The 71227-nt window shown below is 36.8% G+C and overlaps 9 protein-coding genes across 9 annotated transcripts in view; 6 read left to right on the forward strand and 3 right to left on the reverse strand.

The window, feature by feature from the left end:
• Window positions 1–11780: 11780 nt before the first annotated feature.
• Window positions 11781–14095, forward strand: GCK72_025905 (uncharacterized protein; the record flags this gene model as incomplete). The annotated part of the gene is made up of 3 exons (XM_003099923.2): window positions 11781–11851; window positions 12910–13878; window positions 13930–14095. The coding sequence occupies 3 exons, from the start codon at window positions 11781–11783 to the stop codon at window positions 14093–14095; spliced, it is 1206 nt and encodes a 401-aa protein (XP_003099971.2).
• A 10774-nt stretch (window positions 14096–24869) lies between these two features.
• Window positions 24870–28271, forward strand: GCK72_025906 (uncharacterized protein; the record flags this gene model as incomplete). The annotated part of the gene is made up of 9 exons (XM_053736546.1): window positions 24870–24971; window positions 25430–25462; window positions 25629–25737; window positions 26413–26554; window positions 26677–26789; window positions 26838–27070; window positions 27381–27499; window positions 27773–28012; window positions 28064–28271. The coding sequence occupies 9 exons, from the start codon at window positions 24870–24872 to the stop codon at window positions 28269–28271; spliced, it is 1299 nt and encodes a 432-aa protein (XP_053580112.1).
• A 1274-nt stretch (window positions 28272–29545) lies between these two features.
• GCK72_025907 (uncharacterized protein) lies at window positions 29546–30804 on the forward strand (the record flags this gene model as incomplete). The annotated part of the gene is made up of 5 exons (XM_053736547.1): window positions 29546–29624; window positions 29675–29788; window positions 30228–30329; window positions 30438–30590; window positions 30662–30804. 5 exons carry the CDS (start codon window positions 29546–29548, stop codon window positions 30802–30804), a joined length of 591 nt encoding a protein of 196 aa, XP_053580113.1.
• A 4531-nt stretch (window positions 30805–35335) lies between these two features.
• GCK72_025908 (uncharacterized protein) lies at window positions 35336–36358 on the forward strand (the record flags this gene model as incomplete). The annotated part of the gene is made up of 3 exons (XM_003099989.2): window positions 35336–35445; window positions 35957–36044; window positions 36089–36358. The coding sequence occupies 3 exons, from the start codon at window positions 35336–35338 to the stop codon at window positions 36356–36358; spliced, it is 468 nt and encodes a 155-aa protein (XP_003100037.2).
• A 368-nt stretch (window positions 36359–36726) lies between these two features.
• Window positions 36727–38357, reverse strand: GCK72_025909 (uncharacterized protein; the record flags this gene model as incomplete). Its single annotated transcript, XM_053736548.1, has 3 exons — window positions 36727–36847; window positions 37404–37817; window positions 38290–38357. The coding sequence occupies 3 exons, from the start codon at window positions 38355–38357 to the stop codon at window positions 36727–36729; spliced, it is 603 nt and encodes a 200-aa protein (XP_053580114.1).
• An 11935-nt stretch (window positions 38358–50292) lies between these two features.
• On the forward strand, window positions 50293–56046 carry GCK72_025910 (uncharacterized protein; the record flags this gene model as incomplete). Its single annotated transcript, XM_053736549.1, has 7 exons — window positions 50293–50489; window positions 50546–50657; window positions 50836–50964; window positions 51015–51110; window positions 54942–55064; window positions 55641–55792; window positions 55863–56046. The coding sequence occupies 7 exons, from the start codon at window positions 50293–50295 to the stop codon at window positions 56044–56046; spliced, it is 993 nt and encodes a 330-aa protein (XP_053580115.1).
• Window positions 56047–58473: 2427 nt separating this feature from the next.
• On the reverse strand, window positions 58474–61621 carry GCK72_025911 (uncharacterized protein; the record flags this gene model as incomplete). The annotated part of the gene is made up of 4 exons (XM_053736550.1): window positions 58474–58701; window positions 60718–60810; window positions 61208–61270; window positions 61550–61621. 4 exons carry the CDS (start codon window positions 61619–61621, stop codon window positions 58474–58476), a joined length of 456 nt encoding a protein of 151 aa, XP_053580116.1.
• Window positions 61622–63141: 1520 nt separating this feature from the next.
• Window positions 63142–70994, reverse strand: GCK72_025912 (uncharacterized protein; the record flags this gene model as incomplete). The annotated part of the gene is made up of 10 exons (XM_053736551.1): window positions 63142–63275; window positions 63364–63523; window positions 63576–63679; window positions 64292–64437; window positions 64708–64772; window positions 64819–64953; window positions 66501–66579; window positions 67166–67253; window positions 68126–68273; window positions 70905–70994. The coding sequence occupies 10 exons, from the start codon at window positions 70992–70994 to the stop codon at window positions 63142–63144; spliced, it is 1149 nt and encodes a 382-aa protein (XP_053580117.1).
• The window catches only part of GCK72_025913 (uncharacterized protein), a gene marked incomplete at both ends in the record, with an annotated part of 1780 nt that continues 1245 nt past the window's right edge, over window positions 70693–71227 (forward strand). The window contains 3 exons of the mRNA XM_003099981.2: window positions 70693–70791; window positions 70851–71120; window positions 71171–71227. The exon at window positions 71171–71227 is cut by the window's right edge and continues 177 nt beyond it. Of these exons, the coding sequence (XP_003100029.2) occupies window positions 70693–70791; window positions 70851–71120; window positions 71171–71227 (426 nt within the window). The remainder of the gene's footprint in view (window positions 70792–70850; window positions 71121–71170) is intronic.

A 71227-nucleotide genomic window follows, 5' to 3' on the forward strand; every position in this document is an offset into this window, starting at 1 on the left:
GAGAAAAAGAGATAAAAATAAAAGAGTTGTTCTCGATCACCTCCTATTGAGGTGAGAGAAAGAAAATGATGAGAAAAAGGGAGAAAAATAAAAGAGTTGTTCTCGATCACCTCCTATTGAGGTGAGAGAAAGAAAATGATGAGAAAAAGAGATAAAATAAAGAGTTGTTCTCGATCACCTCCTATTGAGGTGAGAGAAAGAAAATGATGAGAAAAAGAGATAAAAATAAAAGAGTTGTTCTCGATCACCTCCTATTGAGGCGAGAGAAAGAAAATGATGAGAAAAAGGGAGAAAAATAAAAGAGTTGTTCTCGATCACCTCCTATTGAGGTGAGAGAAAGAAAATGATGAGAAAAAGAGATAAAAATAAAAGAGTTGTTCTCGATCACCTCCCTATTGAGGCGAGAGAAAGAAAATGATGAGAAAAAGGAGAGAAAAATAAAAGAGTTGTTCTCGATCACCTCCTATTGAGGTGAGAGAAAGAAAATGATGAGAAAAAGGGAGAAAAATAAAAGAGTTGTTCTCGATCACCTCCTATTGAGGTGAGAGAAAGAAAATGATGAGAAAAAGGGAGAAAAATAAAAGAGTTGTTCTCGATCACCTCCTATTGAGGTGAGAGAAAGAAAATGATGAGAAAAAGAGATAAAAATAAAAGAGTTGTTCTCGATCACCTCCTATTGAGGCGAGAGAAAGAAAATGATGAGAAAAAGAGATAAAAATAAAAGAGTTGTTCTCGATCACCTCCTATTGAGGCGAGAGAAAGAAAATGATGAGAAAAAGGGAGAAAAATAAAAGAGTTGTTCTCGATCACCTCCTATTGAGGTGAGAGAAAGAAAATGATGAGAAAAAGAGATAAAAATAAAAGAGTTGTTCTCGATCACCTCCTATTGAGGTGAGAGAAAGAAAATGATGAGAAAAAGAGATAAAAATAAAAGAGTTGTTCTCGATCACCTCCTATTGAGGTGAGAGAAAGAAAATGATGAGAAAAGAGATAAAAATAAAAGAGTTGTTCTCGATCACCTCCTATTGAGGTGAGAGAAAGAAAATGATGAGAAAAAGAGATAAAAATAAAAGAGTTGTTCTCGATCACCTCCTATTGAGGTGAGAGAAAGAAAATGATGAGAAAAAGGGAGAAAAATAAAAGAGTTGTTCTCGATCACCTCCTATTGAGGTGAGAGAAAGAAAATGATGAGAAAAAGGGAGAAAAATAAAAGAGTTGTTCTCGATCACCTCCTATTGAGGTGAGAGAAAGAAAATGATGAGAAAAAGAGATAAAATAAAAGAGTTGTTCTCGATCACCTCCTATTGAGGTGAGAGAAAGAAAATGATGAGAAAAAGAGATAAAAATAAAAGAGTTGTTCTCGATCACCTCCTATTGAGGTGAGAGAAAGAAAATGATGAGAAAAAGGGAGATAAAATAAAAGAGTTGTTCTCGATCACCTCCTATTGAGGTGAGAGAAAGAAAATGATGAGAAAAAGAGATAAAAATAAAAGAGTTGTTCTCGATCACCTCCTATTGAGGCGAGAGAAAGAAAATGATGAGAAAAAGAGATAAAAATAAAAGAGTTGTTCTCGATCACCTCCTATTGAGGTGAGAGAAAGAAAATGATGAGAAAAAGGGAGAAAAATAAAAGAGTTGTTCTCGATCACCTCCTATTGAGGTGAGAGAAAGAAAATGATGAGAAAAAGAGATAAAAATAAAAGAGTTGTTCTCGATCACCTCCTATTGAGGTGAGAGAAAGAAAATGATGAGAAAAAGAGATAAAAATAAAAGAGTTGTTCTCGATCACCTCCTATTGAGGTGAGAGAAAGAAAATGATGAGAAAAAGGGAGAAAAATAAAAAAAGTTGTTCTCGATCACCTCCTATTGAGGTGAGAGAAAGAAAATGATGAGAAAAAGAGATAAAAATAAAAGAGTTGTTCTCGATCACCTCCTATTGAGGCGAGAGAAGAAAATGATGAGAAAAAGAGATAAAAATAAAAGAGTTGTTCTCGATCACCTCCCTATTGAGGCGAGAGAAAAGAAATGATGAGAAAAAGGGAGAAAAATAAAAGAGTTGTTCTCGATCACCTCCTATTGAGGTGAGAGAAAGAAAATGATGAGAAAAAAGAGATAAAAATAAAAGAGTTGTTCTCGATCACCTCCTATTGAGGTGAGAGAAAGAAAATGATGAGAAAAAGGGAGAAAAATAAAAGAGTTGTTCTCGATCACCTCCTATTGAGGTGAGAGAAAGAAAATGATGAGAAAAGAGATAAAAATAAAAGAGTTGTTCTCGATCACCTCCTATTGAGGCGAGAGAAAGAAAATGATGAGAAAAAGAGATAAAAATAAAAGAGTTGTTCTCGATCACCTCCTATTGAGGTGAGAGAAAGAAAATGATGAGAAAAAGGGAGAAAAATAAAAGAGTTGTTCTCGATCACCTCCTATTGAGGTGAGAGAAAGAAAATGATGAGAAAAAGGGAGAAAAATAAAAGAGTTGTTCTCGATCACCTCCTATTGAGGTGAGAGAAAGAAAATGATGAGAAAAAGGGAGAAAAATAAAAGAGTTGTTCTCGATCACCTCCTATTGAGGTGAGAGAAAGAAATGATGAGAAAAAGAGATAAAAATAAAAGAGTTGTTCTCGATCACCTCCTATTGAGGCTGAGAGAAAGAAAATGATGAGAAAAAGGAGATAAAATAAAAGAGTTGTTCTCGATCACCTCCTATTGAGGTGAGAGAAAGAAAATGATGAGAAAAAGGGAGAAAAATAAAAGAGTTGTTCTCGATCACCTCCTATTGAGGTGAGAGAAAGAAAATGATGAGAAAAAGAGATAAAATAAAAGAGTTGTTCTCGATCACCTCCTATTGAGGTGAGAGAAAGAAAATGATGAGAAAAAGAGATAAAAATAAAAGAGTTGTTCTCGATCACCTCCTATTGAGGCGAGAGAAAGAAAATGATGAGAAAAAGAGATAAAAATAAAAGAGTTGTTCTCGATCACCTCCTATTGAGGCGAGAGAAAGAAATGATGAGAAAAAGAGATAAAAATAAAAGAGTTGTTCTCGATCACCTCCTATTGAGGTGAGAGAAAGAAAATGATGAGAAAAAGGGAGAAAAATAAAGAGTTGTTCTCGATCACCTCCTATTGAGGCGAGAGAAAGAAAATGATGAGAAAAAGAGATAAAAATAAAAGAGTTGTTCTCGATCACCTCCTATTGAGGCGAGAGAAAGAAAATGATGAGAAAAAGAGATAAAAATAAAAGAGTTGTTCTCGATCACCTCCTATTGAGGCGAGAGAAAGAAAATGATGAGAAAAGGGAGAAAAATAAAAGAGTTGTTCTCGATCACCTCCTATTGAGGTGAGAGAAAGAAAATGATGAGAAAAAGGGAGAAAAATAAAAGAGTTGTTCTCGATCACCTCCTATTGAGGTGAGAGAAAGAAAATGATGAGAAAAAGGGAGAAAAATAAAAGAGTTGTTCTCGATCACCTCCTATTGAGGCGAGAGAAAGAAAATGATGAGAAAAAGAGATAAAATAAAAGAGTTGTTCTCGATCACCTCCTATTGAGGCGAGAGAAAGAAAATGATGAGAAAAAGGGAGAAAAATAAAAGAGTTGTTCTCGATCACCTCCTATTGAGGTGAGAGAAAGAAAATGATGAGAAAAAGAGATAAAAATAAAAGAGTTGTTCTCGATCACCTCCTATTGAGGTGAGAGAAAGAAAATGATGAGAAAAAGGGAGAAAAATAAAGAGTTGTTCTCGATCACCTCCTATTGAGGCGAGAGAAAGAAAATGATGAGAAAAAGAGATAAAAATAAAAGAGTTGTTCTCGATCACCTCCTATTGAGGTGAGAGAAAGAAAATGATGAGAAAAAGGGAGAAAAATAAAAGAGTTGTTCTCGATCACCTCCTATTGAGGTGAGAGAAAGAAAATGATGAGAAAAAGAGATAAAAATAAAAGAGTTGTTCTCGATCACCTCCTATTGAGGTGAGAGAAAGAAAATGATGAGAAAAAGGGAGAAAAATAAAAGAGTTGTTCTCGATCACCTCCTATTGAGGTGAGAGAAAGAAAATGATGAGAAAAAGAGATAAAAATAAAAGAGTTGTTCTCGATCACCTCCTATTGAGGCGAGAGAAAGAAAATGATGAGAAAAAGAGATAAAAATAAAAGAGTTGTTCTCGATCACCTCCTATTGAGGCGAGAGAAAGAAAATGATGAGAAAAAGGGAGAAAAATAAAAGAGTTGTTCTCGATCACCTCCTATTGAGGTGAGAGAAAGAAAATGATGAGAAAAAGAGATAAAAATAAAAGAGTTGTTCTCGATCACCTCCTATTGAGGTGAGAGAAAGAAAATGATGAGAAAAAGGGAGAAAAATAAAAGAGTTGTTCTCGATCACCTCCTATTGAGGTGAGAGAAAGAAAATGATGAGAAAAAGAGATAAAAATAAAAGAGTTGTTCTCGATCACCTCCTATTGAGGCGAGAGAAAGAAAATGATGAGAAAAAGAGATAAAAATAAAAGAGTTGTTCTCGATCACCTCCTATTGAGGTGAGAGAAAGAAAATGATGAGAAAAAGGGAGAAAAATAAAAGAGTTGTTCTCGATCACCTCCTATTGAGGTGAGAGAAAGAAAATGATGAGAAAAAGGGAGAAAAATAAAAGAGTTGTTCTCGATCACCTCCTATTGAGGTGAGAGAAAGAAAATGATGAGAAAAAGGGAGAAAAATAAAAGAGTTGTTCTCGATCACCTCCTATTGAGGTGAGAGAAAGAAAATGATGAGAAAAAGAGATAAAAATAAAAGAGTTGTTCTCGATCACCTCCTATTGAGGTGAGAGAAAGAAAATGATGAGAAAAAGAGATAAAAATAAAAGAGTTGTTCTCGATCACCTCCTATTGAGGCGAGAGAAAGAAAATGATGAGAAAAAGAGATAAAAATAAAAGAGTTGTTCTCGATCACCTCCTATTGAGGTGAGAGAAAGAAAATGATGAGAAAAAGGGAGAAAAATAAAAGAGTTGTTCTCGATCACCTCCTATTGAGGTGAGAGAAAGAAAATGATGAGAAAAAGGGAGAAAAATAAAAGAGTTGTTCTCGATCACCTCCTATTGAGGTGAGAGAAAGAAAATGATGAGAAAAAGGGAGAAAAATAAAAGAGTTGTTCTCGATCACCTCCTATTGAGGTGAGAGAAAGAAAATGATGAGAAAAAGGGAGAAAAATAAAAGAGTTGTTCTCGATCACCTCCTATTGAGGTGAGAGAAAGAAAATGATGAGAAAAAGAGATAAAATAAAAGAGTTGTTCTCGATCACCTCCTATTGAGGTGAGAGAAAGAAAATGATGAGAAAAAGAGATAAAAATAAAAGAGTTGTTCTCGATCACCTCCTATTGAGGCGAGAGAAAGAAAATGATGAGAAAAAGAGATAAAAATAAAAGAGTTGTTCTCGATCACCTCCTATTGAGGCGAGAGAAAGAAAATGATGAGAAAAAGAGATAAAAATAAAAGAGTTGTTCTCGATCACCTCCTATTGAGGTGAGAGAAAGAAAATGATGAGAAAAAGGGAGAAAATAAAAGAGTTGTTCTCGATCACCTCCTATTGAGGTGAGAGAAAGAAAATGATGAGAAAAAGAGATAAAAATAAAAGAGTTGTTCTCGATCACCTCCTATTGAGGTGAGAGAAAGAAAATGATGAGAAAAAGAGATAAAAATAAAAGAGTGTTCTCGATCACCTCCTATTGAGGCGAGAGAAAGAAAATGATGAGAAAAAGAGATAAAAATAAAAGAGTTGTTCTCGATCACCTCCTATTGAGGTGAGAGAAAGAAAATGATGAGAAAAAGGGAGAAAAATAAAAGAGTTGTTCTCGATCACCTCCTATTGAGGTGAGAGAAAGAAAATGATGAGAAAAAGGGAGAAAAATAAAAGAGTTGTTCTCGATCACCTCCTATTGAGGTGAGAGAAAGAAAATGATGAGAAAAAGGGAGAAAAATAAAAGAGTTGTTCTCGATCACCTCCTATTGAGGTGAGAGAAAGAAAATGATGAGAAAAAGGGAGAAAAATAAAAGAGTTGTTCTCGATCACCTCCTATTGAGGTGAGAGAAAGAAAATGATGAGAAAAAGAGATAAAATAAAAGAGTTGTTCTCGATCACCTCCTATTGAGGTGAGAGAAAGAAAATGATGAGAAAAAGAGATAAAATAAAAGAGTTGTTCTCGATCACCTCCTATTGAGGCGAGAGAAAGAAAATGATGAGAAAAAGAGATAAAAATAAAAGAGTTGTTCTCGATCACCTCCTATTGAGGCGAGAGAAAGAAAATGATGAGAAAAAGAGATAAAATAAAAGAGTTGTTCTCGATCACCTCCTATTGAGGTGAGAGAAAGAAAATGATGAGAAAAAGGGAGAAAATAAAAGAGTTGTTCTCGATCACCTCCTATTGAGGTGAGAGAAAGAAAATGATGAGAAAAAGGGAGAAAAATAAAAGAGTTGTTCTCGATCACCTCCTATTGAGGTGAGAGAAAGAAAATGATGAGAAAAAGAGATAAAAATAAAAGAGTTGTTCTCGATCACCTCCTATTGAGGCGAGAGAAAGAAAATGATGAGAAAAAGAGATAAAAATAAAAGAGTTGTTCTCGATCACCTCCTATTGAGGTGAGAGAAAGAAAATGATGAGAAAAAGGGAGAAAATAAAAGAGTTGTTCTCGATCACCTCCTATTGAGGTGAGAGAAAGAAAATGATGAGAAAAAGAGATAAAAATAAAAGAGTTGTTCTCGATCACCTCCTATTGAGGTGAGAGAAAGAAAATGATGAGAAAAAGGGAGAAAAATAAAAGAGTTGTTCTCGATCACCTCCTATTGAGGTGAGAGAAAGAAAATGATGAGAAAAAGAGATAAAAATAAAAGAGTTGTTCTCGATCACCTCCTATTGAGGCGAGAGAAAGAAAATGATGAGAAAAAGAGATAAAAATAAAAGAGTTGTTCTCGATCACCTCCTATTGAGGTGAGAGAAAGAAAATGATGAGAAAAAGGGAGAAAAATAAAAGAGTTGTTCTCGATCACCTCCTATTGAGGTGAGAGAAAGAAAATGATGAGAAAAAGAGATAAAAATAAAAGAGTTGTTCTCGATCACCTCCTATTGAGGCGAGAGAAAGAAAATGATGAGAAAAAGAGATAAAAATAAAAGAGTTGTTCTCGATCACCTCCTATTGACGCGAGAGAAAGAAAATGATGAGAAAAAGGGAGAAAAATAAAAGAGTTGTTCTCGATCACCTCCTATTGAGGTGAGAGAAAGAAAATGATGAGAAAAAGAGATAAAAATAAAAGAGTTGTTCTCGATCACCTCCTATTGAGGCGAGAGAAAGAAAATGATGAGAAAAAGAGATAAAAATAAAAGAGTTGTTCTCGATCACCTCCTATTGAGGTGAGAGAAAGAAAATGATGAGAAAAAGGGAGAAAAATAAAAGAGTTGTTCTCGATCACCTCCTATTGAGGTGAGAGAAAGAAAATGATGAGAAAAAGAGATAAAAATAAAAGAGTTGTTCTCGATCACCTCCTATTGAGGTGAGAGAAAGAAAATGATGAGAAAAAGGGAGAAAAATAAAAGAGTTGTTCTCGATCACCTCCTATTGAGGTGAGAGAAAGAAAATGATGAGAAAAAGAGATAAAAATAAAAGAGTTGTTCTCGATCACCTCCTATTGAGGCGAGAGAAAGAAAATGATGAGAAAAAGAGATAAAAATAAAAGAGTTGTTCTCGATCACCTCCTATTGAGGTGAGAGAAAGAAATGATGAGAAAAAGGGAGAAAAATAAAAGAGTTGTTCTCGATCACCTCCTATTGAGGTGAGAGAAAGAAAATGATGAGAAAAAGAGATAAAAATAAAAGAGTTGTTCTCGATCACCTCCTATTGAGGCGAGAGAAAGAAAATGATGAGAAAAAGAGATAAAAATAAAAGAGTTGTTCTCGATCACCTCCTATTGAGGCGAGAGAAAGAAAATGATGAGAAAAAGAGATAAAAATAAAAGAGTTGTTCTCGATCACCTCCTATTGAGGCGAGAGAAAGAAAATGATGAGAAAAAGAGATAAAAATAAAAGAGTTGTTCTCGATCACCTCCTATTGAGGTGAGAGAAAGAAAATGATGAGAAAAAGAGATAAAAATAAAAGAGTTGTTCTCGATCACCTCCTATTGAGGTGAGAGAAAGAAAATGATGAGAAAAAGGGAGAAAAATAAAAGAGTTGTTCTCGATCACCTCCTATTGAGGTGAGAGAAAGAAAATGATGAGAAAAAGGGAGAAAAATAAAAGAGTTGTTCTCGATCACCTCCTATTGAGGTGAGAGAAAGAAAATGATGAGAAAAAGAGATAAAAATAAAAGAGTTGTTCTCGATCACCTCCTATTGAGGTGAGAGAAAGAAAATGATGAGAAAAAGGGAGAAAAATAAAAGAGTTGTTCTCGATCACCTCCTATTGAGGTGAGAGAAAGAAAATGATGAGAAAAAGAGATAAAAATAAAAGAGTTGTTCTCGATCACCTCCTATTGAGGCGAGAGAAAGAAAATGATGAGAAAAAGAGATAAAAATAAAAGAGTTGTTCTCGATCACCTCCTATTGAGGTGAGAGAAAGAAAATGATGAGAAAAGGGAGAAAAATAAAAGAGTTGTTCTCGATCACCTCCTATTGAGGTGAGAGAAAGAAAATGATGAGAAAAAGGGAGAAAAATAAAAGAGTTGTTCTCGATCACCTCCTATTGAGGTGAGAGAAAGAAATGATGAGAAAAAGAGATAAAATAAAAGAGTTGTTCTCGATCACCTCCTATTGAGGCGAGAGAAAGAAAATGATGAGAAAAAGAGATAAAATAAAAGAGTTGTTCTCGATCACCTCCTATTGAGGTGAGAGAAAGAAAATGATGAGAAAAAGGGAGAAAATAAAAGAGTTGTTCTCGATCACCTCCTATTGAGGTGAGAGAAAGAAAATGATGAGAAAAAGGGAGAAAAATAAAAGAGTTGTTCTCGATCACCTCCTATTGAGGTGAGAGAAAGAAAATGATGAGAAAAAGAGATAAAAATAAAAGAGTTGTTCTCGATCACCTCCTATTGAGGCGAGAGAAAGAAAATGATGAGAAAAAGAGATAAAAATAAAAGAGTTGTTCTCGATCACCTCCTATTGAGGTGAGAGAAAGAAAATGATAAGAAAAAGGGAGAAAAATAAAAGAGTTGTTCTCGATCGCCTCCTATTGAGGCGAGAGAAAGAAAATGATGAGAAAAAGGGAGAAAAATAAAAGAGTTGTTCTCGATCACCTCCTATTGAGGTGAGAGAAAGAAAATGATGAAAAAAAGAGATAAAAATAAAAGAGTTGTTCTCGATCACCTCCTATTGAGGTGAGAGAAAGTTAGGAAGATGATAAGTTTTAAAAAGAGAAAATTTGCAAGGAGAAGAAAGAAGTAGAGAAGCAAGAGGTAAGAGAGGAATGTACGCAACAAATGTTAGTCGAAAAGCTTGAAAACCAGAGAGCTCAAAAGAAAAGACTGCTCGGTGCGGCAGTGGAAGGAACTGTGTTCCATTTGTCTTAGGTCATATGGGCAGGGGGCGTGTCCTATTTACTGTAATCCATCCGATTTCTCTTGGAGATAAGTGACAGGTGCGGAATCTATACCAATAAGAACACAGGCCGACTACCTCACACTTGTAGTTATTTGTTTGTTCTTTATGTTCACACCTGTCGTCATGACCTCAATTAGCGTATCTACCAACTAGTGACATATCGGTTCTCTGGGAAATATAACTCTAGGTTTTTAAATTTTTTACATTGCGATTCCAAGTTTCAAAACTGGAAGAAAACTGTACCTAATGCTCGATCACCTCCTATTGAGATGAGAGAAAGTAAAATCTTAAAAATGAAACTTACGAAAAAAAAGGAGTCAAAAAGAGATGAATAATAGGGAAAATGGTTGAATCGTGTTTAAAAGACTATGACAGTAACGAAAAAAAAAAGAGAATATAGATTATTTTAAAATATGTGTGCAGAAAGTGGGGTAGTGGGTATAATGTTTAGATCAAGGAGAGCGACAGAAGATTTGATAAGCCGGCTGGATATGGACCCGCAAATAAGAGAGAGGGAATCATATGAAAGGTACGATTTGAAAAAAAAATCAAAAAACGAGTTTCTCAGTTAAACTTCGTCGAAAATTCTTTGGTGGATTGTTTTACTGAAGAAAGCGGAATATTTTGAAAATTAGGAACTCGAGGAAAACAAAAAGCGCCTTTTCACAAGGTAGCAAAAAAAAACAAAAAATTGTTATTGCTAGTAGTGAGAAGTTGGAGTTGCTTTTTTTTGCTACCTCTTTCCATTAACAAAGAAACAGGTAAGTCAAGTGTTGGGGAAAAGAGAGAGTAAAAAAACCGACTAACATTGCGGTGTGATAATAGACGACTGACTATTCTCTATCTATCTGACATCGGGATCGTGTCCTATTTATCTGTGTGTTCCCATCTGTCCAATTTCCCATGGAGATAAGCGAAAGTTGGAACCTTCTGCGGTGATGACTAATAAAGATCACACAGGCCGACAACTTCTCATTTGTTATTATTGTCTCGCCTGCCGCGTTCTCACCTGTCAAAATTCTCAGGGGATAAGAGGGGTAAGAGTTCATACGTTCAAGAAGAAGAATCAATGCGGGCGTTTCATTTTTTTTGTTGTTTTTTTATTAGTACAGGACATTTTTTACAACCACCCTCTACCCAAAGTGAAGACATTTGTGCGCGAGATTGAGAGGTTCTGAGAAAAAGAGACATTTTTCAGGGGCATTTTGGTGGAGCGCAGTTGTAAGAACTCTGTCTAGCTAATATAGATTTATTACGATTTTCTGATCGTGGTAGAGATAAAATACACAAATATAAGTAAGGCAAATACGAAAGAAAAAATCACGTACAAAAGAATGATTGAGGCACAATTTTTGCTATTCGTAGAATAGATGAACAAATCGGAGAGCTTTAAATCTATTTTACCAAGTAGCATCACGTTTATATTTTTTTCATTCTGCTATATCCGGACTATTCGTAATGTCTTCCCTTTCCGTCGTTTCATGTGTCGAGGTTAAGTTTTTACGTCTACTAATCCTTCTCATCCTGTAGCCAAATTACCAATTGACATGTTCTCTGGTACTCGGGAATCCTGCAATCCGCAATTTGATGTCTTTGATTCTCTCGGATTCTGGGAGGACCATGTAAAGGAAAACAACAACAAAGTTTCCACTTGTTCTGCGCCTTCGTGATGCTACTGAATGGAAAGAGCTGTCAATTACCGATGTTCAACAGGTACCTCATCCATTTTGCATGTGGTCAAAAAGTCTCTGGCTTTAAGTTTGAAATCGGGAAGAAACAAGCAGAAACTAGTTTGCTTCAGCTCTATCATCTCGTTTCATTATTATTAGTTACTTTATCGTTTCTGAGATTGTGTTAACCTGTAATCTTGTTTCTTGCCTAATAAATTCTTGATAAAATTAGTTTTCAATGAGTATAACAAAAACAAAATTACTGGCGATTAGAACAATTAACAAGCAAAAATTGCTTAGCACTTATACCCTCTAGGCAGGTGTACTACAATTGCCATTGCGACATTAAACTGGGTCAATAAGAAGACCAATTGAGATAAAATATTGAGAGACAGATGAATAGGAGAGAGGACTGATGGGAGGGGCCACCACTGCTAATTGTGTTGTGGGAAACGAGATTTCTTGGCTGTTGTAGCGTACGTCATTAGGTGACGGTCCGTTTCTATTCACTTTGTATTACTCTATTTGACTCTGGAGAAATCAATAATGGCTCAACAAAAACCTTTATCATACCTGGCAGCAATCGCCGTTTTAGAACAAATGGATTTCATCACAAGGTAAGAATGATTACAGTTTACGTTTGAATAGAATTGGTCAAAATACAGACCTTTGTTGGGTTTTGAAGTTTTGAATGTCTTAAATCGGCCTAGTCAATTTTTAAACACCCAGAGTTTTCAAATCTATGCTTTTGAAAAGACTATGCAGGCACAACTCATTTTCAGTGTCAGAGTCCCAAAAAGCTATTTTTGACTATCACGACTTTCAGGATGAATGAGCTCTTGATTTTGTTTTAAAATTCTCATAAATTTTCATCCAATCACAATTAATAGCAGAAAAATCTGGCTAGGGAAATCCCATTCGCAAGCGCACCTGCAGCGCGCATACGCGCATAGTGTCCCTAATATTCAACAATAGCAAGAGGTGTCTCGTAGGTTTGCGGAGCTACAGCTAGTGGAAGAGGACATCGGGACACACAGGTGTATGGGTGCGCTCGCGGGTTGTGGAGGAGGAGGAGGACACACAGATTTCTGGTGTCTCTTTGTCACGCTGTGTGTAAAAAACAATGAGACTAGCGTTAGATAATGAAGCAGACGATAAGGAGCACCCTGGGAATGTTTTGAAAATTCTCAAAGTCATAGATTGTGAATAATTATAGGGCGAGATAAACAGCGGAGCGCACTGCAGATGAGCCAGACTTATCAATTACACTTTGGTATTTTGATGGCCTATTCGGGTTGATTATTTTTAACTCAATCCGTCATGTGTCGCATTCCTAATGGTCAGTATTGTAGGTCCGGTTCAATGCAATATAGTGCATTTTTGCTTGCATGCGTTGTGATACAAACTTTTCTATCAGTTTGAATTATGATTTGAAAATGGTGCCCACATTTTTCTAGGTTTCTGGCTTAGCCAGGTATCTTTTTATCTACGTCATCCCTCTTGGTTTCACTTTATTTAACATTACAACAAGGAAAAAAATAGAGTTTTCTGCAAAAAGACACAATTCGAAACTGCTAGTCAAAGACGTCATTTGAAACTCATAATTGGGAAAACTGAGTTTTCACTGAAATAAAGTTATGACACCATTTTAGTCATTCACACCAATGATTTATAGGAAACATCTTGCATACCGCGTCAGTGCTCTTCAATGTCTCGACGATCGTGTGACCACTAGGATCAAGTTTCTGAAGTTGACCCCGTGGAGTGTTACAATCGACAAAACTTCCTATACGTATAAGTATGGGCAGGAAGAAATGGAAGCGAAATTGATAGAAGGCGACATAAATATTGAAGACAGAAGAAGCGAATTCCGGCATAGAATATTTGAAGATGTTATAGCAGACAATAACGGTGCCGAGCATGTTGTGGAGAGACTGGTGGAGGAAGCTGGAGTGTTTCCTAATGGTATTGATTTAGCTGCGTTTTTCGATAGAACGCATGTTCGAGGTGTTGTGCAATATGATAAGCATTTGGAGCGTAGAATACTTCATTGCTCTGCTGCTGGAGAAGAAACACGTTATGTTCACATTCATCGAGATGGAAAAATTCAAGATATGCTTCGTCGCCAAATTCAAAAACTTTTCGGACAGGCTCGCATTCACCACGTTGAACATCTTGATATTGGAATTGATTATGGAGTTTTAAGACTTCCAAGAGGTCTCGTATTCAAAGGGAAACAGCTGACATGTTTGGAAAATGCAAACTCTACTATTAATAGTATTCTACCAATCATTCATAATTCTAGCCTTCCATTTAAAAATCTCTCTGTCAAACTCCGGAGCAAACGAGATTCAGTTCTTAACAATCAAGTACTGACTCAAACTGAGAATCTGGTTATTCAAATGCCATCTGCACTTTATGATTCTTGGGCTCAAACGATCATAGAACTACCTAATACGATCATTCACCTGGAGAACACGGATATTCCATTGAATGATCTGGCTGCTATTGCGGAAAACTGGATCGAAAACTTCAAAGATGTCGGAAACAAGCTTAGCATGGTGTCATTAAATAGCGCTGAGTTCGCAATAGACGCCTTTGAAGCGAGAGTTCAAGCAACCAGAAAATTTCTTTCATCAAGACAGTGAGTTTGCCATATCCACAATATTTTGAAGTATATGAGCCATTTTCGCAGGTGCCAATGCGCAAGCCGACAGCTAACTGCTCATTCGGAATTGGTTGTGTACGGATATGAAAACCCAAACTTTGTGGAGGAACTCCAGGATGAAGAAGGAGGAAATCCTTGGGTTATTGTGATGGAAATATTGCCAATCGGATCATCTGTCGACCTTATCAACTGAAATTGTTCTACTACAAACTATATCAATGGGTTTTTCACTTTTAGTCAATCTTTAAATTACTCTTTTCTTATGACTGTAACTCAAAACACCGTTACCTTTGCAGCCGAGCTCTATTGATAGCAATGGAAAATTTTGTACATCACAGTGAATGTTTAAAGTTTTGTTCTTATTATACCGGCTATATGATTTCGAATGTTCACCGTGACACAAAAAATTTCTCATTGTTGTCAATAGCACGCGGCTACGGAAGTAGCCTTATCGTGATTTATGTAACTCAGAACGCTGTCGTGAGGTTTTTTTCGCGATATTCAACCTAACATTGAACAATGAGGTGTCTTACTAATGAATACAATCCTTTATTATTCTGCTTTCTGAATCTGATGTTATTTACACTTTTTTTCTTATCATGTTTTCCTGTTCCACATTACAATTTATTCTCTTGTTCCATATCCTGCAATAAAACAAAAAAATTTCAAGAATATCTCCAGTTCAGAGTTGAGCGAGAATCCGCCTTGGTTATATGAACGAGTCTGTCTAGAGAAACCATGTCTTTATTTTTAGAGTATTGCCGAGCCAGTTTCCTCTAAACCACTTCTTACAACTCCAAGCGGTGAGCAGCACCGCTAGGATTCGTTGCCAGATAATTCTGATGTGCATGCTCAGACTGCTCCGAGTGCTCCGACTACCATCGCGAATTCTACTGCTCTTCCTACTGTTATCTTTGTCAGATGCTTCAACTGTAAGTCTAAATAAAGAGACAATGGAAAACCAATGTGTGACCCATGTGAAATCTCATACACAAAAAATAAGGTTTGTTGATTTTGATTGATCCCGAATCCACATGAGTCATCTAATTAGGTTTGTCATTTTTCAGTCCAACCGTCCAGTGACATCACATAAAAGTGGCATCACGCCGAATGATGTTTTGCTCCAATGCAACCGTTTCCATCGGTGATTGCCCACGCCAAATGGGACATTTCTCTACAACTACCTCGCAGAACAAGACAGTGCTCAACGGGGACAAAAGGGGCGGTGTTTCCTAAACAACGCAATTTAATACCTCGAAATGAACACAATGAACTTGTTATCATTCTGTCCGGTTTTGTACCGGTTTAAAAAAATTATCTCTGCCCTTTTCACAAAATCTTTTCTTTTTTCAAAATATTTTCATTGAAACTTTCATTTACTCGAATAAAATCATATCTGACCCTTTTTTGTAAGATACCGTTTCTGATGAATATTATTTGATAAAGTGAATTAAATGCGGTTTAAAATAATGGAGGATAATAGGGCACATAAAGTTGAAAGCACCAACAATTAGATTTATATACCGTTCGAAAGACGTTTTTGAGTATAATTTTCAAAAAGTTGTTTTCAAAGTTCTATTTATCATCTTTTTTACATTTCAATCAGTCGAAAATCTGCGCGATGAGATTATATTTCTTAATTAATTGTGTCTAGTCTGATCAATGTTCAAGGTCAGATTAGAAAGGGGGGGGGAACTTTGTGTAACAAGGATAGTCTAGCCTTTCCCCCCCCCCTTTTCCCATATGCTGTGGTGTCGCGTCTGCTTGGAAGCAGTATCTACATACAATGGTCACGTGAAATTGGCTCTTATGATCTAAAAATAGAAGACTCATAACCACATGTGTTCCTCCAGACAAGACATCTCTCTTTCTCTGATTCCTCTTTATAGTTGAGTAGCTCCTCCCCTTCTTGAAAAGATAAGATCTCTTTAGGCTTGTTCCCTTACTTTCCGCAACTTTTCTAGTTCACAAACTTTTCCAAAATTCAGTCCCTGGTATTATTGAGCCCGTAGATTCTGAATCTGAATTAAAATTCTGGTAAATGTAACTGTGAGCCCAGTTATGGCACGTCAAGTTTTTCCTATGGTTACCTTGACACGCGGTTGGTCAAAAGTTTTAACCATAGGTGATATAAGGGAGGAAAAAGCTTAACCATAGGTAAAATTTGACATGTCATAACTCGACAGACCGGAAGATTTGCCACATTTTCTTCTGATTGCACATTATATTTGAATTATCCACCCATTTTCAGGTTTCCTTCTCAATTGACAGAAGTTGATGAAATGGAGTCAAAGAAACCAGAATTTGAAGGAAAGATATGCCCAGTCTGCGGTGATCGAGTATCCGGATATCACTATGGCATTTTGACTTGTGAAAGTTGCAAGGTTAGTTATTTGAATTCTTTCAGGATTTCTTGGTTGGCTGTGAAAGCCCGGATTTTGGCACCAAACTCAAAATTTTCTTTTTTTCACAGGGGTGCAAGGCGTAAGGCCTGAAATGAATAGATTCGAATTTTTTCTGAGTTGCGTTGCGAGTGCGTCGCGGTTTATATTAAAAGATACGACAAATAAACGTAAAATTTGAATTTTCTGATCAGTCAAGTCTTTTTTGACACTTGGGCGACGGAGCGCATTTCCGCGACCATACGCCTCGCACTGCTGTGATAAGGTCGTTTGTAGTAAGGAAGTTGAAAGACACGTATAGGTCGGCACAGTTCTTTCAACTGCGCTCTACCAAAATGCCGTTGAAAATGCCTCTTCTTCTCTGAGTCTCTTAATTTAGCACACAGTTTTCTTCGGTTTCGGTAGAGCGTAGTTGTAAGAAGCATGTCGTGCTAATATATTCTTTTTCTCTAGATATTTACTGATTTAAATACAGTGCTCCACATAATTATACGATCACCAACAAAAATGGTCGAAAATTTTTTTTCGGCTGTTTCGGGAAATTTATTTTGCTTTAGTGAAAAGCATCTACAGAGGTGATATTTATGGTCCTACAGCGAGATCAATTTAACGATGAGCAAGCCTTAATTTTCAAATTTTCTTAAGAGGCGTTGTCTGTAAGATGAGGATTCCTCTTGGCACAGTTGCAAAAAGTTGTTTCAATCCGAACTCTTTTTACAGCATATGTACCCCTATGGTAGTGATTTACAAAAAATATGTCACCAGTCCTCTATGACGTCATCCTAGGAAAATATGCCCAATAAGTGACTTTTCACCCAAAAATTCATAAAAATTTTAATTTTCCAGATAACATCGGGAAACATTTGCAACATGTTAGGAATGTTTTTTACTACCCCTACACAAATTTCCAGCCCCCCAGACACCCCAGAAACCGTTCAATTGAATTTCATTTTCATGTTTTTTCAACTTTTCTCAAAAATTCCCTCTAGAAGTCCTCAAATTTCACATTGTATACGTATTTGCCGCAAAAAGTTCTATTAGGTCCAATTAGTAACATCAAAAAGTAGGGGGACCATTTTGAGATATTTCGATTTTTTGAAAAATCACATAAGGGTCCCCCCTTATGAAAATTTCATTTTTGAAAAAAACTTCAAAAAAAAATTAACTCCGAAAATGATCAGAATATTGATAAAACACTTGGAATAAGCCAATCCCAAAATATTAGATCTCAGAAATGCGTTTGAACGGATTCCGTTTTTTTGATCATTCAATTTTTTTCCGGTTTTCTCGTTTTCATCAATAATTCGTACAGAAGTCCTCTAATTTTAAAGGATATCCTAATTTCTCGCAAAATTTAACATATAGTTCAATTGACATCATTAAAAAACAGGGGGACCATTTTGCGATTTTTCTATTTATTTCGAAATTCAGATAAGGGTTCCCCCTTATGAAAGAAAATTTTTATCAAAAAAATAATTCAACTTTTTTTTGATGCAAAAAACGTTCAAACTATAAAAAAATGGTTTCGATGTTTTATCAATGTTCTCAACGTTTTTGCATCAAAAAAAATTGAAATATTTTTTTGATAAAAATTTTCTTTCATAAGGGGGGACCCTTATCTGAATTTCGAAATAAATGTAAAAATCTCAAAATGGTCCCCCTGTTTTTTAATGATGTCAATTGAACTATATGTTAAATTTTGCGAGGAATTAGGATATATTTTAAAAATTGAGGACTTCTGTACGAATTATTGATAAAAACGGGAAAAAACTGGAAAAAAATTGAATGATCAAAAAAACGGAATCCGTTCAAACACATTTCTGAGTTTTTATAATTTGTGAGTGGTTTATTCCAAGTGTTTTATCAATATTCTGATCATTTTCGGCCTTAATTTTTTTTTGAAATTTTTTTCAAAAATGAAATTTTCATAAGGGGGGACCCTTATGTGATTTTTGAAAAAATCGAAATATCTCAAAATGGTCCCCCTACTTTTTGATGTTACTAATTGGACCTAATAGAACTTTTTGCGGGGAATACATATACAATGTGAAATTTGAGGACTTCTAGAGGAATTTTCGAGAAAAGTTGAAAAAACATGAAAATGAAATTTAATTGAACGGTTTCTGAGGTGTCTGGGATTCTGGAAATTTGTGTTGGGGTAGTCAAAAACATTCCTAACATGTTGCAAATGTTTCCCGATGTTATCTGAAAAATTTAAATTTTTGTGAACTTTTAGGTGAAAAGTCGATTATTGGGCATATTTTCCTATGATGACGTCATAGGGGACTGGTGACATATTTTTTGTAAATTACTACCATAGGGGTACATATGCTGTAAAAAGAGTTCGGATTGAAACAACTTTTTGCAACTGTGCCAAGGCCCAACACAAACATTCTCACTCTTACAGATAGTGCCTCTTAAATATCCGTTTTTTCGCTCCACAAAATGATACGATCAGTGTGTTTTTTTTAATTTTTTTTCACTTTTTTTGAAGTTTTACTTTTTTGATAAATTAATTTTTGTTATTTTTTTCACACTTTACAGGTATGGCGAAGGGAAAACCTCTCACCGACTATGAGAAAGGCCAAGTTGACTTGAAACTTGCTCAAGGTGTCCCGCATAGACAAATCGCTAGAGAAATGAAACGATCATTCAACATGATCAATCGGTATGCTAATAACCCGGCCACTTATGGCACGAAAAAATCATCCGGACGTCCATCACTTCTTTCGAATCGAGATAAGCGAAGAATTATCCGTCGAGCATCGAATTCTGTCGTATCTTGCTCGCGAATTCGTGCAGAATTGAAATTGGATGTCTCCAGGGAAACCATCCGAAGGGTTCTTGCTAAATCCAAGTTTATTCAACGTAGAAGAATGCGAAAGGCACCATCTCTGACTGATAAACACCGAAAAAACAGGATGGAATTCGCCAAAAAGAATCAAAAGACAGACTGGCGCAGCGTAAGGATTACGGTAGTTACGGTTGTCTTAATTTTCAATTTCAGGTTGTATTCTCGGATGAAAAAAAATTCAATTGTGATGGACCCGATGGATTCCGCGATTATTGGCATGACATACGCAAAGAAAAACTTCGTTTTTCTCGTCGAAATTTCAAAGGAGGAGGAACAATGGTTTGGATCGCTGTCAGCTCGATCGGCCGTGTCAAATTGTGTTTTGTTTCAAAAAAAATGGACGGAGCGGAATACAGATATGTGTTGAGACGTGGTCTGGCACCATTTTGGCGTCGTAATCGTAACAAATCATTCACTTATATGCAAGACGGAGCGCCTTGTCATCGTGCACGTAAAACGATCCAATGGATAAACAACCATGGAATTCCTGTATTGGACTGGCCTTCCTGTTCACCAGATTTAAACCTGGTTGAGAATATCTGGGGATATATGGTACGTAAAATCTACGATGGTAACAATTGCTACGATACGATTGACAGTCTCAAAAAAGCCATTATCGAAGCCTGGCATCAAGTGGACCAGCAACTTCTGGACAACCTTTACCTTTCAATGGATAATCGAATTTTTGATGTTACTAGCCAGAACGGAGGCCCAATTAATTATTGAAATGCTCTTAACATGTTACATTTTTGATTTTTACCACATTTTGTCGACTGATCGTATCATTTTGTGGATAAATTTTTTGTTGATTTTTGATAAATTTTTGTTAACTTGTTTTGGAGTGTTTCTGTCACAGTTTTTAATAAGAAATATGAAACTAAAGCTCAAAGTACATGTTTTCACAAGAGACATCACTTTCCGAAAAAAAAATTAGTTTTTGAGATTTTTGAAAATTTTGAGTTGATCGTATAATTATGTGGAGCAGTGTATTTTAATTGTTGAAATTTGTATTGTTTTTACAGGGATTCTTCAAACGCACCGTGCAAGATAGTAAGGTGAGTAAATACGGAAGAAAAATAAAAATGATGTTTATTTGAAAACAAATTGAATTATTTGGAAATTATTCAGAAAAAAGTCAAGATTTTTGTTTAATATTCAGAACGAAATCAAAAGATGTATATGTAGGATAATTTAACCACTTTTTTTTGTTCCAGCATTTCCGATGTGCTTTGCAATCCAACTGCCACGTAGACCAATCCTGCCGAAAGCGATGCCCAAGTTGTCGATTCCAAAAGTGTCTAGTGATGGGGATGAAGACGGACGGTACTGTAGAGAATGAAAATAAGCATACTTGTCAAAACTCGATCCGGGTAGGCCGGGGACGTGACCAAGCCTCAAAGTTCAAAACCAGTTTCCATAAAATCTCAAAAATGACCAATTTTCCATCGGGCCGGGTCTTAATATTGCTGACAAGTATGGAGTATGCATTTTGACAATAAAAAATTGTTTTTCAGTAGTACGTGCAGATAAAAAAAGAGGTGGAAGGAATAAATTCAACTCATACTACGTGATGGATCGAAAATGGAGAGTTGCTTTATCTATGGAGTCACAGCCAGAACCACGTTTCACGACAGCTGGAAATCAAGCTTCTATAGAGTAAGGTTATACCTTAGGGTTATAGAAACTCCAGATGAAGCATCTCCGCTATAGCAAAAATTTGCGTGAAATCAGCGCGAAATTCAAAAAAATATTATAGCCCCTCCACGCTATAAAAACGCGCTTTACTAGACTTCCGGTGACGCGGGAAAATAATTCGAGCTCATATGTACTAATTTCATATGACCATGTGTATATACATCACAACTAAACATTATTTTTTCAGTTCAACTGGTCAAAATGCACAAACTCAATATCACGATCCTACAAAAATAAGAACGGAATATGATGCACATCTTCAAAGTCTGAGCTCATATTCACTTTTTTCCCCAGCATTTTATCAACCACTGCCGCAAATGATGCCAATCACAACTAACACTCAATTTCTGGTACCATCCTCACCATCGAGTAAGTACCAAAACATATACTCGGATTTTCCAATCTCCTAATTTTCAGCCAGCACTCCATCCCCAATCCTCACACTCTGCTCTGCACCAACCGAAAGGACAGAGGTTTTCAGCAGCTCCATATGCAAAGCTATGCCAGATGACTCTGTCATACCACTAATTCTTTCTAGAACTGTCAATAATGACGCTCACGCGTTTGCAATTCAAGTTGCTGATGAAAATTTGCGAGAGATTGTCAACTGGGCGAAGCAAGATGAAACTTTCAGCAAGCTCGAGGTGAAAAAGTCGTTATCTAAGTATCAGACTTGCAACAATTTTTTTGAGAAAACCTTCTTGAGACTGATTTTCTGTACTGTAACAAAAAACTTTTGTCAAGGATTAAAAAAAAAAATCAATTTCGCGGCCGAAACGCAATGTTGTGAGTGTGTTGTGATTTTGGAGTGCAAGCGGAGCGAACGATATTCCAGCTGATTTGTTAACAAACAACATTTTTCAAGAGAAACTCGTGTTATAATTGATGAGATATATGCAAATATAACAAAAAACGTTGAAAACATCGATGAATTACAATTTTATCTCATAATTCAATGTTCCTCGTTAAAAAATCAGCAGGAATTTCATCCGCGCCGCTTGCAGTTTAAGCTCCGCCAACAACACCCTGCCGCACTTGCGTTAGGTCGAAACGTTATTTTTTCACAGTGTCATAAGAAATTAACTGAAGTAAAACCCATAATTTCAGTTGAATGACCAAACGAAATTACTGCAAACGTCCTGGATGACAATTCACATCATTGATATCACGAATGCAATGGTGTTGGGCACCGTTCATCCACGATACAACATCGGAAACGGAGAAGAGTAAGTTTCGACTAAACAATCTGTAAAATCAATCGTTTACAGAGTCTCCGTCGGCTTCATTGCACTTCTTGGTAACCAGAACTTGGTGTCTTCTTGGGAGAATATAGTAATCAGACTAAGGAACTTCGGATTCAACAAATACGACTACTGTGCTTTCCGTTGCTTGGCTCTACTCGACGAAGGACATAACGCCACTGTCAATGCGGGGAGGTTACAAATACTCCACGCTTGGAGTGAAGTCAGGTCGAACACCGCGTTTTTAGAAATCTTCAATCAAATCAGGTGAGCCCATAAAACTTTTTATATAGTTTACAACAGAATGTATTATTTCAGACATCTAGCCAGCATCTCAATTCAATATGTTTGGGGACTTCAATACACCCGTCCTTCCGTTTGGGCACTTCTCAATCCGAATACATCGGTTGCTCTTGAATTGATCAAAGCCAATTCCACCCGTTCATCTGGTGATACAGAAGTCACTTCAAGACAATTGCAAACTCCTTAAACGACTTTAAGACCTGTAGATGACTTCCTAAATTGTGTACATGACTTCCTAAATTGTTATTATCGGTTTGCGAATCCTTGCCGAGGAGTGTTAAAAGCGCATGAAAACCCCCGGAAAGGGTTTGTGAACCGATAATAAGAACACTGTGCTATCTGAAAAACGTTTTCATCAATTCTCTCACATCAAAACGTAATCTCCCATTCAACTTCATTTCCATACCTCCAATTTACATACATCCGTTCTTTATCTGAAATTTGAACGAAAATTTCTTTTATTACATTTGTATATACATTTCCAGTATTGCGTTCCCTGATTTCCATGTTTTACGACCCATGATCTTTCTCAAATATCACCACTGCCAATGATTCTCATAATTTCCTCCACACATCTCTCTTTCCTGCCCAAAACTAAGTTTCAATCAATTATTAAAATGCCAGAAATGCTTCCGTTTGTTAGTTCTTATGCCAGTGTAATTATAGCAAACTTTATAGAAATAAAAAAATGACTCACGTATGTTTTTTTTTCTTAATTTTTTGCATAAATTCAGCTATAACAAATGTGAAAAAAAACCCGTGAACTTTGAAAAAAATTCAGAGAAAAATGAAATATTTCTCACGTTCCTTTGAACTAACGTCAATGCCTAATCAACTGTTCCATATTCTTCCATTCACTTCCAGAAAATCCACGTCTCCATCAGTTATCGATTTTTCTTCTATCCAAAGAGAAGATGTTGCTGATATATAAATAAATAAATTTGTTTATTTCATCAAAGGGTGGGAACCACTGACACGTGAAAATGAATTAATTTTGGGAGTTACATGAAAGAGATGGTTAATAAAAGGGGAAAGTACATACATAACTGATAATGGACCTACTCTATAGGTAGCAAAAAAACAAAGCAAAAAACTACTTTTTAATAAAGAAAAAATAGTTTTTATATTCCGAAGTTTCCACTAATCATCGACAATAATTAAATCGCGAAGAATAATGTGAGTATGAAGACATCTCCAGGTTCCATCATTTTCAGAACGTGGCGGAAGGGCACGACGGGTAGAGCGATTAGTTTGAAAGTGGGTACTTGAGCCATTGGAGTTTTGGGGAACCAGAGGAAAAAATAGTTTCAGTACAGAAAAAATGAAGAGTGTGGAGCAAAGAAAATATGTGCGATGAGACGCGGGAAAAGAGATCAATAAGGATGGTTGTGTATGACTGAGGATTTATAATGTGCAACGACGGTCACACGTGTTCACTCCGCATCGCCATTTGTGTCTTTTTTTGGTTATTTTCTTTCTCCTGGTTTTCTACATTTGTCAGTTGGTAAAGAAAGTCTTTCTCTGCGTTTTTGTTTTTGTTTTTCCACCATTACATATTTTTCAACCTACAGTATGAACTTGTCCAGCTTGTCCCGTTCAGGGTTGAGCGGAATTCGCCTTCCGCCTACCGCTTTTAGCCAAAATTTGTTTAGCTCTGCCTTCCGCTTTTTAAAGTATATACAATTCGAAAGTACCTGGAACTAAATTTATAGACCGTTTGAAAGACGTTTTTGAGTGTTTTGAGTATGATTTTTGAAAAGTTGTTTTCAAAATTCCATTTATCATCTTTTTTACATTTCTATCAGTCAAACATCTGCGCGGTGAGATCTTATTTCATAATGAACTGTGTCTAGTTTGATCGATGTTGAAGGTCAGATTAGAAACGGGGAACTTTGTGTAACAAGGATAGTCTAGTCCCCCCCCCTTTTCCCGTATGCTGTGGTGTCGCGTCTGCTTGGACGCGACTGTGGAATACAATGGTCACGTGAAATTGGTTCTTGTGATCTTAAAATAGAATACTCATAACCACATGTGTTCCTCCAGACAAGACATTTCTCTTTCTCTGATTCCTCTTCAGAGTTGAGTAGCTCCTCCCCTTCTTGAAAAGATAAGATCTCTTTAGGCTTGTTCCCTTACTTTCCGCAACTTTTCTAGTTCACAAACTTTTCCAAAATTCAGTCCCTGGTATTATAGAGCCCGTAGATTCTGAATCTGAATTAAAATTCTGGTAAATGTAACTGTGAGCCCAGTTATGGCACGTCAAGTTTTTTCTATGGTTACCTTGACACGCGGTTGGTCAAAAGTTTTAACCATAAGTGATATATGGGAGAAAAAAGCTTAACCATAGGTAAAGTTTGACATGTCATAACTCGACAGACAGGGAGATTTACCACATTTTCTTCTGATTGCACATTATATTTGAATTATCCACCCATTTTCAGGTTTCCTTCTCAATTGACAGAAGTTGATGAAATGGAGTCAAAGAAACCAGAATTTGAAGGAAAGATATGCCCAGTCTGCGGTGATCGAGTATCCGGATACCACTATGGCATTTTGACTTGTGAAAGTTGCAAGGTTAGTTATTTGAATTCTTTCAGGTTTCCTTGGTTGTGAAAGCCCGGATTTTGACGCCAAATTTTTTCTGAGTTGCGTTACGAGTGCGTCGCGGTTTATATTAAAAGATACGACAAATAAACGTAAAATTTGAATTTTCTGATCAGTCAAGTCTTTTTTGACACTTGGGCGACGGAGCGCATTTCCGCGACCATACGCCTCGCACTGCTGTGATAAGGTCGTTTGTAGTAAGGAAATTGAAAGACACGTATAGGTCGGCACAGTTCTTGCAACTGCGCTCTACCGAAATGCTGTTGAAAATGTCTCTTTTTCTATGAGTCTCTTAATTTTGCACACAGTTTTCTTGGGTTTCGGTAGATCGTAGTTGTAAGAAGCATGCCGTGCTAATAAATATTATTTTTTATAGATATTTACTGATTTAATTTTTTTAATGGTTGAAATTTGTATTTTTTCTACAGGTATTCTTCAAACGCACTGTGCAAGATAGTAAGGTGAGTAAAGACAAAAGAAAAAATATGTTTATTTGAAAACAATTTGAATTTTTTCGAAAATTATTTTGAAAAAGTCAAGTTTTCGACTTAGTATTGAAAATGCAAAGTCCGATTTTGACTTCTTTCTTTCCTCTTTAGCTTTTTCAATATTTTTCTAATATTCCAGCATTTCCGATGTTCTATGCGATCCAACTGCCACGTAGATCAATCCTGCCGAAAGCGATGCCCAAGTTGTCGATTCCAAAAGTGTCTAGTGAAGGGGATGAAGACGCATGGTACTGTAGAAAACAGAAATGAGCATATTAGTCAAGGCTCAGCCCAAAGAACAATTTTTTGTAAAAATCTTTTTGACATTTTTTCCACTTTTTATCGAAAATATTATCATTTCAAGACCATCAAATTTAGAATCTCTTTAAGATACCGTATAAAATTTTCAAAAAAAAAAACAAATTATGGGCGTGGCCTAGCCTCAAAGTTCAAAACCAATTTCCAGAAAATCTCAAAAGTGACCTATTTTTGACGTTACTTTTCGCGCACTTCTGAATCCTATGCGCTGAAGACTTTTATACCGCCAGATTCGGGATCTCCTTTGAATTTTGACTTCAACAGAAAATTTTCAACAAACTGCTTCTGATGTACGTGGCTTAGCGTCAAAGTAGCAAGTTTAAATTCTCGAAAAATCTTAAAAACTACCAATTTTTGACGTCACTTTTCGGGTTCTTCTGAATCAGATACTTTAACATTTTTGGTACCATCAGATTCAAAATCTTTTTAATATTCTAAATCCAAAAGTGAATCCCAAAAAACTCGAATTGTGGGCGTGGCCTAGCCACAAAGTCCAAAAAAAAAATTCCAAAAAATCTCAAAAGTGACCGAATTTTATCAGACCTGCTTTACTTTTGCTGACAAGTATGGAGTATGCATTTTGACAATAACAAATTGTTTTTCAGTAGTACGTGCAAATAAAAAAAGAGGTGGAAGGAATGAATTCAACTCATACTACATAAACGATCGAAAAGAGAGAATTGCTTTATCTATGCAGTCACAGCCAGGACCACATTTCACGTCAGCTGGAAATCAAGCTTCTAGAGTGTAAGTATCAGTGTAAATATCACAGGGTTGTAGCAAGTCCAGATATAGCTTCTGCGCTCCAACAAAAATTTGCGTGAAATCAGCGCACCTTGTGTATATTGAACTAAACATTATTTTTTCAGTGCAACTGGTCAAAATGCACAAACTCATTATTATGATCCTACAATTTTTCCACTGCCGGAAATGATGCCAATCACAATTAACACTCCATTTCTGGTACCATCCTCACCATCCAGTAAGTACCAAAGCATATACTTGGGTTTTCAAATCTCTTAATTTTCAGCCAGCAGTCCATCCCCAATCCTCCCACTATGCTCTACACCAACCGAAAGGACAGTGAACCAGTTTTTCAGCAGCTCCATATGCAAAACTATGCCAGATGACTCCGTCATACCACTAATTCTTTCTAGAACTGTCAAAAGTGACGCTCACGCGTTTGCAGTTCAAGTTGCTGATGAAAATCTGCGAGAGATTGTCAAGTGGGCGAAACAAGATGAAATGTTCAGCAAGCTCGAAGTGAGAAAACTCGTTATCTAAATATCACACTTGCAACATCAGAATTTTTTTAAAGTTTTAACAAGGATTAAAAAATATGATTTTTGCGGGCTGACACGCAAGTACGGCAGGGAGTTCAAAAATTTGGAAAAACGTTGAAAACATCGAAAATACAATTGTATCTCAAAATTCAATGTTCCTCGTTAAAAAACCAGCAGGAATTTCATCCGCGCCGCTTGCAGTTTTAGCTCCGCCCACAACTCCGCACTTGCGTTTCAGCCGGCGAATTCTTGTCGAAACTTTTTTACTAAAGTAAAACCATTAATTGCAGTTGAATGATCAAAGGAACCTACTGCAAACGTCCTTGTTGACAATTCACATTATTGATATCACGAATGCAATGGTGTTGGGCACCATTCATCCACAATACAACATCGGAAACGGAGAAGAGTGAGTTTCGACTTATTAATCTGTAAAATCAAACTTCAAATTTCGGCCCGGCTTCAAGAAAAAGTACCTAATTTTTTAACGAATTTGATAAATTTTTAGAAGATTTTACATCAAAAAATACAATTTCTAAATTCATAACTAGCTTTTGCTTGAATTCTAAAGTATAGTCAAAAATTCAAAAGGTTTTAAAATTTCGTTCGAAAATTAGTTATAAAACTGCTTGAATTTCAAACCCGGCCCGTGACAAGTCTGTGCAAAATAAATCGTTTACAGAGTCTCCGTCGGCTTCATTGCACTTCTTGGTAACCAGAACTTGGTGTCTTCTTGGGAGAATATAGTAATCAGACTAAGGCACTTCGGATTCAACAAATACGACTATTGTGCTTTCCGTTGCTTGGCTCTACTCGATGAAGGACATAACACCACGGTCTATGCGAAGAGGTTACAAGTACTCCACGCTTGGAGTGAAGCCAGGTCGAACACCGCGTTCTTAGAAATCTTCGATCAAATCAGGTTAGCAAATGAAACTTTTTATATGGTTTACAGCTAAATTCATTATTTCAGACACCTAGCCAGCATCTCAATTCAATATGTTTGGGGACTTCAATACACCCGTCCTTCCGTTTGGGCACTTCTCAATCCGAATACATCGGTTGCTGTTGAATTGATCAAAGCCAATGCCACCTGTTCATCTGGTGGTACAGAAGTCACTTCAAGACAATTGCAAACTCCTCAAACAATTTATGCACATGTAGTGCACATGACTTCCTAAGTTGTTTTTATCGGTTTGCGAATCCTTGCCGAGGAGTGTTAAAAGCGCATGGAATTTGTTCGGGTGAGTATCTTAGTTAAATGAATAAAAAACCTATTTTACTACGGTTTTTCATGCTTTCAACTACGAGACCCCTCCGAACAAAATCCATGCGCCTTTAAATTCCTTGCAAGGATTCGTGAACCGAGAATAAGAACACTGTGATATCTGAAAAACATTTTGATCAATTCTCTTACATCAAAACGTAATCTCCCATTGAATTTCATTTCCATATCTCAAATTTACATACTTCCGTTCTTTATCTGAAATTAGAACAAAAATTTCTTCTATTACATTTGCATATACATTTCCAGTATTGTGTTCCCTGATTTTAATGTACATAATAATGCTTTATAACCTATGATCTTTATCAAATATCGACACTGCCTATGATTCTCATAACTTCCTCCACACATCTCTCTTTCCTCTCTCCCACCCAAAACTTCGAAATCATTTTGCAAAATGAACATTTTAAAATCTATTATTAAAATGCCACAAATTGCTTCGTTTGTTACTTTCTATTTCAGTGTTATTATAGCAAACTCTATAGAAATAGAAATTACTCTCGTATGTTTTCTCTTTTTTCCTTGTTTTTTTGCATAAATTCGACTATTAAAAATGTAAAAACCGTGAACTTTGAAAAAATTTCATTAAAGTTTTTGAGCTTAGAGTCTTCATCTGGACCGGTTCGCTGACACGAGGAAATAACAATACAACAATACAACGGCTTTTTCGAAAGAATAAGGTAAGTATGAACCCATCTCCAGGTTCCATCATTTTACGTGTCGGAAAGGCACGATGGGTAGAGAGAAAAGTTGGAAAGTCGATACCGGGAGTTGAGCCATTGGAGTTTTGGGAACCTGAGGAAAAAGTTGTTTCAGTACAGAAAAAATGAAGAGTGTGGAGAAAACTACATGTGTGCGATGAGACACGGGAAAAGAGATCAATAAGTATAGTTGTGTATGACTGAGGATGCAAAATGGCCCCCGTACACACGGTTAAGGAAGAGGAGTGTACACCGGTCGGGGGCCCGTTAGTGCGGAGTGTCGTTGCGCGTATAGTTTATTACAGTGTGCACCGACGGTCGTACGTGTTCACTCCACACCGCCATTCGTGTCTTTTTTCGGTATTTTTATTTTTCTCCTGGTTTTCCACTTTTGTGAATTAGTGAAGAAAGTGTTTCTCTGCGTATTTGATTATTTTTAAACTGATTTGAATAATTATTCATTTAGAGAATGCCGAACGCACCGATCGACTCTCCACCGCCAGAACTCTTCTTTTTTGCTTTGTCTCCGGGAGACGTTTTAGTAGAAGGTTTGTTTTTGTCAATGTTTTCTTCCATAACGCTCAAAAACTATTTCCAGTGCCAACGTCACCTGCCGACGACTCGTCACGTTGTTCGTCGCTGCCACCACAAGCCGACTCCCAGCCAAGTCCAGCTTCGCCAGTCTTCGTTTCTCTTTCCGGCTCAGGTCAAGGTGAGCGCATAGTGCTATACAGTACCGGACAAAAAGGTATCAACTCTGGCTGTTTTCAGTGGAAAATGACCAACTAAAAGAGTGTGTAATTCTAATTCTGAATGTCACACCAGGAAAATTTTTATTGAATCATATAAATTGAACGTAGAGCTCCATTTTTGAAGGCTTCAACTTTTTTGTACGAACGCTCCCTAGAGAGTTATGGTCATTTTAAGACGGCAGCTCTAAAATCGCACTAAATCGCACTGGAATTGGTCGATTTGAGATAGAAATTACTTTGTCAATATGTAACTTGCTAAGGTGTGTCAGTAAAAAAAAGTTGTCAACTACAAAAATGAAGTTCAACCCTTGATCTGTATGATCCATTAAAAGTTATTTTGTTATGATATACTTTTGGCCGGTACTGTACCATGTGTGCAATACAAAATCGATATTACAGGCAACTCATCCATGCCAACAACACCATCTTTCCAACATCTTACTCTGAATACCCCCGTCAAAGTGTCGGCTGTCAGCGTCACCCCTAACTTCCCAGAAAAAGGTGAGCGCATAGTACCATATAGTTACAGCTAAAAGACGCTGGTCGCTTGACGTTTTTCAACCAACTAAACTATTCTGAAAATTTGACAAAGCAATCATAAAATTTCAGACTCTACACCACGCCGGAGATTCATGCAAGTGAGCAACAGAGCACGCTCTCGCCCTCGCGGCCAATCTCAACGAGACGAAGTGTTGAAGAGCGCTGAGAAGAAGATGTTGACTCCAGGGAAGAGAAGTGCTGAAACTGGCTTCGCTCCAAAAGGTTAGTTTTTTCAGAAATACATATTCAGTGACCTCGTGTTGAACAAAAATTGATAAATAAATTTCTTTCAGCCAGTCACCGTCGAGTTTTGTTTCAAGGGAGCCGCCAACATGATCCACCATCGAGCAGCCAAGACAAACCATCAAGCAGCCAAAGGAATGTCTGTGAGGAGGACGATGAGCCAAAGAGAAAAACTCCAAGAAAGACTATTTAAATGCATCTTGTCCCCAAGTTCCCTGCCTAACGAAGCTTTTAATTACATCTGACTAATTCATTACTTTCCGTTTTACTAGTAGAATCAAGTATTTATTTCCCCTATCTTCCGCAAATCTCTAAGTTTTTATTTATTCACCCAAAAAGATCCCCAGTGCCATATCAAGTATTTTAGACATTTTTCTGTTTTAAGGTCCCTTATTATTGCATAAATTTGTGAGTATTTGCCGCAGAAAATGCCAACAAAAATTAAAGTTGAAGAGAGCAAGTAATCAATTCGTAGATTTTTTAGTGGTCAGGGACGAATAATACTAGTTTCACACATTGCTAAACATCGTTTCAAAGCTGTCAAAAAGGGATCTATATTAACTTTTCTAACAGACTAGTGCACCTTCGTAGCATTTTTGGACCCTGCATTCAACAGATCCAAAAACAGACAGAGTTGGAAAAAACTGGTCTACTGCAAAATAAAGGAAAGTAAAATGTTGCCAGAACGATGTTAACTACAAACGAAATACAGTAGCGAGCATAAGTAAGCACCCCTTTACACTTTTATGTGTAACTCAGCTGAATTGTGTCCGTTTTGCATAAACTTTTTTTTAAATGTAGCCAAAGTAATCAGCAATATTAATATTTGTTTTTTGAACAACTTCCGTGACTGATTTTTCTGATAATCAATTTTTTCTGATCTTGATTTAAAATTTCGAATCAAACTTTTTACTTTCCTCTCGAAGTTATTAAGTTTTTTGTTTGAAAAAATTGGAAACAACCTAAATAAACAGAAAATTATATTTTCTTAAACCCTGATCATCATGTTAGAGCTCCAGAAGTCAAAAGTAGTGAGTTTTCTAACCGACTGGCTCACATTCGTAACGTTTTCAGAACTTTCAACAGATCCAAAAATGGACAGAGTTGGCAGGGAGACTTAATTCTATTTGAAAAAATGGGAGGTAGATAATAAGAATCAGAGGAGAAAACAGGAATATTGTGGGTGTGCTGATCTGGAAAAAATGATTGAAAAAAGCGCCGTAACCTTTCTAGCTTACGAGCCTGAAGATGGTTCGATTAGGTGGAAGAATGTTTCATATTCAGTTTTGATGAATTCTGGCTTTTCAGTACGGAGTGATGATTTTTTGTAGATGGAAAATGCATTCGAAAATGGAAGAGAAAATTGCTAATTTGTCTGTTGCACAGAAGCATCATCATAAACAGTTATTCAAAGCTTTAGTGTTCCAGTTGTGATACTCCTAAAGTCTAGAAAACGTTTCTAATCTTTTTTTCCAGATCAGTACACCCACAATATCCCTGTTTTTTCCTATGATTTTCATTATCTATCTCCCATTTTTTCAAACTGAATTTAGTCTCCTTGCTGTTGCGATAATGATTTTGTTCAATATGTATCCAGCGTTAGACTCATTTATTATATTACTTATTGTTACGGAGTTTAGAATTGCTGCAGAAAGTGGGATAGATAGTGGATGTTAATAATTGACATATCAAATTCGTTTCAGAAATGTTAAATGTTGTGATGAGACATTCTTCAACAGTGTTTTGCGCAAAGAGTAACAGCACCTCTCGAACTACGGACAAAGTAAGCTGAGAACTATTTTGTGATTTGATTTTTTCCATTTGCATCGGCGGCTTTTCTGGTTACATCTGCAGCTAAAGTTGAAGTGTCACACTTTTAAAAACTTTATTTTTCACACGATGTTTCATTTCCACTCTCCAATTAAATGCTCTAATTAATATGTATTCTGAGCTATGATAAACAATTAGTAATTATATTTGTTTGTAAAATTTTTACCTGTATTATTCTGTTTCATCTTCAAAATAGCGCTTATCTCATCAGCAAAACCAAATCAGATAAATCCCAAAGTAAAAAAAAGAGGATGACATGTTCAGACTACCTGAAGTGTGTGATAGTTTGGCTGGTCTCCCTTTTGATATCGAGATCAAATCCTTTTTAGATGGGTACAAATGATATTTCCTTTGTCTACAATTTAAAAAAAAGACTAACTAACTAACCAAATTCTCTTTTGAATTACGGGTTTTGATTGAATGGCTATTCCATACTGTGTTGTCAACTGTTCCATGCTTTGCATTCATTTGACAACTTGAAAGCACTTTAATGACTCCCGAAGGTTTTGCCCACAAAACTAGAGTCATTAAATGCTTTTATTATTTCCGGTTTACTATATTTCCCATTTTACCGTGTTAAATTACGTTAAAACTGCTCATAAAGCAAACCACACTCACAATAATTATATTTGAATGCCCGCGCTTTTGTGCGGGCATCCACGCAGTGAGGGGCACCCACGCAGTCGACTATATAAGGCGACCGCGCGCCCTCACTCGAGTTTCCAATACCACTTGGTAATTCACTATAATTATTCTCTACTATTCGCGGTGTCCCGTGTCGGTGTTAATTCCGACCAGTGCCCGCTATTCACTGAAGCTCTTCAATCCGTATAACACGGACAGAAAGGTAAGACTGAGTGTAAAAGTGTGTAAACTTGCTCCCAAAAACGTCTTCCCCTCATAAGGGTTTTTGTATGCTTTTCTCCCTAAAATACTTTCAATCCCGGAACATCACTTCGGCCGCTCCATCGGACCACCCTTTCGTTTAATATTGTTCCTTAATATTCCTTTCAATAAATTGGGATTCGTTTAAACCGTGTACTGTTATCTGCTTGCATAGCTTATCACACCGCTACCTCACCTAACAGACATTTCACTTAACTCCCCGGACTTGGGTGGGCCCGCCGACGCCCGCTAGACCCACTTGTCCACATGGTGCATAGAACCGGTTCATTTACCCCTAAAAAGGTGAATGTAAGGTGGATTACCCCGAAAACAAGGGTCCGTTCAAAAAAGTTATCAACTACAAAAATGGAGCTCTATGTTTGAAAAAAATGCCAAACAGGACGCAAGCACCAAACTAATGGCATTACTCGAAAGTTTTCATTATTTCTCTCTGGTCGATATTTCAACATTTTCACATGTTAAGGGCAACGAAAAAAAGAAAAAAAGAAACATACTTTCCGAAAAGGATATGGGTCACACGGAAGCGGAGATTTATCGAGTACAACTGACGTTTAGTGTTGCAATTCTTAAGATACTGATCAGTCACCCTTAGATCCCAACGCATCCGCGAGATATCGTGGGAAATGATTAGATCAAGCGATAATTCATAAAAAATAGTGTCATGAGACCTACCTTCAAATTTAAAATACTTTTCTTCTACGTATTTACCAGTTATTTCAACTCTTATGCATGGTTTAAGACAGTTTTCCGGTATTGTACTCAATTAATTTACAAAATAAAGCATTCACATTTTTCCAGGAACTTTCCAGTTTTCTTCTTTTTTAAAAATTTTCAATCTGTTAGCTCCAATTATATCATATCTTCATTTTACAGAGAATAACTGGATATGGATACCTCATTAGACTATGCAATGGAAAACCTCGTTATCAGTAACCGAACATCTTCGACACCAGAAAATTCAGATGTTTTGGAAGTTGATGGGAAGTTTATCCGGGAAGACGTATGTTATTTAATTTTTTTTGTTGATGATCATTACCTATAACTAGTAATCAACAAGGGGGTTTTAGTTTTTGATGAAATGAGCTTTGATCTTTGCTGCATTAATTCTGATTAGAGCAAAAACACAATTTTCGTGCGCTTCAATGGGTTCAATACGTCTGATGAAACACAATTTTTTTGAATGACTACCCATCTTTTCTATTTACTTCTTTTTCTTTTCCCGCCAAACCTCCCTTCTTCATTTTTATCTTCATACCATATAGTTTGTAAGGAAAGAATGACATGATCAGATATAATCGGTTTTGACAGAAAAATGCAAAGAAAGAAGAAAAATAGAAAAAAGGGGAGACATGAAAATGTTGCGACCACCCCCGTTTCTTATCTTCTTTTTTGTTGAGAGAATGGGATAGTGAAAAGTAATGAATGGGTCTGAACGAATAGGAAGTTGTTGGCGGCAACTTACATTATGAGTAATGAGTGAACAAAATTGGAAACATTAGATGGGACTGTTTTTTTTTCGAAAAAGTAGTTCGAAACATCATTATGATACCAAAGGTTCAGATAATTTCGGTTTCAACAAGGTTTCCCACCTTTTCATCATTTAAAAAGGAAAACCTCTTCAGACGGAAAAAAATGGACATTGAAGAAAAGACACCTTCCTATCTCTTTTCATTTTCTCTCTCGTCGAATAAATGCTAGAAAGATGATATTGGAACGGAGAAGGGAGAGCAGAAAGAGAAAAAAGAAAATAGAAGAAAAAAAGAATAGAAACTTTCGATCAGACAGTCGCTTCAAACCTTCACAATTATTTACTTGTACAACATTTACTTTTTTTTCTTCAGTCTAATTTTCTTTTCTTTTTTGGTCATTCATTATCACCTATAGATGGTAATGATAATGAATGATTGGAATTATTAGTAGTTAGAAGAAATTCATACTGATTTCATAACTTCCAGATTCCCATCATCTCCAATCTTTCTCCTCGGAAGATGACCACCGAAATTCAATGCTACTATTGTAAAGAGCTAACATTTTTTCCGTCACTCGACGAACTGGAAGCTCATATTGCATTCGATCATTTGGGGCTTGCACCGTACGAGTGAGTGGACCATATCCTTATCACAATTTTAACATTTGACAGAATCAAAAATCCAAAACATGTGCGTTGTTCAAAACACAAAGAACAAGCACAAAATAAATGGAAAAGCATATAAGACTTCTGTGCAGCAGTTTGCGACAGTTGCGAATTTAATAGGAAGTTCTCAACTTCGAGAGCGTCTTTTGACTCTACTATTAGTCCAATGATAACAATTGTTAGTGATATTGGTAGATTAAAGATAGAGCTACATTTTTGTAGTTGGCAACTTTCCTGTATGGTCCTTATCTAAAAAATTATGGTTACCTTACGTAACCAGTTCAAAAATATTACTCTTCGCGCCGAACTGGGTTTACCTATTGCATCTAGAGGTGTAAAAATGTTGTCGACTACAAAAGTGGAGTACTGGTCATAGAGTTCATGTCTCACTAAAATCAATGCTCTTGGACAAAGTGATACGATAACAATAATTAATTTCAAAAATTAATTATTCAATTGATTATTCAGTTTTCAGATGTGAAAGCTGCAAATACGCACGCTTCCCCACCGAATATGCACTAGCCTACCATTCGAAGGACATACACAACACAGAAACATTTATGGTAATTCAGAAACACAAAACCTATATACATTAAGAAATTTCCAGATGAAAATTCGGTACAACAAAGAAGTATTTAAGAATGTGAGCATTCTTAAAAGTATAATGTTACGCTACTACAGTACCCACACACCAACGCCTGTTTCTGTTCCAAGTACAAGTGAGAAACTGGAGACTATGAGTGGGATTAATGTGAAGGTAGACGGCGAAAAACAAGAGACTCCATCCTCGTCATGTTCTCAGTCATCAACCTCACCTATGTGCTCTCCATCCGAATTCAAAGAGCCAGCTTTTTCGATCAAAAATATTTTAACCTGAAGTATAGTTTTCTTTACCAGTTTCATTTTTATAAGTGTGAATTTTATATGAAAAATTATGTTTATTGTTACTTACCAAAAATTGCACAAATAAAGTTTGAAATTTTTCTACTAAATGATATGAGAACTTTTAAATTAACACTTATTCCATGAAATGCATAAAAATTGAAGAAAAAAAAGATATTTGATAGAGATAAATGTAGAAGAGCTTAAAAACAGAGTTGGCTGGAATGATAAGATAATATTTGATAAGATAGGGATAAAAGAGAAAGGAAAAAAACAAATGTGGAGAAAGAAAACAGTTCGAAAAAGTAAAAAAAAGGAGGAGATAATTAATGAAAAATGGACTCGGCTCTTATCAGAAAACATTTATTTAGCAACATTTTTATTGACAGCTAGGAATTTGATAACGTATTCGGTTGGCGTCTTCCAATTAGTTATTTGCACATTGAATGGAATAAATGCTTTTTCCAACTGAGTCGTCATAACTCTGAATGTTCATAAAGTTTAGAGGTTTTTTGTAATTTGCATTTTAATCTTCTTACCCTTTTATTTTCTTGCACTCATAAAACTTTTTGCAAGTGCTGATCATTGTCATCCATCTAGATGTATTCATCGTACTGAGGACTAAATAGTTTCCGGGAACTCGGCTTGAAAGAATCCAATAAGAGATAAACCGTGTGAAAGTTTCGGAACAGTTTTTTTCAATATTTCTTATAAAAATTTCTGGATTCGGAAGTTCCGCCAAAAATGGATGCCAACGTTGTGTTGTGTGATGCGATGACAACACAAATTTATTGATCTTTGCCACAATTTTCCTTTGCAATATTTCCCGTTCATGAAGAACTCGAATTTCCTGGGAACTCAAAGGAAAACAAGATTTCTTAATAAAAAATTCCAAACGTTTGAAATTTTGCGTTGTTCCAATGCACAGTTTCAATATGTTTATATATAACTTTAAATTCTTTGGGAATGGCAAACGTGAACCGTCCGTCACTTCTAGTTGATGCACCTTGACTGGTGTGCGGCGTTGTCCAAAAACTAACTTATTGAAATATTTCAATGATGTAGTACCGTCTTTGATGTTAAAGAGTCGTAGCACAGTGGTTTTGCCATTTGTGATTGCCACACAAAATTTTTCCGTTGGTACCTTAGAATTAACAACTTTGCTTGTGTTATTCCTATTAACATCTCCAGCAGAAATCTTCAATTTAGAAAGGTTGTCCTTGAGTTCGCGCACAGATGAATCCTCTTCAGCACCTCCTTCTCTGTTGTCTTGGAGAAGCGATTCCGGATATCCAACTTTTGGCACTATTTTGACTACGCCGAATCGATAAGTGATATTATTTATAGTACATTTACCATAGATATCAGTACCATGGATAACCAATTGATCGACTTCAAATGGGACAGTCTTCTCCAAACCGCGGATGAATGGAACACGATTACATATGTGAAATCTGAAATTTGAATCCTGTCACTTCAGAAAATAATTTTCCAAATTACAGTACCGGCCAAAATGATATCATATTTTGTCTTTTCCGTTGAAAATGCTCAATGTTAAGAGTGTGTCATGGTAAAACTAACTGTCCCACTAAATAGGTTTTTATGGATGAAACAGACCAAGAGTAGCAGGCTCTCTAGCAGGTTACATATCGATAAAGTAATTTCTCCCTCAAGTCCACCGGTTTTAGTGCGAAATAGCGCGATTTTTGAGCTGTCCACTCAAAATTAGTATAACTCTCTAGAAAGTGTCCGTATAAAAGCGTGATCAACTACAAAAACAGAGCTCTACTTTCGATATGTTTGATCCATAAAAAATTTACTTTGTGGGACAGTTAGTTTTGCGATGACACACTCTCAAAGTTGGACATTTTCAATTGAAAAAGTCAAAATATGATATCATTTTGGCCGGTACTGTAGTTCACTCACCTTCTATTAGCTTCTATCAACGGCAACAAGCACTTGATAGTTTGATAAGAGAGAGACACCGGTTCCATGATACTCTTATTCAAGAATAAAACTCGATTAGAATAGGGTAGTTAGAAAGGCAGTCGGTATGTAGAAATAAGTCTGGTGGAGGGAAAAGATTAGGCAGTGGGCTGGGGCTATTGGTTTGTTTGTGGATAACGGACGATAAATACATACGATGTGGGACGGTTTCCTTCCCAGCAGCTGTTGTTAATTGCACTACTGAAGACTTGAATGCAATATCTGTCACTCAAAAAACAGTAATGAAACATCTTACTAGGGAAGGATCCCGAGTCAAGATGGAGTTACAGGTCGAGATATATATCACTAGAACCAAAATTTTGCGCTGATTTTAAATCTGTATTCCAATTTTGCTAAACGATCTCGTAAAAAAAGTTATTCGCGTTTTTGTGGCTTCTCAGTGCAAAAATGAGCATTTTCAAGACTCCCAAAATTAACGTTTTTCTTATTTTTTCAATTTTTTTTGTTTTGTACGTGCAGTTCCAATCATGTAAATTGTAATGTTTGTGTTGGAACTTCAGAAAATTTTCAGACAAATTTTTTGTAGATGGGTCATTTTTGAAAATTTAAGAAACTCCACAAAAAAAATTCTGAAAATAAATTCCGAAATCAAACTATGCCAAAACCATTTTTACAATAAGAAAAATGTTAATTTTGGGAGTCTTGAAAATGCTCATTTTTGCACTGAGAAGCCACAAAAACGCGAATAACTTTTTTTACGTGATCGTTTAGCAAAATTGGAATGCAGATTTGAAATCAACGCAAAATTACGGTTCTAGTGATATCTATCTCGATATGTAACTCCATCTTGACTCGGGATCCTTCCCTAGTTAGACCACTTCGAGTTGTCGGATGACATAATCCTCAACAGAATTTGTTTATTCAGATACATCCTAAGGTACTAAAGCAGAGACTGTTCTATATACCAAATGCATATGTACTATTCAACTTTCGTATAATATGTAGATCAAGAATGTTGCTTCATTTTTGTAGTCGACAACTTTTCTATACTGTCTCTCTCTAATAAGTTACTGGCCAACACAGTAAGAGACCCACAAGACTATAGATAACTGCTTAGAAAGTTTCCGTACAAAAAAGTTGTCAATTACAAAAATGAAGCTTTAACTTTGATCTACAAGAATTACTCACAATGATTAATATTGAGTAATAATAGAATCAGGACACGCTCAGAAAGAATGGTAGTCTTTATAAAATTCGCAACTGTCGCAAATCGCTGCTCAGTAGTCTTATGTGTCTTCTTAATCCATTTTGTGTTTGTCTGATGTGTTTTAAACAACCTTTTGTTTTCTGATTCTGTCAAATTATCTGAAAAACTGGAACAATCAATATCTACACCTCGAATTTTACCACTAAACTTGCTAGAGTCGCGAATTTCTCGTAGTTTTGTATGTTTTCTTGGAAAAACTGTAATAGAAACGCACCCGCTAGCAAGAGTTTGGAGCATTTTATCTTGACTGTCTTTGACAATATGAACATTATTTCGACCGACGAAATATTCTATGAGTATTGTGCTATATTTTGTCAGTTATCGGCGTTTTGATATTTCCCCTGGAAACCGAGATATGCCGCTGCAAACAGTTCCGTTTTGTTGTTATTTTATTCGTATATTATATCAGTATCATGTTTTATATACAAATACCTTCCAACTTATTGTCTTCGCATCTTCGATTTCCCAATTCATATTCACATTGGAACAAAACTGCATTATTGTGTTATAATTCCCTCCACATATAGAATCTCTAATCCTCTCTTCTCTAGCAACCAACCCAACGCAACGATATACATTAGGAGGGTACAACCTGCAACGTACCGTTAAACAAAACACGTCATCTATTAATTTCACCCCCCCCCCCCCCATTGCCGATCTTTCTATCGGAGTGGTCCGTGGCCCTACAGTCTCTGCGTGTTTGTGGCCAGCCAACGTTCTCGTCGTATAACACACACTACAACGTAGCATGAAGAGAGCGCAGACAGCACGAGGAAAGCGCACAAATCTCTACTGGCATGTTAATTGATTCTTGACGCATTTTTGGTTTTCGCTATTTTTAATATGGTAAAAGTTGTATTTCCGCTTCAAATCCAAGCTAAATTCTTTCAAAAACCAAGAAAAACTGTTAATTATTTTTCAGTTAACTTTTTTCAGATAAATACGCTTAATTTGATGCTAAACTTCACTCATGGTGCTACGACTTCTTCCATTCCTCGAAAAAATACATGTCGTGACTTTTCCACTCAAAGTGAGTTGTTTCTAATCTTAAACTCGAAAAAAATAATTTTTTTGCAGAAACTCTGAAGATATTGCACGTGAGCAGCGACCAGCTGTTGAAATTTTTACATATCGTGTCCTTCCACCTCGATTCGAATTTTCAGCAAGTAAGCACTGGGAATAATCAGCAATATTGAATAAAACTGTGATTTACAGATTTCCCAATAATACATGAAAATGTTGAAAGATGCAAGATGGTAGAGTTTCTTGCCATTACAGCTGCCCAATCATTGCAGCGACGCTAAAAGGAAATAAACTTCAAAACAAACGCATGTTGTTGGAGTTCACCAGTGAAAGATGACTCCTTTGGATTTGACGGGGCGTGTTCATGACAGAATTTCCAATAATTGTTCTTTCGCTCGCAGAAAGGTATGTGACATCAAGTTTTTGATAAAAATATTTGTTAATTTAAGCGTTTTTAGGATTTCACTCTCAACCCAGTCAGGCTGTTGAAAGGAACATTTGGATGTAGACAGTTGAAGGCGACAAAGAAACATTCATGTTTGGATTTTATGATTTGATGAGTGAGAAGACGTTGCTAGGGTTTCAAAGGGCTTTCCGAAGCATCAGCTAATTTCAATCTGCTAAAACAAAAGGGATTTCAAGAAGTTCACAATATTCAAAAGCTCCTGATTGTCGAAGTGAATTGGAAAGGTGATCATCAACGAAAATTGTTCTGCTCAAACGTGTTTCTGCCGCAACAATATAAAATTCTGAGATCATTTAAAGACTGAAGAGATGTAGTCTCAGCGGAGCATTGGAGTTAGGACGGTGAACTGCTACCACACTAAGAATTCAATTTATTATCCCCAAACCTGTATGTCAAACAGGAGATTGGAAACGGAAATTTTATGGATCGGATGATGACAATAAAGAAATGAAGACCTGATGCGACCTTGGGTACATATCTCATTTCTACTAAAAAAAAAACTGGATTCTTCTGAAAGCTAAACGCTGCTCGCGGTGGTAATGCTGACAGAATGCCGTCTTGGAGAAACTTCGAGAAGCTAACATGAAAAGTGAGAAAAGTCTTAGAAGAAACAGAACCTAGTTTCCGATTTACAGACCATCGCATCACAAAGCAAGGCGCGGAGAGCTATAGCATTGGAGTGAAGTAGACAATGACGAGGTCCAAAATTCAAGATTAGTTGGAGAAGCGGACTGCAGATAATGACAATGCTGCCTTCTGTACCAGGAAATGTCCTGTTGGTCAAAATCCAAAAATGAGAATTGTCTCGAAGAAACAAAATCTACTTTTCGATTTCGAGCTCAACCTTCCGGAAATGAGAATGCGAGAAATAAGTATGCGAAGTGAAGTGAATGGTGGCCAAAGTTAAAGAATCTTATGAGCTCAGGCCTTGAGAAGTGGCGAGTTGCAGCTAATGACAACAAATTGAAGGAATTTTTGAAACATACGCATATTGTTGGAGGTCACCAATGAAAATTAAAACCTACGGATATGACGGTGACGTATTCACTGCCGAACTTTCAATGCTTGTATTCTCACTCGAAGGTACGTGACATCAAATTTTTGATAAAAATATTTGTTAATTTTACCCTTTTAAAGAATGAACTTTCAACCCAGACTGGAGAATTTGGATGAGGCAGCTGAATGTGACGAAGAAGAATTGATGCTTGAACTTTATGAATTGATAAGACTAAGGATAAATACTCGTAGCATCAGATAATTTCTACTACTGAGAAACTTTTCGAGAATTTTTCCGTGCTCAGAAGCTCCTGATTGCCAAAGTGAGACACACGTGCTTCTGCCGCAGGAACTGTCATATAAAACTTCTGAAAACATTTAAAGAATGAAGAAATGTCATTTCATAAGACATTAATTCAAGTAAATTCCATAAGAAACCGAACACCTTTAAAAAATTCATTTTTAGATTTTGCAACCTTTTGAGGATTTCACAATCTTCGAATGGAGGTACTTCTGATAGTCGTTTTTCGAAAAGCTTCGTCTTTTGATGTCGGAGGAACCAAAACTTTCATTTACGACAAATCAATCACAACGATACCAATTGGCAGTATAAAGAAAAATGGGTGATTGTCGACAAAGGAGGTTTGAGTAAGTCATTTTTTTCAAGTTGGCACTTTAGTATCAGAGTCTGTCATAAATAGTTATGCGACAACAGTGATAGATGCATATTATTCAGAAATCTGCAAAAGCTACCCGAATCTAAGTAGAATTTTTCAAATTAATAGTGTTGGCTGTGATGCCAGGGCTAATGTCTGTCACTACATGTCATTACTCGAAAAAAACAGTGATTTTTTACGGAAGCAATCATAGTTTTGCTTTAGTATATTTATCAAAATCAGAGTGTCGTATACTGCTGACGAGACCAGCGACTCTCTTTTTTTTCTTTTTTTTTAATGATACTGTCCAGTATTCAAATGGTCGAAACGGTGAACTCTTATAAGATAATGTAGTGCGAGAAGACGTCGATTATGACATCGAGGTTTTCTATCTTCATAATTAATAATGTAAGTTACGAATGTGTTTGAAGTTTGTTTCAGTATTTTATTAAAATTTTTTATCTGCATTTATTCTGATAATGAGTAGTTTGAAGCAATGAATAAAAGCAAATGCGCACTCACTTTCTCGTCTACTATGAAATATGAAACATTTTGATTGGGTAAAAAAGGGGCTACAAAATTTTAACAAAATAGACGGAGTACTTTGATTAGTGGATGACTCGCAAAACAAAACAGAATATCCTTTTAATAAATACATAAACTCTCAAAGTGAATTCAGATAAATTATGTGTGCAAGAACCAACTCTTAATTTTGCATTTCTAGAAAATTATTGCATCATTATAAAGATTTCGTAATCATAATCGACTTCCAAAGTTTTTTGTTTTTAACTTAAAAAACTATGTCTTGCTGATAGTTTTCAAACACTCTGTTTTTCACACTTCTGGTTTGTATTTTCTTTCATTACACTTGTACTTCTTTTCCTCTGTTTCTCTTTCATATGGTGAGATAAGAATCAGTTAGGTCTTGCCTTCGCAGTCTATCTTCTCGCTTCAATTTTTCTTTTCTCTCATTTCTCTTTCAAAACACATGATGTCACTGGTGTTCCGTAGAGAAAACGCGTTTCAAATGGTTATTTTTCAGATATGCTGTTGATTATATTAATTCTAGACGTTTATCATACTTTATTTTATATTTATTCTGTTTTTTTTTTTCAAAAATAAAGTTATTGAAGTGCAATTTTTGTTTATTATCACAGTTACCCAACATCACAACATAATTTTTGATTGCATAAAAACTTTCATTCAGTAATTTTGATATATTTTTTAAATTTGCATTTTTCGTGCAATAGATGTAATCATACCCCCAAGAGAAAAGTAAAAAGTTATTACTATCCTTTTCAGACAAAAATATACAAAACAGAAAACAATTAGTAACCGTACAGATACGATTTTTCATGCATACGACTTTTGAAAAAAAGAAGACACTCTCTGGGTTAATTCACTTTGACGACTGTACGTTTTGTTGGGTTCGTACATACAAATAAAGATTACATTTTGACAAGAAGTGATTTTTCCATTTTCAATCTTGACAGAGAAAAGTACATTTTCTTTCAGATTCTCAACACCCATGTCTCAATCGTCATCTTTATTTCCTGAGCGTCATGATATTATACGATGGGTCTCAAAAAGCAACCCTGTGAATAAGAGGAAATGTTTCCTACCTGAGAAGTTACCAATATCCGATAAGGTATGACTCATTGTGCCCTTGATAATCAATGTGAAAACTTTGTAGCTATATGTATATGTTTGATTACGTTCACTATTGCGTGATCGATACAAAATATACACAAGGTTATATCATATAAAAACAAACGTGAAAAGGAAGGTCAGACTGTATCAAGCTTGTATGAAAGAGGAGTGGTGTAAGATTCAAATAAATCGAAATTAAAGTATAGAATCTATGCCACAGTATCTCTGAAAGATGCGCTAAACATCCAATTGATTAAACCAGAATTTGTGATATAATCCAGGAAGAGTAAGGCTATTGAAATGAACTTGAAAATGTACAAAAACTCTTTGGTTTATTGATCCGTATAAAACGTTATGTTTGACAAGCTCAAGTAAATAATCTGACTCTGTGTAAGCTATTCCAGATTTCTCGCTTTAAAGCTTTACATAGTAGCGTTCACTTATATGTCAACATTTGCCGTTTTCAGTGCAAAATAGCCAATGTTGATTATTTGGCACAATAGTAAATAAGAAGGTTTAATGAATCGTAATTTCCCATCCCAAATCTCCATTTTTGTAGTTGACAACTTTTTTGTAGGATGCCTTCCAACTCAGGTATCTTCGTTAGAATGAAAGCACTCCAGGCATCATTTTGTTGAGAACGTATGTGAGTAGTGGGAGTCTCCGAGTGACCGTGGAGTAGTGAGACGTGATTTAAATCATTGGAAAGTTTAAACTACGCTGATTTCGAATGTATATATTCACTTTTTGCTCTCGAGGCCTAATTTTCCAGAAAGACAAGGTGGAAGTTTAGACCACTACTAAGTCATTTGAGGGCCGATATTTTTCACGCGTGAAAGGCAAAAACAGACCAAAATTTTGAAATCAGCAGTGTTTCTGCTTTCCGATAGTATCGAATTCGTTTCGTAACTCATTCTCTAGTGAGATGAGCATCGGAGTTCAAGAACAGTGACCACTGCGTTAGAATATAAATTATATCATTTTGGTCAACACTATTCCAAAATCTACAACTCGTGCCCTTCTCACGCTGAATTCGTTATTTTAGCGTCCCGCTGAGCTTCTTCTCCTAATTTAAACGTGTTCATAGAAAGTGACCTAATCCTGCCAGCCGCAGCCATGTTACTCAGTAGTCCGTACTCTATAGTGTAAAATATTTAGGAGGAATAGCCTTGGGCAGACAGCTCTATAGAGTCTACACGATCAGTAGAGCAACTCAAATCATAAAACATGTGCTTCGGTTAGGATCACGTGCACTGCTATCTTTCAGATTTTGTGCTCAGATTTCATAACATTTTTTTTAAATAATCGATTTGTAGTTTTACATTGTAGCAGAATACTTGGAAGACATATCACAGATCACAATTAATATTCTAATTTTTTTGACTATGAATTCAATCCATAATTTTAAAATCACAAATTATAAATTTGTCAAACATCTGCTTCAGGAAGATTCTGAATTCTGAAATCATGGATTTTTAAGAACCCTTAGAAGTTTCGATTTTTGAACGCTCTGTTCTTTTAAACTTTCCGTTTCTATCTTCAAAGCGTTTTATCAAATTTTCGGTTAAACGGTTTTGGTCTTTTATAAAAACAGATATCACTGTCAAGGTCAATCTGATATGATGTATCACGGCAAAAAGGAAAGAAAGAACAGAATAGTGGGTATAGACAAAAGAAGAGAAATAGTTCAAACATGTTTCACATATATTTTTCTGTTCGAATAGTTCGTTTATCAATAAAGTGTTTTTTTCGTTGATATTCCGTTTTTCTCTGAAATTCCATTCTGAACTAATACTGCTAACCTTTGCCAAATCGAGAATTGTTGCAAAAATGTAAAACTAGGAGCGTAAAACGGAATTCATTGATCTAGACAACTTTTGAAACATGTGCCTCTTCAAATTGTTTACTTTTTAACATGCTTCGGTTTCTCGTAACCATACAAGACGATGAGTTGGTGTCTGTTTACATTTGGTTTCAAAAAAGTACTTTGAAGATGAATTTGACTTTTTCTGAGATTTTTTCCAAAAATGAACCAACTACGTTTCAAGAGGCCCACTCTTCAGTCTCGCAAAGACAAATGCGATGTCAGATTTTTAGGGCAGCCTGAGGAGTTTCTTGTGAATTTTGTTATTAGAACGTTTCCTTTCCGATGTCTCGTTTCATAATATTTTTCAATAATATAACTAATTTTTAAATAAAACATTAGTAATGAAAGGTATTTGTGAAAAGCTTAATTCGAGGTGTTTGTTGAAAATAGTTCATAAGATTTCGTAAGCGTGATATAAAAAACTTACAAACTAACAAAATATAACTTGATACTTATAAAGTTTTGCATTAGTTAGAACAAATTTGATTGCTGAAATTGTCTTATTTCAAAAAATGCCTTTTTGCTTCTCACTATGTCTCGTTTTTTAATGTTTTTAGTAATATACCTACTTAAAAAAAATTAAATCTAGTAACGTAAAATCTGTGTTAAAGGCTGAATTTGAGGTGATTGTTCAAAGCGATGTATTATTTTTATTACTATTTCAAAATCGTATCATGATATCAAAAATTTACAAACGAACATAATTAAATTTGATACAATTTTTCATTAGTTAAAACAAATTGCATTGCTATAAAGACGTTCTTATATGTACAATGTCATCAATTCTCTGAGTCATGATTAACAAAATGTCATTTCTAATTCTATCCCAATTTTGGGATGTTCTAATTCATTTTTTGCGTTTTCACGCCTTGAAATCAGTTCTTTGCAAGTGACTCAACAGTATTGTGGTATATAAGCATGCATGTTTAGACTTCGGGTCATAGCTACCGCTGTTACCAAACAAGGCCTATATTCAATGTTATTATGCATTTATGTAGTTGGGTTACTGAGTTTCAGTGAATTTGGCATTTTTTGTAATTGGCATTTGCTCTGGAAAAAAAGGTCAGTAAAATTGGAAGTTTCTGCTCTGAATTGAGAATTCAGAGATTTTACAAAGACAATATCTAATAAAATATCTAAATATTTGAAACAAAACATTCCACTACTGTTCTTTACCTTTTTTGTAAAAAATCAAAATGACATAATAAAAAATTATTACCACTCAACAATGGTTTCGAACCAGTTTCATCTTTCATATTTTATTTCTGAGCGTTCTGATTCTTTCATTTCACTTCATTTTGAAAATAATCTGATTCCTCTTAAACTTCCAAGAAATTGTACACATTATTAGTATTCTCAAACCAAATATGTGACTATGAATTGTTTAAAAATTTCTAACAACAACTGACTTCCAAGAAAATGCTCAAACCCTCTTGGCCCACCCCCTCCCTTATATACATCATGCTTGTTATTAGTGTTCTTACATAAACTATTCGGGAAAATGGTGAAATGGTGAAGCTGAGTTTAAGAAAATTGTTTGGAAAATTCGGCGACCCCCATTTTTATAAAACTCTTCTTCCTAACTTCCAATTTTCTTTTTTTCAATTGTGGGATTCCCATTTTAGATAGAGACCAAGTGTAAACTTAAATTTTTGCTTTCCAAAAAATTAGAAGGGTTCTTTTTCCAGCCCCCCCCCTTCTCTATGGGAGACCTGTCTGGACGTAGCTGCAAGACACTCGCACAAAACAGACAAAAAATGTCTGAATGAAAAAGGAGTAAAGAAAAAACCTGTATTTAATTCGAGTTGGTTAGGTTTCCTTTTTTTGTGTCTGAAATTCAATGGTCGAATGGTCGGTCAACCATTTTTTTTTGGTCTTTTTTACTTTTTTTGTTGTTTTCTTCTTAGCCAAGAACCCCTGGAAGGGAAGTGACAGGTAGGGGGGGACACTTCCAGTTTTGATTCTCCTGTTTCAGATTGTTTTCTTACACTGTAATTGAAAAAAAAATTGATAGAAAAAGCAAGTAACAAAAAATGAAAGGTTCTATAAAAAAGTGACAGTAAACAAAATTTTGTTTATTTGAATCCATTTATAAATTAATGTAAATTAGGTAAGATATGTATGGCGAGCCTGCTTACAGCGGCGGGGGTCTACCTCACGGTAGGTCCGCTAGCTGCGACGAGAGATTTTGATAGGTCTCTCGTCTGTCTTTTTTATCAGACGGTGGGTTTGTGCAGAGGGTCGAGCTTAGGGAACATCATCACCCGAGTTGATTCCACCGGCATCACTATTGGTTAGGTATAGCTGCACGCAGTGGACTCAGGTTCCGACTTAACCTTCGCCCTCCCGAAAATTTAACACCACAGGATTCCTCCAACTTGTCATAGCCGTCGGGTGTTGGCACACCACTGACTATGACGGAGTTCCCCGCCAGGAGCCTCACGGCCTACGACCTTACCTTCGGGTTTGACCCCTCCAGCACCGGTCGGCATTCAACCTGCCACTCGTGTGTTCTTCCAGCCAGAGCTCTCTTTCAGATCGAGAGACAGAGACCTTCCAAACACTATGCCAGATCAGATCGTGGCAGGTTGAGCATCTGATATTACCGGCTATCAGGAAGCCTTAAAAAGATTGGCGATACAAAGGTCCCCACTTTGTTGTAGCCCTTTTATGGAGAAAAAGCAGGAATGTTTATATCCTCTTTTTTCCAGGCATACAAACTTGGGGTTTTGATCCACCTAACGACTTTTCTTCCCAAAGGAGTTAACCTTTAGTTAATGAAGAAAATCCGGGGTTTAACATACCTCTGGGAGCAATACTGTCTCAAGGACCAAAAACTTCCCAGAGGGTAAGAAGAACACGATGTGTTTACCTCAAACTTGGGTAATTAAACCCCCCCCCATATGAAACTTTATGAATTTTATTTATTTGTAAAGTATCTTCAGATATGAACTTTGTTGTCTGTTACTATCTCAAAGTCCAATTTTAAATTAATGTGAATTAAGTTAGATATAACACTGTAAATATTCATACATATCATATATTAGTGATGTTCGGAGATTTTTTACTGAAAATTATTTTTCAGATATGAACTTTTTGTCTGTAACTATCTCATAGTCATTCCCATAACACTTTTGTAAATTCTATCCTTCTGTTCCTGTTTTTCCTGTTGTTCCTGACTTCCAGCTGTTCAATCTCTCTGGATAACAATTCCAGCCGTTCGGCATTCTGCTTCTGCTCCAATTTTCCCTGTAAAACACCTCTGCTCCTCCCTCCATAGCTCAAACATGCCGATCACATGAACAAACTGTGGAGTGCTATGAGAGCGGGAGGGGGGGGGGGGTGTTTTGAAAATACACAAAAACGAAAAATGAACGAAGGTGTGGAGGCGGAGCCTAATTGAAAAACGGGGGGAAAGGTTCACTTCAACATACTCTCACTCTAGCCTTTCCCCGGCCGAGACTCGACTGAGACCACAGACAAACGGTGTACGGTATGATCGTGTTTCTGGCGCCCCGCCCCTCTCATACCTTTCTGTTCCGACTCTACCCGATCGCATGGTCTCTCCCTACTTTTCCCAGACCATTCTCCACCCCCCAAGGCTTGATCTAGGGGAGAGACTGTCTGATCGAAAGTGGGCTGGTCGCCGGTTACCCCTGGGGGTTGACTTCCACCCCTGGAGGAGAATCAACTTTTATTTTATTTTCATTTCAATGATCTACACATGGTGGTCTTAGGATGACTAACCATCCATCAACTTTTTCAGGAATACCTTTTTCCCTATAACTTTTCTGCATTTTTTGGTATCATAACTTCTGTTGTGTTTCTAGGCCACTTTTTTTCTAAACCTAAGAATCTCAATCTCTACCGAAACAACAGTTGCTCTAGCTTATGTCAATAATTAGGTTTTGCAATCATAAGGTTTAGTTTCTGAAATTTTTTCTTTGATGAGTCAATTTTTCTTCCAAATCATTACCATTCTACCGTAATCCCATTTCACCACACCTCTTGAACCTCTTATCTCTATTCAAATCGATTTAATTTCCAGACGGTACCCATGGCGAATCCTCACAATACCAGCACCCAACCCACACCCCAACAACAGTTTCAGATGGCACAAATACCCCTGGCTGCATTTTTTGAGAATAATGAGAATAAAACAATGATAAATTCGATGAATCATCGGTTAAATGACATGGATCTAAAATTGAGTCTTATATTAGAGCTACTGGCGACAAGGCTGCCAGATCAGAGGTATAATTTGACTTGTGGTGGAAGGATCTCACATTTTTAGTGGTTTCTCTATTCAGGATACCCTCAATTTTCACATCTCCTCCACAGACGGTCATTTCGGAAGCACCACCTCAGTCGTTTACACCAAGTGCAACCAATTCCACGTCGGATAAAACGAGCTCATTGAAGGTGAGAGATGAGTTTTATATTGGAAGGGGGTATGAGCTATGAGGTCTGAGATTTTCTTTGCATATTTAGAGCTTACATGAAATTTATGACTATGCAAGTTTTTCAAGTAGGGGAGGTACTAGAGAGTCTACTCTATGACGTTATTGAAACAAAAAGTTTTTTCTAGAGCCTGTTCCAGACCGAACTGAAAACTGAAGACTCCGACGGTGACTTGGATATGGAGGGAGAAGAAGACACCGAGGAGCTTTTCGAGAATGAGAGCCAACCAAGTCAAAGAAATCAGTCACCAAAGGAAACCGAGGTAGAGGTAGCAGTTTAGACCTCCCAATATCTGATATCCATGTTCCATTATTCCAGGATGAGAAGGTTCTTGTCGATGGTCCATTCCCAGAGGGAGCCGTGAAGAGAGCCGCCGAAAAGGCCGCCAGAAGTTTCCAAAGCACCCAACCAAAGGTGAGGTCGACACGAGTTTTTGAATTTGAACGAGGGCGAGATTTTTCGCAGATTGTGTTCTCTTAGTTTCATTTCTCAGTTTTCGAAGTTTCATTTCGCAGCCATTTTTTGGGGGTCATATATCCTCCTAATTCTCTTAATTCTCTTCCCCAACCACCAAGATTGATTGTTATCTAATTTGTAAAAGGGCGAACGATTGGGCGATGCGTTCAATCGTTTTTTGTGTAGCATTTCGAAAAAAAAGGGGTTTCTTTCTCCAGTCAATCTCAATTTTTTATGACCATTGTCGAACCGATTGAGAGTCGTTTCACTCCTCCCTTTTTGCGGAAGGTGAAAAAGAGAAACATGGTGGGACGGGGGGAGGGGAGGAAATGACCCTTAGCATTTGGGAGGTTGAGACGTTTTTTGAAATGAAACAAGGTGTTCAAATCGGTTAGGAGATAGTGACGGAGAGAAGAAAAACTGGCATTCAGAAGGGAAATCTTTGAGATCTTAGGTATCTTCGGTTTCATCTTACAGGCATTTTTTGAAAGATAAATTCCAAAAGTATCAAGGGAAGGGACATTCAAAACTTTATTTTGAAAACAAATTCCGCTTCCTAGCACTCTTACAAAAAGAACATAGTAATTAAAAGTAGAAATATGTCAGATTGACATATGACCGCACACAGACACAAACATAAACTGACCTACAAAACCACTTTCCCCTCTTTCCGCTAAACCAATTTGTTGCCATTCCATTTCTATCTCTTCCTCTCCCCCTCTCTCTGCCATGCTAAAATTTGCATAGACAGTTTGACTTTCCATGTTTTGACACTAGGCGTAAAATTGAATAATATCAAAAATAACTTTTATGTCACTTCTGAAAAAATACTATTCACCTCTTTCCCCGTTTTTTTTTTTGTACAATGCGATGCCATCGTTGACTCTTATTGACAATATACAATATATCTATTGCTGTCAGCGAGAAGCGTAAAAGGAAGAGCGGGACCTAGTCACCATACGATTTGGTTCTTTCTCAAAACAAAATGGCTTCAAAATATATTTTTTTGGTGTGTGTTGGCTGAAGAAAGACAAGACATCTAACAAAGACACCGAGACCGTATAGAAAAAGGAACACTTGGGTAGTCAGGGGGGAGACACAAAGGGTTGATGTTGTTTTGACCGTTTCTGACCCTCGTTGGAACATGTTGGCAACACTAGGGATGTGCAATTTGGCATCATCAATTTGTGTGTCACATAATGGTGTTTTCACTTTGTTTTTTTACTTTTTTTCTTGGCGGACAAGAAACTGAGACTAGAATCCAGTATGGGTCTTAATTTCAGAATATAGGGGTTAGGTTAGAATAAAGAATATACTTAGCTGTCCATACTACCGTATCTTTGTTGAATCATAGGGATGATCATAGGGATGACAAGGGATTGGTCAAAGTCTCAAATCTTGTCGCCTTCCCCCCATCCACTAATGAACAGAAGACAAGAAAACCCCCGTCGATTAGTATAAAAGTGCAGGATACCGTAGTCCGTCGCATCTCCCGTACCTAATAGTGTCATCATTCAGGTTGAATAGGTTGGTTGTCCAAAAAAAAGTGATCAAGCATTTTGAAGAGGGTCTAGATAAAAAAACGAGTGTTTTTGTCACATACACACGGTATACTCTTCCATACACACACTCGATAGATACAACTTTGATTTTGATTTCAATTCTGATTTCGATCAACTTGATAACTACCGAATAACGTATTTCAAATCCGGTTTCTGAAAAGAAAAAGGAAATGAAAAACGTTGGGTGGAAAATGGCCAATGAAAAAGATGTATGATTCATTCATCCTGGTTCACGTGATCTCTTTTTTCCGCGCCCGCCGCCTGGTATTGTATTTCTGGTCAGTCAATCATATGGTGGGTCTGCGGCTCTGCGGCTCCGCGCGGCACAAGCAGCACACTCTTCAGGATCACGCAACAAGCTCACGTCAGGGGCTTATTGAATCGCAAATATTTGACAAGAAACGGTTACAGAACCGGTAGCGCGCCTATATGCCCGTGGAGCAATGAGAAAAAAGGCAGAGAAAGGGGGGAAACCCATCAACACACACGTCACGTTGGATAGGAGAGAAAAAAGAGGGGGAATGGTTGGAATAAACGTGTGATGACAGATTTCGAATAGAAAATTTTAAGAAAGGGGTTTGTATTATTCATAGAATCTGGAAAGTCTTTTAGCATAATTGCATAGTTTTGAAATACCAAGACTATATTTCAGTCTGATGTCAGAAATTTTGCAGTTTTCCACGAAATTTTACCATATTTCAGTATTTTTTAATTCTGAAACCCTTTTCTTTATTAGCAACAGTTCTATAATCTAGTAATCCTTCATTCCCAACCACTTTTTTCTCCTCCAAAAGAAAAACAGTCTGTGCACACATTTGCCACATTGACTCAACAAGAAAAAACGTGGAGTGAAAAAGAAGGGGGAAAAAAGAAAAACAGTATAGGACCCAGTTGAGCTCTCTAGGAGTATCGAGTAAAGAGCAAATAGTCATTTTGCCTTTCCACCACCAGAGAGGTACCTGTTTTTGTGACAACGGTCTATTCAAATATTTTTCTTTTCCTCTCGTTGAAAAATCAAGCAAACGATTTTCGGGTGGAATATGAAGAAGAGGGTTACCAAACAGAACAAATGAGTGTGTATGTGTGGATAAAGGGGATTTGAAATTATTGAATAAGAGACTAGGGTATTTCTATTGATCGACCAATTTCATATTTGTCAATAACCAGGTACTGTAGCTATCTTCACTTTGGTTTTTCTTTTTTCCCACGTAATTGCAATATTTTCATCAACTTTGGTCTCTGAACCCTAAGAAACCAGTTGCAAGCCGCTGCAAACCAAGAAATGCCAAACTATCTGGCTTCATGCCAACTTTCCGCACTCAGTGTGCTTTTCTCGAAACTTTCCGCCAAGTTTGCCATCGCTCCTCGAAACTTTTTCTGTCAAACAGCTGATGTCCACCCATCGGCCCTAAGAGTAGGCGCGTGTGCAAACATATGGTAGAACCATTGGTGTTGCGCAAGTTTGTGCTCCTCCCTAGCGTTTCGTACGGCGGCAGACAAAACTCTGTGTTTTCTTTTTTCCGCGCGGAAAGCTGCACCTCCCTTCCCTAACCAATGTGTTGTGTGTGTGTGTGCATGCGTGTTGTCATGCAGATGTACACATAGTTTTCGTGGCAGGAGATTGAGTGCAGCAGCGGGTGGAAAAATGGAGAAAAAGAGCCTGAGGGACTGAAAATGTTTTTTGTACATACAGCAATCGTAATTTTTGTTTCTGAAAATTCTAACACCCCAACCTTCCACTCAAACTGCTTTCTAACTAGTTTCAGGGCAAAGGAAAAAAAAAACAGAAAAACAACCGAAAGTTTCAAAACTCGGAACACTCTCCTTTCCATATTTTCGTGGTTTTTAATCGATCCTAGATTCTGAATACCTGGGAGTAGAGGGGCAAAAAAAACACAACTGAAAAACCACTTGACTCTCTCGATTTTTCGCAATGTTTCCAAGCCTATGAGGAAGGAAGAATCGTTGTATTCTATCAGTTCAAAAACAGGATTTTTTCCACAAAAGAGTGTTAGAGTAAGTGTGTAGGAGGAGGGGGTTGTTTTGACTGTTTTGACGTTATGTCGTTTTTGTGAATTGAACTTGGTTGGAAAAGGGGGACAAAAAATAGTGACAGAATAAAAAACTAAAAACAGGGAAGTTGGTGATTTGATGAATAGGGTACCTGGCTTACAACATATTTTATGAAATGGGGAAATGCTGACTCATAAATTTTTTAAATTTTCAGGTCTTCGCTTGGCAAATTCTCCGCGAGTCGGTCACCGACGATGAGCTCCGAAACGTTCAAATCTCACTCCGCACGTTCCACGGAGAAACTGCCGACCATTTATTGGGACGTCAGCTGCCCAAGGTTTGTTGCACTTTTCAACCCGTCTTCATTAGATTTATTTCAAAAAAAAACCAATTCTTCACCTAGCTGTCAAAAAACCGGCTTGTTTAGTCTTAGCCATCTTATTTTTGAAACCGAACAAAGTTTTTTTTTGTTTCAATGTCGAACTTTGATTATCCGCCGATATCCTTTCGGCACCTCCATGCGATATATACCGTAATCTCGGTGTGATACGTAGTTTTTTGCTGCGAAGGTCGTTGGGTGGGTATGCACACTGGTTGCGACACTTGATTGAAACGAAAAATGAGATAGGAGACATCGGAGACATCTAAGAGGTCTTCTCTGCCTCCGCGCGACGGAAAAGTGCAAACTCGGGGCATTTGAATAGAGAAGTGAGGGGGACTGAAGGAAAAAAAAACCGAAGACAAGGCGCCACCGAATCGCTCGTTTAGAATTGGTTAGGAGTGAAAACAGAGACAAGGTTTAGGTGGCAATGAGACATACACAAAAAAACGTCTTTGTGAAAAATATGTTTCAAAAAAGTGTGAACCAGGAGGGAATGAAAAATGGAAAAAAATTTCAAATACAAAGTTTTAGATCCGTCTTGTTGTCGAGGCCACCATGAAATATTTCAAATGGGATTTGCTATCAACTGAGAGTCAGCTGAGCAAGGCCAAGCTTATTCTGAGTCATTTGAAGAATAACGCCAAGGTTCGCAACTGGACACTTCGTGAGGGACGCCCAAATAGGTATCCAATTTTTTAAAGCAATTGCTACAGAATCATGGAACATTATTTAATATTACAAAAAAATTTTCAGAGTTGCCCCAGCTACTCCACCAGTCAACGTTGACATGGTCTGGAAGAGATATTTGGCTCTCCTCGGCCCAGCCGGATTTGCCGCCGGAATTCTACCAAATTTGCCTCAAAACTTGTGCAATGGAGGAACTCAGAGCCCATCTATGGCTACTATTGATCCTAGCCTTTTCAAAGTTGAATCTTAAAATTTAAATCTTTTTCACTGCTAATTTTTTTTCTAAATGAGTACAACTTCTGACTTCTATACTTGTTATCAGATTCTTTTGTTTTCAATACTAGATTTTACGATGCAAATGTGCTCTACAAGAACAAGAGCACATTTACATCTGTCATATGCCATTTTCGAGCATAGCATTGTCACCCAACCCTTTCAATTTCCATTTCAACCCACCTTTTCTAAATGACCACCCCTAGGTTCTTCACCGTCCCCATATTCAACCTATCTGTTGCCTGTACATAGAAATTATTCTTAAATTATAGACTCTCGTTGCTTTCGTTCCTTTTAAAATCTCTCAAACCTTTCTTGATTCCACCTCTTTTGTGATTGCTGTCTGATCTTACATCTGTTCCAAGATTCTAAAAAACCGCCAAAACCACTTCTTTTCACTTCCAAGCGACTATCGGAGCTCTCACCCCCCAATTTGTCCTTCTCTTCTCTCTGCTTTTTTCAGTGCTTTTCACGTTCGGTCCCAAATCTCTTTTTGTCTTTTTTATTGCACCCCCCGGTTCAAACCAAAACTCTGTTTCTCTCCGCTAAGATTCGAAAAAAAACAACCCATTCTTTCTCTCTTTCACCCATCACAAATTCTCAAACTTTCCGTTAGATTTGCTACCTCGACGAATTCACAAAAAAATCCTTTGACTCTTCCCATCCATCCCAACACATTGTAAATCTCAGAGAATGTTTCTTTGAGAATTTTTTTTGAAAAAAAAACTTTTTATGTCACAACTTTGCCTTTATTATAAATTTGTCAATTATTGAAATTACTGTATAACATTACACTCACAAAACACATTGCAACAAAAAAACAATACTATTGATCACTGAGCTTTTCTGCTTTTCACCTATCTTATTCACTGCGCGAGTCTTTTATTAAACATCGAAAAACTGGAGAAAAGAGACGGTTCTATTATGTACACATGCATATTTTCATGTTTTAGAGCTTTTCAAACAGTCCGAAACAGGAGGGAGAGAGGGTTCTTGTTGGACTCAAAACAAACAGAAATTGGGAAGAGGGGGACGGAAAAAGGTTAGGGTTTGGAATTGAAATGCAAATTTTTTGAGCGATGACAACATTGGGAACGGTTTGGATAAAATATGATTCAAGGGACTGGAGTTCAATAGGCTCCAACATTTTTTCCTTATTCAAAAATTTTAGTACGGAATATATGTATCCGTTTAAAAAAGACGGCACTAAAATGTAAAATAATCAGAAAATACAAAAATTTTAAAGTTTTGCTTTTCCAAAGTTCGAATTTAAACTAATAGTAAATAGTCTGTTGCAATTAAGATCCCAAAAATTTCTAATTTCTACTACTAAATTATTTTTGACCATACTTGCGAAAATATCGGCCCGGCCTTTTCAAAAATTGTGCACAATTTTCTCACAACACTTTTTTGAAACTTTTAGAAATTTTAATCAAAAATTGTATTGAAAATCCTGTGCACGCTTGATTTTTTATCGATATTCGACAAAATAGTCAAAAATTCGGCTATTTTTCAAAAAAATCGAAAACATTTCAAAACATCGTATTTCTGTACTGAGACCCGGCCCATTCCAAATCTGTTTTAGACTTTTCATATTCTATATTCATTTCAGATTTTGCCTGTACTCCTGACTACCAATAATTCCAATTTCGATCTTCTCATCATCCGTTCCATTCCTCTCCTCACTGTACATTTTGTATTGTTTACCATATCATCTTTCGTTTTTTTTCCTTCATCATCTCCTTTCTGCCAAAACATTTTATTTGTGAAAGAATGATGATGGGGGGAAAACATGAAGAAATGCATACACGCATAAGCCTTGATCTCGTCCTCGTCTCGACCACCAAACATTTTGAGCCAACAAAAACCGGTGCCAAAACACTGCTCTGAAGAGTTTTTGCAACGGTGGGGTGGGGGGTGCCCGCGGGTCCAGTGTAATACCAACAGAGAGGATGGCCGAGGGGTGGTCGTGACATAATAATAATAATACAAAAATATTATTATTATTCCAGAGAGGAAGGGGGAGAGTTGCGCAAGAAAAAGGGGGTAGGGGGGGGGGGGGGGGGGGGTGAGAGCAGAAGAGCAGCAAAAGGTGGGCAAACACACGCATGAACCAACCCGCCAAAACACCTTGGTTTTCTTTTTGTTGGGAGAGAGAGAGTAGTGGCTCATCTTTTTTGCTCCGTTGTTATTCGGTGCACAAATATTTGGCCTTTTTATCCCTGGTGTGCTCTTTCAGACGAACACACGTCTGGAAGAACTTGTTTTTGTTATGGTACAAAAACATACAGTTTTCAAAGTGAAGAGCACTGGAATGAGACTCGCAAAAAAGTAAATAGAGAGAGAGATCGGAAGGAAATGGCACAATTGGCTTTTTCAGGGTTTATTACATAGAGATCCATTATTACAACTCCTTATCATTACTGTCATTTAAAAAACAGCTGGCATCACCATGTTTTAAAGCATTTTGTGCACAAAGTTGCTTGAAAAGATCATCTACACGTAACTTCTTCAGGAACCACTCTTCAATAACGTCCTCATAGTCTTCCAGTAACGATTCACATCCTTGGCGTAGCGCGAAAATCTCGGCAGACGGTTGGTCCCACATCTCGTACGGCATTCCAAGCTCGACCTGAAAATATGTTTTTCATATGTTTTATGTTTTCTTTCCAAAAACTACACAAAACTTGCTAAAGCCTCAATTTCTCAATTTTCCAAAACCTGGTAACGTCACAGAAAAACCCTTGGTGAATCATCTTTTCTATGCAAAACTCATAAAATGAAAAAAAAGTGTGCTTCATTAGTTTCCAGATTTTCAGTTTGACCACCCTGCCTTTTTACTAAGGGGAGGAGAAAAACCACTTTAGGATACTGTAAGTGTTGTACTTTCTGCGTAGTAGTTTAGCGATGTAACCCAATTCAGAACATACAAAAAGAGGGAAGAAGTGTCTACCCACACCGAAATTTTCACTTTATCTCGCATGAGATGACTTACAACAACATAAATTCATTTCATTCGGTCAAATTGTTTTTCGTATGTGACTGTGCGTATAGATTCATAATTGGTAGGTGCCCCACACGCAGTTCCACCCAGTGTGTGTGCATGACAGCGAAAAAAGGCCATTTCGCAACAATAGAGACATTTCATTTTGGCGCATTTCAACACATTAGGCAAGTGGGGGGTGTCCTAGAGAAACGAAACGAAACCAGTTTAGCGCGATGAGAATCCACGAGAAGTCCATTATATCCTCTCACTCTCCGCTTTCGTGTACCTATCCCCCCCTCCCCCCATCTCTCTACATCATAATTATGGAGGTAACTACACCATTTCGGATATGTTCCATTTTGGAAAATGTTGCGATTAGCGAGTAAGGTGAAGTGAGAGGAACAGTGAGAGTCCGGTAAACTTTTTGGTGGGGGCGGTTGTTTAATGGATTTCAATTACCTACGTCCACTTCATACCGACACACTGTTTGGGATTTTTGATTCGAATGAACAAGAGGATACAAGATGGTGGGGGGACCAGCAAAAATAGTAAAACTGAATCGGAGAATAGTCAGGAATTACGGAATTACGGTTTCAGCACTGATATGGCTAAGCTGACATAAAGAAAGTCTTGTGATAAACTGAATGAAGACGTGATTCAGATCTTACAACAGGTACCAGAGTCAATTCAAGAAGAATTCAGAAGACGTCGAAAATTGCTCAGAATTAGAAAGATGGGCTCAAAACACAGATTTCGATATTGAAATATTTGACTCTGTTTGATTATAGAGGACCGAAGTCGAAATAGTGGGCCCAAATCGGAATGGCTTTTTGATTTCGGCCCGCTATTTTCCCTTTGGGCCCGCTGATTTCACTTTGGGCCCGCATTTTGACTTAGGGCCGCTATTTTCACTTTCGGCTTGCTATCTTTACATTGGCCCGGTATAGTCGAATCGAGCCAGATATTTCAGTTATTGCACTTTTACTATTTTTATCAAATTTTTTGCTTTGGAGGTCTCAAAAACATACTAAATTTCAAAAAATTAGAGATTTGTAGGTGAATTCGCTATCAGGTGAATCTAAACAAAAATTACACCAACGACTACCAAAGTCTCTCCAATTGCACCCCTTCCAATTTCTTCGAACTCGTATTCAGTATCCTATTTCCTTTGAACCCCCATTCTCTGTTTTTCCCTTCTCACTAAAACAATCAAGATAGAAGGGTGTGAAAAAGAGCAAAAAAAGTGAAAGAAAGAAGTCTCAGGAAATCGGCAATGAATCTTCTTCTCCTCAGGGATTCACAACAATGAGATGAGATTAAAGCAGAAGGTCTGCGTTTGCCCTTTTATCGGAATTGAGCTCATCAGGAAATGCATTTTTTGTTTCAGTTTATTGCTGTTGTTTATTACTTAACGTGAGCGTTTTCTCTTATTTTGGAATTTGGATATATTTTTGGTTTCTTTTCACTATTTAAAATTCTAAGAATTCTAAAAACGTCACAAAACAGACATCATGTCATCATATAGCCAATTTTGACTACAAGTCGTTTCTGACCTTGCGCTTGAGGCTATCTGTTATTTTTTTCAAACAGTTTGGTTTTATGAATTTCATTCGCCATTTTGAATCTTCTTAAAATTCAAATTTTATGAAATCAAATACTGACCTTCACTCCTTTGTCTCTCATTTGTTTCAATGTCTCAATTGTTTTTGACGGTGCCCTTGAAAAGCGTTCCAGGTCGGTTTTCTCTTTATGAATCTGAAAAAAGTCGTTTTAGGTATGTCAGAAGTTTTTGTTCAGTGAGTTTTCGCGATACTAAGTTTTTGTGAAAATCTGTAGCAGACTTTTTTTTTAATTTCAAAATCAAAATTTTTCAAACTTTTCACTTTCTGTCAATTTTTTACCGCTTTTTATGATTTTTGGTTCTAATCAAAGCTGAAAATTTGAACTTTCAGAAAATTCTAATTTTGAACATTATATTCCTTAACTCGCGCTCAAACGGTCAGTGTCAGTCGACTGTTATGCCTCATATTAGGTTTAGACCTCCCGCTAGACCTCCCGCTAGGGTTTTACAAATAAATTTATAAATAATATCTATTTCAAGCTATTGGCCCACTACTTCATCATTTTTCAATGTTTCTTTGTCAAGACTCACCTTAAACTCATTGAACCCCAAACAAATCTTCTCCGTGATATCCGCAAATTCCGACGAGACCCTCTGAAATTTTTCACTATACGAAATACAATTTTTCTTGAAAAAACTGAGATTATAGCCGCAAAATTGTATCTGTTTGTTTTCAGACTGAGGTTAAGACGTTTGGGAAGATTCTACCTTGCCATTCTCTTCTTGATGTTAAGTTTACGAAAAGAATAATGAATATTTTGTATGGTAGACAGAAAATGTTGTCGAAACAACAAAAATCACAACAAAATTATGGGCAAAACAGTAATTTGTATGTTTTCTGACTGCTCTTTGAAATTTTTCTAGAAAACTCACCTTATGAACTCTAGCGGCTTGACTGTCGAATTCGATACTAACCAATGCACATATTTCGCATTTTGTGGGCATAAATGTGTTGTCTGAAAGCAAAAGTAGTGATAATTTCTTATAAAAGAAAAGAAACGCTTACCAGTTTCACAATTTCCGGCGATAAGAAGTATTAACAGGGGAAATATCCGCATTTTGTGGCAAGAAGTAAAGGAAAATATGTGAAAAAAGAGTAGATTTATGGGCTATAGCATAGCTTCCGCTTTTTTTTACTGCTTACCGGAAATTACTTTTTTAAACCTCTAAAATTCCGGATAAAAAGTAAAACGTGCTAAATAGCAGAGAGGGTGTAAAACTGGAGTGTCGTTGTGAGAAAAGAAGGGATAGCCGAGGGAAGGGGTCACTCTTCGGACCAACGAAGCAGCTGTCACTTGCTTAGAGGGCATCGGATAACATGTTTCGTGAGAGAGACGCAGAATTTGAGGGTCAAGATTTTTGATGAGGAGAACGGGGGAAGAAGAGACAAAGAACATGTTGGTACGGCCGGGAGAAGGTGACATAAGACATTGTTTGGCGGGTTTGAGAAGAATAATAGGAAAATTGAGATAACATGTTTTTTTTTCAGAAGAACAACATCTCAAAAACATTATACTGCACTAAGTCAGTCAATTTAATAGAAATTGAAAATTGATGCTTTTTAGACCTGCTAACGGTCAAAATACTTTTTAGTGCTTTATCTAAACTAAAAATCTATTGAAGCGTCCTACCTTTTTGTGTAAATACACAAAAACTCCTAAAAAACAAATTTTCGACGATGTTTACTTATCGTTAGCATGTTTGAGTGTCGAAAATAGTAATTTTTAAAAGTTTCAAGTTACATTGATTGAGAAGGTGCAAAGCTATAACCTTTTGTCAACCTTGTACGACAAATTTATGAATTTTCTTGTATTTTTAATTGGTTTAACATAATTTTTCATGAAAATCAATGGTAGAATTACACAAAAATGATTTTAGCAGAACTGCTAGTCACTACAACTATTCTTACAAGTAACACTGGCACGTCCGAAATGTTTTTGTTGTATATGAAGCGAGGAAACTGGTTTGAAACCAGTTTGGATGTCAATTGCTTCTCGCTTTCTATCGCTTTGCAATTGCAGAACACAGCTGCAGGATGATATAATGAGAGAGTAGAGATTTTTTAAGAAAAAAAAAAGAAAACCTTTGACCGTCGAATTGGGAAAAACTATATAACCTATTTGAAAGTTACTGATTATTATCATTATTCACGCCTTTTAAAGTTTGATTATTTGATATTGATTTTCAGTTTGAGTATTTTTCTGATTTCGTAGTAATCGAAAACTTTTAGTTATTTTTCACAACTGTAGTATTTGGTCCCTCGGTTTAATCTTTCGCTGTTCTTCCATTCGAATGTTTAAAAAAAAAAAAACATATACATATTCATCATCCAATTTATTCTAAGAAAAATTATTCTCCCTTTTCTTCAAAAAAAAGAAAACTACACAAAGGCACTCTGGAACAAAAAATACACATAAATCAATCACACGGAGCAGTGGCTGAGAGAAACTATTCTTGTCTTTCGTTTAAGCCAACGTCACTTTCTGCCCAACTCTTGTATCCACTTCAGATTTTTTTGGTTTTGGCGTCGAGTCACAGAATACTGTCTCAATGGCGGTCATGTCGATGGCAACGTCATCCTCTTCAAGTCCGTCTTCTTCTGAAATTGTTCTAGGTTGCTGGGAAAAGAGGGATAGAGAATGTAAACTTAGCAAAATCCTACAGTATCACTCATCCTTCTTACATACCTTGAGCAATTTTCCTAGCATTATGGAATTGTGCATTTGTAAACAACAACTGTATATCTGCTCCACTCCATCCCTCGGTTTTCCTTGATAACTCCTCAAAATCGATGTCCATCACCCGAAGTTTTTTGGTGAGAACCTTCATGATTTCCAGGCGTTCATCCTAAAGAAGTTTCCCAGTTTTTTAAAACTTTGATACAATTTGAATACTGTACCTGTGCAGGGTGTCCGCAATAGACGTGATGGTCGAATCTGCCAGGTCTTAGAAGCGCGTCATCGATAAGGTCGATTCTGCTGGTGCACCCAAGAATGATAACACCTGGAACATAGGTTTGATATTACTAAGCTTATTTCGCGTGAGTGTGAGAAGAATTACTGTAGCTTTTCATACAGTACCGGCCAGAAAAATATCATATTTTACCCTTTTCAGTTGAAAATGTCCAACTTTGAGAGTGTGTCATAGTAAAACAATCTTTCCCATCAAGTAAATTTTTATGGATGAAACATATCATAATTAGAGCTCCGCTTTTGTAGTTAACGTTTTTTTTCCATTTCGTAGAGAGTTATAGTAATTTTAAGTGGACAGCTCAAAAATCGCACTATTTCGCACTGAAATGATTTGATTTGAGGGAAAATTTACATTTTTGACATGTAACTTGCTAGGGAGCGTCCGTACAAAAAAGTTGACAACTACATACATTGTCTGTTTTTTCCATAAAAAACTATTTTGTGAGCCAGTTAGTTTTACCATGACGCAATATCAAAGTTTGGCATTTTCAACTGAAAAAGACAAAATATGACATCTTTCTGGCCGATATTGTTGCTCAATTTTCCATTTCATTTTCCATCAATAATTTTTGATTTCCACCCCGTTTCATCAAGTTCTACTCTGTATTTTGTCTTTTTTTTCTCACTCTTCCCCATTTCAAACCTTTCATTCCTCCTTCTGCTCCATCCAACTCGGTGAGCAATTGATTGACGACCCTATCCGTCACTCCTGTCGAGTCGTGCCCTCGTTTTGGTGTCAATGAGTCGAGCTCATCGAAGAAAAGAATGCACGGAGCACACGAGCGAGCTCTGAAATTGGAGAAAGGGGAGTGATGTGAAAAAATGAAAGGGGGGGGGGGAAGGCAAAGGGGAAAAAGGAAGGTTTATTTTTTTGGGGAAAAGAGGAGGTTTAGTGCATGTCATTTTGTTTCGAATTATTCTGCATTTTGATGTTTTCAATTCGTGTCACTTTGTAGGACAAAATGAGGAAAGATGATGTGATGGAATTTAATAATAGATAGAACCTAGTGAAGATGGTACCTTATTTCAATAAACCCCATTTCATCTTCACAAACTTACTTTTCAAAAACCAATCGCACATTCTCTTCACTTGCACCAATATACTTGGAAAGTAGTTCAGGACCCTGTAACCATCAATTATCCTTCATTCCCATTGGTTCATGCACTCACTTTTACATTAACCACGCTGAATTTGGAGTTGGAAATAGTGGCGTTCGCTAGGAGTGTCTTTCCGCATCCACTTGGTCCATGAAGTAGGATTCCTTTGCTCACAGGGATTCCGACAGATTCGAATAGTTGCGGGTACTGTAATATTGTTTATAAATTTTTGAATTAAGGTGTTCTCACTATGGAAGGTTGTAGAATCAATTTGGAGTTATGAAACGTGGCGTATATAATTAGAAAGCTGAGAAAACGGCGATTTCAAATATATGTTTTAATTTTGCCCTAAAGGCATGTATTTGAGAAAAACAAGGAAAATGTTTGGTGAAACAGAAAATTATTACCGTTTTAACACGCGGAAATTTCAAAATAATTGTGTTTCAGAAAGGTAAGGGTTTGACATTTTTCAGAACCGACCTTGTTTTTCTCGCAGACCAATCCTTGAGGGCAAAAACTAAATATATCATTGGAATCAGCGTTTTCTCAACTCTCCAATGATTTTGGCCACGTACCATAAATCAAAACTGACTCCATGATCTTCCCTAGTTTATTTGGTTTTCTGTGATTTTCTGAACCCCAATCCAGTAGTATAAGAGCGCTGACTACCGTAATCCAATTCACGACCTTTTTTTCTCATTATTTTACGATCAACCCACCTTTTTTTCATTTAAAAAAATGAGATATTGAATCCACATTTTATGAGCCATATAAACGAAAAAGTTTATAGGTGGCGTTTTGATATTCAAAATGGAAAAAAAAAAGTTTTGGGACCAATAAAACTGGGGGGTGATGTCATTTTTGCCTCCGAGTACTTTCCAGTCAAAATAATGGTACTAAACTATTTTGACATTTCTATGTTCAAGTTAGCTATTAAAAAGTGTTCGATGTCGGTGGGAATGTGCTCAAAAATTCTGATATTTTCCAGCCTATGACAAATTTGTAAATATTGTTGCATCTAGTCGTGCGATGTTCGACGTGGGAATGAAAAAGTTTCATTTTTTTGTGGTGAAAAATCTCAAGAAACTTTTCTTGATCAGTTTTCCAGCACTATTTGAAAACTACCATACCCCTTTGTTAGTCCCCTGGTCTCAAAATTTTCTAATTTTCCACTATGTTTTCTCTGAAACTCTCCACTCTCCATCATGTTCTACAACAAAATGTTGTGTTTTGTGTCTGTAGGCAACGTGTAAGAACATAAATCTCGTCTCAACTTTGGCTCCGCCCATAGCAACCCTGGCACAAGCTCCGCCCACCAAGCGTCCGTCTCAGCCTACCAGAATTTGGTGGTGTCATTCAAGCTCCTTGTCTTCTCCTCTCGGGAAAATTCCGAGAAGACAAAATCAAATTTCCTTTACTTTTTTTGCTCGTTTTGTTTCCTCTTTAGGGTGGTGCCAAAAAGGAATTCATTAGAAGAAACAACACATGTTCTTAGTATTCTCGAAATGCAAACAATTGCACTATTGAAGTGGTGGGAGGCCAATGAGAACGGTGAGTGATGATCGTTCTAGTGTTCTTGAATTTTTTAACGCGAACATTATTAAACTAGGATTAGTATATATAAATATGTGTAGGATAGAGTGAAAACTAAAACTATCGTAATCCCAAGTACCGTAGTCTACCTTAGTCTACCAGGCCCTACCGTAATCCGTAGTCTGTACCGTAGCATCGTAGGTATCCTACCGTAGTCTTACCTTTTTCGGCCAGATAATGACGCGCTCGAGTAATTTTTTTTGTTCGAACATGCCGCCGACATCCTCCAGTGTTGGGAGACTGCAAAAAATTTTATTAATTTTCTTTCAATTTTTTTTTTCATTATTGCTCGTTTTTCACTACAGCTTCTGAAAAATTATCATCACCATGAAATACTTGAAAGTTTTTTCCTGACTATCAGCCTATTCTATTTTTGTCACAGGCTTAAATTTGCTAAACCAAAGTTTGCCGTTTCTCATGTTGACTCATGGTGAGAACATGTTTTCTTTTTCTCAGAAGTGACAAAGCGTCTCTTATTCATTCGGAAACATTTTCTCACTGTTACATGCTATGTTGATCTGACCAACCACACAGTAAACCATTCTTCTTTTTCTTTGAGCGACGGTTCGAGAAAAGATCACCAACAAAGATATCACAAGATTTCTGTGTAAATGACCTTCTTTTCTCTCTTATTTTGCAGAAGACACCCACTGCAAATCTTGGACTACTTTTGCACTTTTTCTGAACGGTTTTGTATAAAATGGTGTGAGATTTGATAAGAAATGTGTGTGATCTGTTTGATTTTTTGAGACTTTCGATTCAAATTTCTTAGTGTTAGATGAAAAGAATAAAGGTCGTCCCGAAAAAGTTGATAAGAATATCTTACACTTGATCATCCTCTATCTTGCCAATCTTTCCGGCCACGAAACATTCAAACGCTTTCTCGACATCCACTCGTTTGACGTATTTGGTATCTGGAATAGGGAGAAAATTCGGTAATAGGTAAGTACTGTCTACATGATAGGTAGTAGAATGCATTAGTACCTTTTTTCAGTATTCGGGTACTGTAACAAGAAAGGTCTATAAACTTAACTGATGACTGTTTTGACCACACTATTCCATTTTTGAAATTAGAACCAGATTGATCCTGCTGGAGATCTAGATTCAGGCTTTTTTACACTTCTCCTACTTTTTGGTTTTACGCTTTGCTGAGCCTTTACTTGGTCTGTAGCAGGTTTTATTTGATTTTAATTGCATTATGAAATCATTAAGGCCACAATAGCCTGTAGTGAAGTTTATAGTCAAAATTAATTCCATCACCCACGGTATTACCTAATAAGACTGGTACTGTGTCTACTAAATTTGACTGAAGGTGTTTGCACTATCTACGGAAGGTCATGGAGTCTGTATAGAAAAATATGTCGCGACCTATTTTATTGGAAAGCTGAGAAAACTTTGGTTTCAAATATAAAAACAGTTTTTCCCTGGAGGCTTAGTATTTGAGAAGAACTGGTCAAAGTTTGTACTGTTGGCAGGTTTTACGCCAGGATGGTAATGACGTGCCAACGGTTCAAACTTTGACTTGATTTTTCTCGAATACTAGGCTCGAGGAAAAAAACTGAATATAAATTTGGAATAAGCGTTTTCTCAGCTTTCCATTAATATAGGTGCCGCCCCATGTCTCTACACAGACCCCACGAGTTTCCTTAGTAAGATCCATTGCTTCCTTGCGGCCGTTCGTATTATTTTCCTCCCAAGTCAGTCGCCTGATACTTGGTATCTTTTAAAAATCTGCCCCCATTCTTTCTCTATATCTTTCCCTTCATCCCCCCCCCTATTCTCTTACCACGAATTGCGCATTCCACATTGATACTGGTCGCCAACTTCTCGATTTCACTGAAGGTGTAGCCATCTGATTTCTGTACAATCTCGGTGATTACGTCAGAAGACTCGGGTGTTTCTAAATACGTCTCGAAGATTTCACGACGGTCTTCCTGGAAAATGGATATATACATATACATATGTATATGAATTGTATAGCCTAAATGTAGCCTCCTAGATTTTTTGAAAATTTTTGATAGGTGTCGGAAATTGTGTCATGTAATCACAAAAAGGATCAAGGTGATCAGGTATCTAACCCAGTTCTTGCTTGCATATTTGGAACATGTTCTCTGTGAACTTTGGTCAAAATAATTGTCACAAATCTCAAAAACTGTGATTTTCTCATCTTGTTCTCTACACTCGTCAATTTCTTTTTCTCTTTTCTCTCATTTTCCTTCACCATCTTATTCAAGTTCAGGTTCATTGCGAAACCAAAACAAGGAGATCAAATCAAGTTTCTGACCATTCTCCTTCCCTCCGAAATGTTCTTGTAAAACTAAAGTACAAAGTGATTGCGTAGGCGCCTTGTCCCAAGAAAAAAGCGGGCGGTTCAATTCCTTCGCCTCTCCAAGTTTTCTCATCTCGCCATTTTGACCAACCAGACAGGCCACCATCTCGATCATTATTGCCGTTTGCCTTTCTGTGACGATGTTTCGAAGAAAAGAAGAAGTTCTTTTATTAGCCAGGTAGTACAATGTGACGTCGCTGATTAGGTAAGTAAAAGAATTTTCTTGAGAGAATGGTTTGGTGCTCAAGCTGGATACTGTTATTCAAGCAATATGTTTTGTTGCCTACTTGCTATGCGTGGCTTACAGCTTTTAAAGTTTATTGGTTCAAATTGACTAGAGAAGATCATGGTGTCAGTTTGGAGATGTGGGTCGTGACCTATACCATTGGAAAGCTGAGAAAACACTGGCTTCAAATATATATTCAGTTTCAGCCCTCGAGGCCTGGTAATCAAAAAAAAGGTCAAAAGATTGGAAGATAAAAATTATTACCTTTTGAAATTGCAAAAAATGCACACATATGTATTTCGTGTATCAGAATAGTAATAATTCGACATTTTTTGGAACTTTGACCTTGTTTTTCACAAATACCAGTATTTGCGGACAAAAATTGATAATAGATTTGGAATCAGCGTATTCTAAGCTTTTCAATGATATGAGTCACGTCTCATAACTTCGCACTGACTCCATGACCTTCTTTAGTGAGATAAAATAGTTCAAAAGTTCAAAATCCCAACTTTCAATTTTCAAACAGTTTGAAAATAGCCAATTTTCATTGTTTCAATCCACGAACTTCAGTTTTTATTGCATAACTTGGATAAAGATGTTTTTTTTAATTTCATGAGTTGATAACTAGCAGTTGAATTCAACGTTAAAAAAATGTTTTCTACAAAAAAGTTCTCCCAAAACCATTAAAATCAAAATAACTAAAAACAAATAGTAACGGAACTAAAATATATTCCATCTCCCAGGGTTTTCTCCGATCCGCATGTTACTCTACGTTAATAAGAACACAAATCCACCCAGCTACCTAATCTTATGCTTCAATAGGCCAGTTCTCGTTAGCTAATTGGTGTGTCTCGCAATACCGGCCCGAGACCGCCCAAAAGGTGGCGGGAAATATGGTCAGATTCATTCTCGCCAACAATCTCGCCCTCTTTTTTATTTCCCCGCTACGATTCTCGCCTCCCCTCTTCAAACTGTCCGGTCCTCTTGTCCATGCCCCCCTCTTTTCTACCTTTCCCCCCTATTCCATATCTATCCAATTCTCAATCTATCTCTAAACGAGGTCATCTCTCTTCTCTCTTTCATTCCCTTTACTGCCAGAGAATATCCTCTGTAGTTAGAAGAGACCGGACGGAAAAAGGTGTTGTATGCCCTAATCCTCTTCCCGCCATTCTCCATCCCGGACCGCTTACAATACTATTTACACAGATTTTGTGTGTATGTATGTATGTGGTGTTCGGAAATGGGTGTACCGAGTCTGAACTAATCAGAAGAAAATGAAAATTTTCGAATGGAAAATAGAAAAATAGCACTTACTGATAAACGCCCAGCCCATCCCCACAAACAATTTCCCAAAAACTTCCATTGTAATATTTGACTTCGTCAAAGTTTTCTTGTTTTGTCGTCCACCCTGTCGCTACTGATCTACTAACAGTACCTGACTCATGTGATAGACATGTTACGTCAGTTGGTACGTCACAGATGTTCCCCTTTTTTTGTTGCCATTATTTAGATTCTTTATCTCAGCTAACTTGAGAGTATTGCATTCCGTGATCTGATTACTTCTTAATTTAATCTCTCATATTTTCAATGATTACCTCCCTCTTTTCCTTCATTTTTCTCTTTTTCACTCTTTTTTACTCTTTTTTACTTCAGAACTTGCAACAACTCAATCAAATCTAATTAATTTTCAGTGTCAGTGCATACTCTGAAAACTTGGGCTTACTTTTTGACTAACTTGTCAAAGCTATCAACAAGATCGGTGTTGCATTTTGAATTTGAAGAAAAAAAGAAAAAAAAGATGGCGCGTCGCTCTCCATTCGGTTTGCCACTTAATGATGAAGCTAAGCAACTGGTGAATGATGTTCGTCTCCGTATTGGGCAGCCAATCCATCCAAATGTGAGTTTCATATTTTATCGACTATTATGCCTATAATTTTAAAAAAAAACTATTTTCAGTTCAACACCGATTTCAATGTCTACCGCTTCATCATGGCCGCTGAGCGTACTCACCGTAAAGAGCGTGATGTCATCAAGTACGCTGCGCTTGCTCTTAACAACCATCTCCGCTACCGCAAAGCTTTGAACCTTGACGTCGAGCATATTCCATCATTCGATGACAACCCAATATTTCAAAAGAAGCTTATGCCACGTGGAGAGATTCTGACAAAGACCGACGCCCAGAATCGTTTGTTGTGGTACATCGAGTATGCAACAATCACTGTGGAGGTTATCGTTAAAATGAAAGTTCCCCGAACCAAAAATATAGTTTTTTTTAGAGCATTGCTCACTCAATCCGTAGTTCGGAGGCGTGCAAGTTTCAATTCCTGCAGTTT

The sequence above is a fragment of the Caenorhabditis remanei genome, chromosome X (assembly GCF_010183535.1).
Source record: "Caenorhabditis remanei strain PX506 chromosome X, whole genome shotgun sequence".
Classification (NCBI taxonomy): Eukaryota; Metazoa; Nematoda; class Chromadorea; order Rhabditida; family Rhabditidae; genus Caenorhabditis; species Caenorhabditis remanei.